Source organism: Pelophylax lessonae (genome assembly GCF_965119305.1).
Source record: "Pelophylax lessonae genome assembly, chromosome: 3".
Classification (NCBI taxonomy): Eukaryota; Metazoa; Chordata; class Amphibia; order Anura; family Ranidae; genus Pelophylax; species Pelophylax lessonae.
Genome location: NC_138770.1, coordinates 71,636,457 through 71,708,545, shown reverse-complemented (window position 1 = coordinate 71,708,545; position 72,089 = coordinate 71,636,457). Strand labels below are relative to the sequence as shown.

At 42.5% G+C, this 72,089-nt stretch overlaps 2 protein-coding genes across 2 annotated transcripts; both read left to right on the top strand.

Moving 5' to 3' along the window:
- Positions 1 to 36,356: 36,356 nt before the first annotated feature.
- On the top strand, positions 36,357 to 37,262 carry LOC309550085 (vomeronasal type-2 receptor 26-like; the record flags this gene model as incomplete). Its single annotated transcript, XM_082250547.1, has 1 exon — positions 36,357 to 37,262. One exon carries the CDS (start codon positions 36,357 to 36,359, stop codon positions 37,260 to 37,262), a length of 906 nt encoding a protein of 301 aa, XP_082106673.1.
- A 23,377-nt stretch (positions 37,263 to 60,639) lies between these two features.
- On the top strand, positions 60,640 to 61,557 carry LOC309550084 (olfactory receptor 13D1-like; the record flags this gene model as incomplete). The annotated part of the gene is made up of 1 exon (XM_082250546.1): positions 60,640 to 61,557. One exon carries the CDS (start codon positions 60,640 to 60,642, stop codon positions 61,555 to 61,557), a length of 918 nt encoding a protein of 305 aa, XP_082106672.1.
- Between the last annotated feature and the right edge of the window lie 10,532 nt (positions 61,558 to 72,089).

The window sequence follows — 72,089 nt, the reverse complement described above, 5'->3', positions numbered from 1 at the left end:
GCTTTCTTTTGGTGGTATTTGATCACCGCCAGGTTTTTTCTTTTTTGGTGCACAAATAAAAAAAGGCCAAAAAGTTTGAAAAAAAAAAAAAGTTTTTTGTTTAGGTTATAAAATTTTGTAAATAGATACGTTTTTTCCTGCACTGATGAGCACTGATGATGCCGCACTGACAGGCACTGATGAGGAGACACTGATGGGGTGGCACTGATGGGGTGGCACTGATGGGGTGGCACTGATATGCAGCACTGATGGGCACTGATAGGTAGCACTGATATGCAGCACTGATGGGCACTGATATGTGGCACTGATAGATAGCACTGATATGCAGCGCTGGTGGGCACTGATAGGCAGCGCTGATGGGCACTGATAGGCAGCACTGATGGGCACTGATCGGCGGCACTGATGGGCACGGATGGGCACTGATCGGCGGCACTGATGGGCACTGATGGGTGGCACTGATGGGCGGCACTGATCGGCACTGATGGGGGCACTGACGGGCACTGATAGGCAGCACTGGTGGGCAATAATGGGCACTGGTGGGCAGCACTGATAGATGGCAATAACGGGCACTGGTGGGCAGCACTGATATATGGCATTGGTGGGCAGCACTGATAGGGGGGCACCACTGGCAGGCTCTCTGAGCCCTGTTTGCCATCCCTGGTGGCCATGGTGGGCATCCCTGGTGGTCATGGGTGGGCATCCCTGGTGGCTCTAGTGGCATCCCCTCCCCCCAGGGCTGCACTGGTAATCAATCATCTGATTACCAGCACAGACCCCCCTGTGATCAGTGAGTAATTAGAAATACTCACTGATCACCCCAGCTTCAGAATTGATCCTCTTCTCTTCTCCTCACTGACAGGATCTGTCAGGAGGAGAAGAGATCGAAGCCGTTACAACGGCTGTATTGACATTACATGACGGCTGTGATTGGTCAAAGCCGTCATGTGATCAGGAGGGCCAATCACAGGGCCCTCCTGCCGAGGCTTGTTGCTCTGTGTCCTAGGGACGTCCATTCAGAAGGACGAGACTCCCACCCGGCCGTATATGTACTATGGCCCGGGTGGGAGGTGGTTAAAGTCCCATTATCCTTACGCCCCCCCCTGTTGTATACAATACTAGGGATGGAGGTTTGCTGTGATGCTTCAGATCAATTATTTCTTCATTCTCTTGCTAACATATTTTTGTATGAGATGCAGATAGGAAAAGACTGATCTTTGGGATAGACATGTTTTGCTACCATATTCAGTTTTGCGTTAGGAATCATAAGCTGTTTGCACTCTGTTAACATTGTTTGCAAAATACTTGCATTACAGATTACTATAGAAATTTATGTTGCAGACAAAACAACATTAATTGCCTCTCTTCAGATATACTTATAGGTATCTGAGACATCTTCTAGTCTTCATTTTCGCAATAGAGGAAATTAACAACAGAACAGACCTGTTGCCGAACACCACGTTGGGATTCCAGGTTTATGATACATGTAACAGGGAATATGAAGCTGTACAGTGCGTTCTGGACATATTATCTGGGTCAGGGAATCCGGTTCCAAACTATAGTTGTCATAAGAAGAATAAAGTAGTTGGATTCATAGGTCACAAGACCACTTCTTCATCTTTGGCATCAGCAGCACTGACTGGGGTTTATCAATACCCTCAGGTAATGTGAATAACACCCATTTTATATTAGTGAATAAAAAAAAATGGAAATAGGTCTAGAAAAAGGATCCAAATGAGCTAAAAGCTTCCAGTGTAACTTTTCATTTATATTAGTTAGATATTTACCTATGCAAGGCAAAGCAACAAGTTTCATTAAATTTCCTCTAACCCTAGCTTTACATACTCTTGTTCCTTTTGGTCCCCTGTTCTGCTGTTCAACCTTTGAGAATAAAAGGAGGAAACCCTGTGTAAGCTCTAAGTTGCTTTAGTTCGATCTTATACAGCTCTGAGGGAACTCTCCGCCACTAAGTTATAATGATGTGTAGCTCTTTTTATTTGTCTGTAGATAAATGAGAGAACCAGAATCTTCGCTAAATGGAAAAATGTTTTTGATAATAACGTTTCCAGTGCCTCTGCCCAAGACAGGGCCTCTGTGAACAGAGGGGGTTCACTTCCTGGGAAATTATTCAGTAATCTAAACAAAGTAATTGGACAGAAGAACTACCGCAACAAGCATATAACGATAACCATAAGTATATAGATGCACACCAATATAGAAATAGTACAACATTTATATTTAAAAATAATAATAATAATAATAATACATATTTCTAATGTCCAAACATGTATTATGAGCAAAGGGCCCAACAAGAGTCCTGGAGGAATTGAGCAAATCTACTCAGGTTTACATGATTATTAATAGAGATACCTTCAGATGAATGTTGCAGCAAAGTCCAGCTGCAAGCGCTCTTGAGGATGATTACATTGTGGCATCTGTCCTTGTGTCAGAGACCTGAAGAAAAGATCAGCAGTGATGGGGGAAGCCTCCAACTGTTGTCCAACCTGCCTGGAATACAGCTTCTCCCCCCAGCATGAACTGTGTGGAACTAAACCTGAGTCAGCCTAACTACTCTGCCCCTAAAATTTTTAATCTGACATGCAACCCTTAACTGCAAAAATTGGCCATCGTATGCTTAAAGTGATTGTAGCTCGAAACGTTTAAAAAAAAAAAACAACAAACATGTCATACTTACCTGTTCTGTGCAATAATTTTGAACAGAGCAGCCCCGATCCTCTTCTTCTCAGGTCCCCTGCTGTCACTTCTGGCTCCTCCCCCCCCCCCTGAAAGTGTCCCCATAGAAATCTGCTTCCTGTGGAGGCACTCGTGCATGTTCTATCCCAAGCCTGTTTTTTTGTGTTTATTCAGGCACGCATCCCAACCTAGCCCTGCCCTCACTTTCTATTCACATTGTTTGATCGACAGTAGCAGGAGCCAATGACTTTCGTTGCTCTCAGCTAAGCCTGTGAGAGACAGGAGAAGGGAGAAGAGCCGCTGCAGACATGCACAACACTGGCCTGAGATCAGGTTCAGGTGAGTATTTAGGGGGGCTGGTGGCAAGTCACTATTAAAAGGTTTTTTTACCTTAATGCAGAGAATGCATTAAAGAGGTTGTAAACTCATTCAAAACATTTTTTTTTTTTTACAACCTGCAAGAGAAAGACATAATGAGCTAGTATGCATCGCATACTAGCTCATTATGAAATACTTACCTTAGAATGAGCCCCCGCCGTGCCGCTCTCTTACCTGTATGACGAGCGACATGTTCAGTCGCCTGTCTTCCGGGATCGCGGCATCCGGCCACCTGATTGGCCGGAGCCGCGGTGACGTCACTCCCGCGCGGGAGCCGACGGTCACGGCACGGGGCTCTAAAGGAACGGCACGATCAGCCGTTCCTTCAGAGCGCATGCGCCAGTGACGTCACTGGCTGCATTAAAGGTAAATATCTCCTAAACCGTACATGTTTAGGAGATATTTACAGTACCTATAGGTAAGCCTTATCATAGGCTTACCTATAGGTACAACTTCCTGAGGAGGGTTTACTTCCTCTTTAAGTTAAAAAAAAAAAACCTTGTAGTTTTTAGAACCACTCTAACCTGACTCTAGCCTATGCTTGTTTTCGAGCTCTAAGCCAAAACTAGCTATAGAATCCCAGACCAGAATGGACTGGGTTAACTAAAAAAACAGTAGCTGTATATAGCTAAAATAACAGGAGCTGGATATAAACTCTATTGCAATAAGCAGTTTTGTCTACTTACAGTATTATACACTGGAGGGTGACAACTACATACATACAGATGCACAGACCTCGCTATCTGGCACTGGTGAGACTACCTAATAGCCTCAGCTTTTAGTCTGGATAAAATACAGTATTGCAGTAATGCAGCACCTGTATGTGGACATGTGGTGTCAACTCCTCTCGCTCTCTCCACTTCCTCCTTCTGGATTTTTTGTTTAGTCAGCACCACAGAGACAGGAAGTGATAATACATAATTATACATAACATTGTGATATTACCAGCTAACAGTAGAAGGCAGCAGCTCCCTAACAAATGGTTCCTGAGTTCAAGGTCACCAAGCACCAGCAACTAATTGTGTTTGGGCTAACAGGATCAATTTTAACCAGAGATGTGCTTTTGAATCCCATTTAAGTTATTTTGTTTTTTCAGATCAGCTACGGTGCAATGAATCCAAGCTTTGATAATAAGTTTCAGTTTCCATCATTTTATCGCACAGTCCCTGATGTCAGTAATCAGTTTACAGCTCTCCTCCTCTTACTAAAGCATTATGGCTGGAATTGGGTGGGCATCCTGACCTCAGATGATGAGGACAGTCAGAAGGTCCAATCAGAGCTGAAAAATCTTCTGATACAGAACAATATATGTGTTGAGTTTGCTGTCACTCTAGCTGATGATTTTGATTTTAGGGATAAGGAAAAAGTTTATTGCAGAATTTCACAATCAACCAGTAACATTGTAATACTGTATGGTAATGCAAAGGCTTTTGGTCTAATAAATGCCATCAGTGCTATTTCAGCTTTAAGAAAAACCTTTGTATTGTTTGGAACATTTCAGTTATGTAACGACTACAACCCCTTGGTTGTTCTTAATGGTTCTCTGCTGGTCCACTTGCACAGAGGGAATATTCCAGGACTAAAGGATTATCTACTTGATATAAACCCTGAGAAATATCCTGATAACCCCATGTTACTCGATGCTTGGAGTAATATGTTCAATTGTGTGCCTGAATCTCTTGTGAATTTCTTAAAGTTTGAAGCATGTAGAAAGTCTTATAGTTTCCGTTCTGTGGATCCATCTTATTATGATGTGGAACATTTTCACTACACTTTCAGTGTGTACTTGGCAGTTTATGCATTGGCATATGCCCTACATGATACATATTTATTCAACATGGAGGAAGTCATGGAGACCAGAACCCAAAAAAGGCAGCTGTGGCAGGTACAATAAGCATCTTCAGACAAAATAGGTCAGAATAACTACTTACAATAACCCTGTAAACTTAAATTTTAGGTCTAAGACTTTTTTGTGAAGTTACATGGTTACGTTTTAAAAAAAAAAAGATGCAGCATTTGGTTGATGCCGTTTTGCTTCATTCTGCATTAATAGGGAAAAAAAACAGCATTCATCTCCAAAGACTGGTAAAGTGCAGTGGTGAAAAAGAATTATTAATTGGAACACTTCTGGATAAAGGTAAGTATTGCAGAAAGATCTTTTTTATTTATTTATTTTTTTAATAATGCTAACCTCTGTGTTTTACATTAAAGTGGTATTAAACCTAAAATCAAAAGTGTAATGTAATCGTGTGCTCACCGGCAAACTATAATACTTTCTTGTGTGCAGGGGAGGAGAGGACAGCATTTTTCCTGGGCAAAATTAGAGAGCACAGATCAGACCAGTGATGGAATGGGACAGTGTGGGCCTGTGACCAGGTTCTGCACAGGACACTAGGCAGACAGTGCAGGGAAACCAATGTGAGCAGACCTGTGTGTGCTTGCCTACACCAAAGACAGAGCTGTGAGACCCAAGGAAGAGACTGAGCCACAGAAAAAGTTCCTGTGCTTTGGATTTTGAGCTGGAGGGACCAGTTGCTGTTAGAGCCTATCTCAGAGACAATCTGAAGAATACTAAACCTGATCTGTTGCTTACCGGGAATTGTGAATGGAACTGCAATGCTTAACCCCTTACTGCCCACAATAAATGCCATAGAGACTGATGCTTACCTAACAGCTCATTAGTCTTCTATTATGAATAACTTTAAAGAGACAGCCTACCTTACAGAAGGGCCCCGATTAAAGCAGGCTAACTTTGAAAATAAGGCCCCAAGTACTTTAGACACAACCAGTGGTACCACTTTTGCTAATAATGCATACGCCTACCTGCTATTGGGGCTGTATGAGTAGAGTGCATTCATGATTTCATGGTTGTTGATATTCTTTCTGATACTATGTGGACTAGTGTAATGGGGATTAGCCTTATTGCAACATATTAAAATGACTGTTGGTAAGGTTAACTTGCCCATTATTTAATCTAACATATTTACTTGTCTGCTTTGTTTGTTCTTTGCATTGCATTTGCTTGCCCTTCAGTAATACATTCATTGTATTCATTCTCAAGTTGCTCATGGCCTATTTTCTGTGTGGTATTTCTGATGTGGTATTATAAGCTAACCAAGGTCCTGGCAGCACATTAACTTATATCCAAGTGTGTCAGTGAGAATTAAGAAACTTAAAGAGCCATGGCAGAGAGCAGAGAACCCAACAAACTAAGCAGCTCCTGTAAGGGTAGTGCTACAGTAATACACTGCAGCTTACCAATCATTAGATATGGTGGATTTATCAGTTTTCTTTTCTTAGGCTTTACCTACTCACCTGGGGATCTGGCCAGTAACACTAGGGATGGCCTTGCGGTTCATTCGGCTGTTGGTTCGCGGTGAACTATGCTCGTTCACAGTCCGCCGATTTTGCAAACATATGGCGTTGATCGCGGCGGCCATATTAGTTTACATTGGGGAGAACTTTGACACATGACACAGCCATCAGGTGGAACGGGACAGCCAATTGAGACATTTCAGCACATGGACATACCCCCTACCTTATAAATAGACCTAACCTGGCAGCCATTTCACATTCTGCTTTTTGTCAGTGTAGGAAGAGGTTTGCTGTGTGCACCAGGGACATATTGTCAGTGACACAAATCGCTCTGTTAAGGTCCACAAAAGTCCTTTTAAGGGCTGGTATTTGGTATAGGTGTACTGTCTCTTTTATCAGTGTAGGGAGATGTTTGCTGTGTGCACCAGGGACAGATTGTCAGTGACACAAATCGCTCTGTTAAGGTCCATAAAAGTCCTTTTAAGGACTGGTATTTGGTATAGGTGTACTATTCTTTTGTGTGCAATGCACTATATAGGGGTGTAATACACTTATATTATACTTTCTAATATAGAAAGCATATTATAGTAGATTTGTATTGTGCACTGTGCAGCATTGTAACTGGTGTGGTGAGCATTTCTGCAGCAATACTATAACTACAAACAGTGAAAAAAGCACTTTTAAAAAAGTATTATAACTGGTGTGATAGACCAGCGGCCCTCCCAATACCACATATTTAAGGGGGGTGTTATTTGAGTATACTTTTATAAGTGTATTTGTGTCCTGCAAAAATATTGCCTCTTTTGCTGCGTTAACTCTGCTACACTGCTACACACAGTGCCAAACTTACTGGCCAATTTTTTGTATAACTGGTGTGATAAACCAGTGGCCCCCCAATACCACAGATTTAACCACTTGCCGACCGCCGCACGACTATCTACGTCGGCAGTCAGCCCCTCACAGGCAAACTAACGTAGGGCTACGTCGCTTGCTTGTGAGGGTCTAGGGAGCGAGCGCGCGCCCCCGGAGGTGCGCTCCCGCTCCCGCGTGGTCACGGACCCCCCCGCGCGTGTGACCAGCGGACCCGATGTCTGCCGGCCACTCGGCGATCGGCGGGGGAGAGGGAGAATGTCAGGCAGCTTGTGTAAACAAGCCACCTGTCATTCTCCTCGCTGTAAAGACACTGATCACATGGATCTACTATGTAGATCCGTTGATCAGTGTCCTTACAGCTCAAGCCACAGCCAATCACAAGCTAATCACAGCTAATCACAACTTACTGGCCAATTTTTTTATAACTGGTGTGATAAACCAGTGGCCCCCAATACCACAGATTGAAGTGGGGTGTTATTTAACAGTATACTTTTATAACAGTGTATTTTAGTCCTGCAAAAATGTGGCCTCTTTTGCTGTGTTAACTGTGCTACACACAGTGACAACAGATACTGGCCAATTTTTGTAGAACTGGTGTGATAAACCAGTGGCGCCCCAATACCACAGATTGAAGTGGGGTGTTATCTCATTATACTTTTATAAGTGTATTTGTGTCCTGCAAAAATATTGCCTCTTTTGCTGCGTTAACTCTGCTACACACAGTGCCAAACTTACTGGCCAATTTTTTGTACAACTGGTGTGATAGACCAGTGGCCCCCCAATACCACAGATTGAAGCGGGGTGTTATATAACTTGTTCCACATATACTGCGCTTCTCTAGAGACTTTTGTCACAGGGTAATTTAAAAAAAATGACAGGCAGAGGATGAGGCAGGCCCTTAAGCAGGGTGGGTAGAGGTAGGGCAGGAGCATTAGGCCGGAGCCCAAGTGTGAAGTTTCAGAAGGTGCGTTTGATTACATCAAAGGACGCACCAGACTTGGTTGAGAGGCTCACTCAGCCTTCCTCTTCTGCATCCTCCTCATCCTCTCTATCTGCACCCTCTTCACTCTCTGCTGTGTGCACCCCCAAAGACACCACCACCAACACCACCACCACCACCATATACCCTCCGCTTGAGTCACTGGAATTATTTTTCCATCCATCACAAGACATTTACGATGTGCAGCCATTCTTAGCATTGGATCAGGAAGAGGAGGTAGCAAGAGCCGTCACTCAGCAGTCTGTTGCTGCCTACTCCGAGATCTTGAATGTTAGTAGTGGGGAACGTGATGTCAATGATGACATATCTATGGACGTCACGTGGGTGCTCACAAGAGAGGAAGAGGAGGGGAGTTCAGAGGGAGAGACGGACCAGCAGATAGGGAGGAGAAGCAGGCGGAACTTGCATTGCACAGGATGGACAAAGCAGACTGCAAATGTATCAGGAGCGAGCCATCAACCATGTACAGTCACATCTGGTGCTCCCAGGACCCTGGCAAATGGCTCCGAAGTGTGGGCTTTTTTTAATGTGTCCGCTGCTGACAATAGTTATGCCATCTGCAGCCTTTGCAGTCAACGCATAAGTCGCGGTAAGCCCAATGCTCACCTAAGGATGACTGCCTTAAGAAGGCACCTGGACTCCCATCACCGAGCCCAGTGGGAGCAATGCCCTCAGAACCCACAAAGCCACACTCCAGTCTCTTCTCCTTCTCCTCTCTCTCCTCACAATTGTCCTTCACTCCACCTTCCATCATGCCGTCCTCACGTTATTCTGGAAAAGGGCAGGCTGCCGTGGCCCAAATGTTGGAGCGTAAAAAAATGATGATGCCGGATAACCCTCTTGCCCAACGTTTGACTGCTGGCTTGTCGGAACTGACAGCCCGCCAACTACTGCCATATAAAGTGGACGACTCGGAGGCCTTTCGGAAATTTGTGGCCATTGGAACACCATAATGGAAGGTCCCAGGCCGGAAATATTTCTTGCAGAAGGGCATTGCAGAGCTGTATGGCCATGTTCAGCGGCAGGTGAATGTATCTCTGTCACACAGTGTCAGTGCCAAGATACATCTGACCACAGACACATGGTCTAGCAAACATGGGCAGGGAAGGTATATAACTTTTACTGCTCACTGGGTGAAACTTCTAACGGCCGTCAAGCATGTAACCCGTGGCACCCGTGTAGATTTTGTTTTACTGACACGGATTGCATGCAGGCCTGCCTCTTCTTCTCCTCCTCCTACTCCATCCTCCCTCTCCTCCTCGGCTGACTCCTGCTTTTCCGCTGCTATCGTCTCTTCCGCTGCGAGGCCCAAGATCCCCAGAATATATTCCACATGCCAGGTGAGACGTTGCAATGCTGTGCTGCGTCTGTTGTGCCTGGAAGCCAAGAGCCACACTGGACCTGCACTCCTTTCAGCTTTGTTTTCACAGGCAGATCAGTGGCTGATACCGCTCAATTTGACAGTTGGTAAAGTGGTGTGCGACAACGGTGCCAATCTGCTGAGCGTGCTGAAACAGGGCAAAATTACAAACTGTTGGCTTGCCCCCGTCCAGTGTCCTGTCTGAAAGGACGTTCAGTGCATTAGGGGGGATCGTGATCGATGATCGCACTCGCCTAGCTCATGACAGTGTTGACTACCACACATTTATAAAAATGAATGAGGCATGGATCACTGAGGAATTCAACACATGTGACCAGCAGACCATGTTTGAATACAATTCCTCATGACAGGCCACAAATATCCGACAGACCGCCATCTACCCACAACAATTTATGGTCCTTGTCTTCGGTAAATAGAGCGGCATAAAAGGCATTTCATGTCCATTGAATGCCTAATTTTTGGGGCCTTTCATGGCCGACAATTACTTTTTCTGTCAATGCCTAATGTACCTCTAACCACAGAATACAACGTTCTTAGCTGTCAGGTAAACCCATGTGGGCTAATTTTTGGGGCCTGTACTGGCCGACACTTACTTCTGTATCCCGTGAATGCCTAATGTACCTTCAGCCACAGAATACAACATTCTTAGCTGTCAGGTAAACCCATGTGGGCTAATTTTTGGGGCCTGTACTGGCCGACACTTACTTCTGTATCTTGCGAATGCCTAATGTACCTTCAGCCACAGAATACAATGTTCTTAGCTGTCAGGTAACGGCATGTGGGCTAATTTTTGGGGCCTGGAATGTCCAACACTTACTTCTTTATCCTGTGAATGCCTAATTTTTCAGACTGGAATTGAAAATCAATGGGTCTGTAAAGGTTCCGCCAAATTGTGGAATGTATGTGGACCCATTTTACAGACATGTGAATGGACAAATATCCGCCAGACCGCCATCCACCCACAACAATTTATGGTCCTTGTCTTCGGTAAATACAGCGGCATAAAAGGCATTTCATGTCCATTGAATGCCTAATTTTTTGGGCCTTTCATGGCCGACAATTACTTTTTCTGTCAATGCCTAATGTACCTTCAACCACAGAATACAACGTTCTTAGCTGTCAGGTAAACGCATGTGGGATAATTTTTGGGGCCAGTAATGGCCAACACTTACTTATTTATCCTGTGAATGCCTAATGTACCTTCAGCCACAGAATACAACGTTCTTAGCTGTCAGGTAAACCCATGTGGGCTAATTTTTGGGGCCTGTACTGGCCGACACTTACTTCTGTATCCCGTGAATGCCTAATATACCTTCAGCCACAGAATACAACATTCTTAGCTGTCAGGTAAACCCATGTGGGCTAATTTTTGGGGCCTGTACTGACCGACACTTACTTTTTTATCCTGTGAATGCCTAATGTACCTTCAGCCACAGAATACAACATTCTTAGCTGTCAGGTAAACCCATGTGGGCTAATTTTTGGGGCCTGTACTGGCCAACACTTACTTCTGTATCTTACGAATGCCTAATGTACCTTCAGCCACAGAATACAATGTTCTTAGCTGTCAGGTAATGGCATGTGGGCTAATTTTTGGGGCCTGGAATGGCAGACACTTACTTCTTTATCCTGTGAATGCCTAATTTTTCAGACTGGAATTGAAAATCAATGGGTCTGTAAATGTTCCGCCAAATTGTGGAATGTATGCGGACCCATTTTACAGACATGTGAATGGACCCTATATGTATTTGACATGTATTTACCGGCTGCTGTCAGTTCTGGCTGATTTGCTGTAAAAAAAAATAAATAAATTTAGGGCAACTTGTCCAATTGCAATACTTCTGTTATGACAGTGTCCATGTGGTGGGACTATTTGTGCACAGCTAGTAAGTATTTTGTGGCTGCAAATATGACCTAAAGGTTTTTAAAGTTCACCTCCCATTAAAGGCAATGGGGCCCGCCGCAAACTTGCGGTTTGCTGACATTTGAGAAAATTTGTGGCTTACGTTCGCGAACAGCCCCGGCCGATGTTCATCCATCACTAAGTAACACACCTCTTTTATTACAGTGCATGCACTCTGTATGAAGGAGCACAGGGGCACCTTTGGACAGCATCATTGCCAGTCTGCGGGGAGGGAAGTGTTATATGAACTAGAAGATTTAAACACACTAACAAATTGAAGCCAAACTCCAGCTAATACTTTATAAGCAGTTACAGCTATGTTTTTTATCCTTTTGGGATAAAGGTGTTATATAAATCAATAAACCCAATCATTGTAAGCACCGCTGTTAGTGTGAAATTATTTGTCTTCTCTGTAGCTGATACATTCTGATGAAGAGATTGTTCTGTTGAAAAACAACAGACTTTCTGGCTAGATGAAAATAGAAGAAAGAAAGCCTAAAAAAGAAAATGAATGCAGCCACCGCATCTAAGAATTGCTAAGCTGCAATAATATAAATATAAACACAAAGGAATTACAAAAATAATTAATCTAAAAGGTGTGCAAACTAATATCTCTGTAGTGATCGATACAAAAATATGTGTGTAATAAAATAAAGTTAACTTATATTAAGCCATAATAAACAATGTGCATCAATAAATGGTGAAATAATAGTCCTATAACATATAATTCACGTAGGCATAACAAAGAAGTAAACTTCAAGGATAAATATATAGTCCAAATGTGAACTATGGAAAATGATGAAAGTTCATGTGTAAGAATCCTAAACCACCTCAAAAACAAATGTGTCAGTTCCCAAATGATAACAGTTTACCAGTGCATAATTTATCCAATTGGGGGGGGGGCACCATTCAGGATACCACTGCCCACACAGTACTTCACTGGTTATTTAAAACCACCATCTCAAAGTAATAATGGGTAGGAGAAAGAACAAAAGACTATAGAGTATTATGCTAGATAAGGGCAACATTGGGGAGGTGTAATTCTCCCTAGTTCTGGACCCCTACATTATCACAGTTTTTTTTTTTTCTGCTTCTCTAATGTTTTTTCAGAACGGTTTCTATTTCGATCATTTGGTTATGTCACAACCACAGGAAGTAAGGGAGATTGGGGGTTATGGAAGGGGGAGGATAAGGGGTGGGGAATAGGGGGAGTAAGGATTAGGTGGAGAAAACTGGTAACCCCTTAGATTTTTCTTGGGGGAGAAAACCAGTTGAAATCTTTTGTATTTAGATGTGGGGTGTCTCTACCTCCCATGTTGCCTCTTGCCTCCTCTCTGGGGAAGATTTACGATACATATGGTTAATACCATATTACAACAAAACTCTGTGTTTGTTGAGATTTAAACATCCTTTATTATTTATTTAGTTACATTTTTTATATTTTGTTAGTTTATTAACGTAATACTGTCTTGGTTCTTTATGGTGATGTATTGTGTTTTGTAACCCATTGATAAAATGAAAAGAAAGAATTTAAATATAATACAAAGAGAATTATAAAAAATTCTAAGAGTGAAATCTTGAAAATGATGAAAGTCCACGTGTAAGAATCCCAAACCACTTCACAGACAAGTGTGCCAGTTCACTTACCAAATGGAAATGATCTCTAAATGATAAGAGGTTAACAGTCATTCAATTGGGGGAAGGGGGGGGGGGGATCATTCAGGATACCACTGCCTCCATGGTCCTTCACTGGTTATCCAAAAGCAGCACCTCAAAGTAATAATGGGTAGGAGAAAGAACAAAGGAGTAGTATGCTAAAACCACATGATTATTAAAAGTAGATGTACTCACAAAAGTTAGAGGTCTTTCATGTTGTACACCTGCTGTTGATCTCTGGTGTGGTCTGTTTTGCCTGTGTTACTCTAACATTTGTTCCTATGGTGCCTTTCCACTGCAGCCGCTGGCTTTTCTTGCTGCCTGCCAGACCTCAGATGGAGCAACTGTTTATGGTCCAAAGCGACAGGCAGCTTGAAAATAAGAGCAAGCAGCTAGAAACCTCTTCTAGGTTGAGAAAATGTACATTTACTTCTCCTAAACCCTGTGGAACATTCAACTTGTGGGGTGAGTAGAGCAGTAATTCAGCAAGCACTTTCTTTTTTGTAAGTCTGGCAAACAAAACATGTTTCAATAAAAAAAAAAAGGTTGTGCGTCTAATCTCATAAATTGTTTGCAGTAGAGCTGTACATTTTTTCTTTCTGTTCAATACACAATACATTTCCTATCCCACACCATCATATTGTCGCCCTTTTATTGTTTATAGCGCAAAAAAAAAAAAAAAAAAAACGCACAGATGATCAAATACCACCAAAAGAAAGATCCTTTTGCGGGAAAAGAAGGACTTAAATTGTATTTGGGTACAGCCTTGCATGAACACGCAGTTGTCAGTGCTGCATCGCAAAAAATGGCTTGGTCATGAATGGGGGTAAATCTTCAGGAGGGCAAGTGGTGTACCACAGTAACTCTGGCAATTTACGTAAGCTCTTCTTGAAGACATATATAATCTACTATGTCTCCAATAAAGCAGGATCAAAGATTTTGCAGCATTTATTGAATTTGGAGAAATTGAGCTCTTATAGCGGCCTATTGATTCTGTTGTACAATGAAATAACTAGGGATGAGCTTCGAGTTCGAGTCAAAGCTAAGTTCGACTCGAACATCAGTCGTTTGATCGTTCGTCGAATGGAGACCTTTCCAGCTTGCGCATCCACTGGCTTACTGGGTCTTGAGGATGGACCACTGGCCAGAACTTGCTCAATATGCAATGGAGCTACTGGCCTGTCCAGCTTCCACCGTGCTTTCCAAACGGACATTCAGTGCTGCTGGAGGTTTTGTGACGGACAAAAGAGTGCGTCTGTCCACAGACTCTGTTGACCAGCTGACTTTTATCAAAATGAACCAGTCCTGGATCAACAAAAGCTATCAGACCCCTGATGCTGATGTAACTGATTGAATTTTCTAGAGGTCTGCCATCCCTTTAAGACTGCATGTGCTGCCTATCCTATTCCTCTACCTTGATTCTGCTAGCTTCCAACATTGTTTTTGTTTTAGGTCACTATCACCCTCACGGCCTTATTTTTCTGCACTTGTATGACAGGTGCATACAATTTAAAAGTCGTATGTCGTTTTTAACATCAGGCCCTTTCCCTGTGCCCTGCTAACTATGAGGGTTTACGGTGTTCAGGCACCACCAACACCAAAGGCCCAATTTTTGACATTTGTGTAGTACATGCAATTTCAAATTAGTATGTAATTCTCACCAGCAGGTCCCGTTCCTGCACCTAGCAAGAGCATCTGCGAGGGCTTCGCTACAGTGTTCAGGCACCACCAACAGCAAAGACCCAATTTTTGGCACCTGTAAAGCACATGCAATTTCAAATTTGTATGGAATTCTTACCAGCAGGTCCCGTTGCTGCACCCAGTAAGAGTAACTGCGAGGCCTTGGTTACGGTGTTCAGGCACCACCAACAACAAAGGCCCAATTTTTGCCACCTGTATGACAAGTACATGCAATTTCAAATGTATTTGTTTTTTTTTAGCAGCAGGGCCTGTTTCTGCATCCAGCAATAGTAACTGCGAGGGGTTAAGGTGTTAGGCACCATCAACAAACAATGCCCGATTTTTCTGCACCCATATGACAAATACATGCGATTTGAAATTTTATGCATATTTGTATATGACATTTTTGCTTTAGAAATGTCAGTATTGCTGCAGCAGGCTACATACACCGTAGAGATGCACTACTTCACTACAGGCACATTCAGGGGACCCCCCAGGCACGATATTTGAAGGAATTTTTCATATGTATAGTTTCACTTTAAGCCTAATTAAAATCAGTAGATCAGTGCTCCTTTAAAAACGATAGTTTTTAAAAACCTTTTTTTCATTGCTACATGTTCCCCAGGTCAGTACCCAGACCCCCATACACTTTTTTGGGGCAATAACTTGCAATTAAGCCTTCAAAGTGAGGCCATTTGATTTTTGTGGTTCGAGTCCCATAGACTTCAATGGGGTTCGTTTGTTCGAACTAACGTATCCTCTGTTCGCGGTGTTCTAGTGCGAACCGAACCGGGGGGTGTTCGGCTCATCACTAGAAATAATGTAAGCCAAGTTTCTAATCTGACCTTTTTGACTTGTATAAGATGAATCACGTCAGCCATCACCTGCCAATACATTTGAATGAGTGGGAAAACCCACCATATATGTCCATGCATAGCAGGGCCTCCACAGTCCCTCCAACACAAAGACAAAACAAATGAAAACATAGCATGCAGTTTTAACTGGTGTATATTGCCATTGGGTAAGAAGTTTATAATTAACTTCCTCTATTAGGTTTCAATATTTTTATTATGAAATGGTCACGGTTACAGCTTCATGATAAAATGTACAATACATCAGATGGAAAGCATACTGTTCAGTTAGCTTAAATTTCTATCAATTTTCAATACACAGTATTTACATTACATAACCGACGGTCCATCACCAAGCAAGTCAACAGGGGTATTAACTAATACGGGGAATACCAGGGGAGGGAGTGGGAAAGGGAGTAAAATGGAGAGCAACATGAATCAGAACTCTTATGATAATAATAAGATTTTAGATTAGAGAGTTAGGCAAGCAAGTACACGGAAATATGAAAATTAGGAGTCTTTTTCATTCAGAAATGTTTGAATCCACATTAACAACTTATTGTTAAAAGAGCGCAAGGAATTATTATTGCAGGCTACCGCTCTTTCATACAGACAATGCACATTCACACTATGAATAACTTCTTTTAAGTCGGGAGCAAAATTGGTCTTCCATCTTTTGGTAATTACTAAACGGGATGCGATTATTACATGAAAGATAACAGTGCGATATTGTGGTGGGAAAACAGAAATGCGGAGGTTAAGCAGAGCTGGGGGGGGGGGGGGGAAGGTTTAGTCAGAATACCTGTAAATTGAGATATCAGGGTGAAAACAGCGTTCCAGAAGCTACGTAAATTAGGGCAAGTCCATAGCACATGAAGAAGATTACCAGTATCCCCGCAATGTTGCCAGCAAAGGGGTGAGTGATCTGGATAAATCTTTAATAGTTTGTATGGGGTGAGGTAGCCTTTATGCAATATTTTAATAAAGTTACCCCAGTGGTCGGTACATCTAGTAGTATTAAAGCTGTGCTGCTGCCCATAGGTCCATGGGGAAGGACTCCCCACACTCTTTCTCCCATTGAAGAAAGTTTGGTGACTTATGTTTCACTTCCGGATACTGAAGTGCTTTATAGAACCATGATTTGCCCCCTTTTGACCCCTCAACCAGTAAATAAGTAATTCCACACTGCTGAGTCTATTATCACATATTTACGGGAGAATTTGGAATGAAAAAAGTGTATTTGTATGTACGCGTATGAAAGTTTCCTCAGGTTTTCTGGGACTTAAGATATGACCCAGATGCCCATATTCAACCAAGGAGACCCCTGCAGAGAGGGGATAAGTTGCTCATATATCATCAAGGACAGTGGTATGTTAAGGTGGCTTGGGGTGTCAGGTTTCAAGCTCAGCAAGGCTCCCCACTCCCCAGGTCTCCAGAGACATCAATATGGACGGGACCTCTGGTAACTTGAGAGGCAAACCTGTGGCCGCAGCTTGTAGAAGCAATGAAAGGTCCCTATGGTTGATAAGCGATCTTTCTAGAGCAACCCATCGTTTGTCAGAGCTGGGTAAGAACCAGGATTTCAACTGATCCAAAACAGCTGCGTAATAATAATTTTTCAGCATCGGAAGACTCACCCCTTTGGTAGCTCTATGCTGAGTCAGATTTGTGAATGAGACCCTTGCACTACCTCCCCGCCACATACACCATCTAAATAATGTCTCAAATTCTCTAAATAATTTACTAGGTCGGGGATAGGTATAGTTCTAAAGAAGTACAATATTTTAGACAAGTCAACATTTTGAATGCCGCTATTCTTCCCAGTCATGACAATTCCCTTGACGTGATGGAATTTCAGTCTTTTTTTATCATTTTCGAGAGGGGAGTAAAGTTAACATAAGCCCTATTCGACGCATAGGCTAGGGTTATGCCTAGATATTTTTATGAGTGCTTTTTCCATTTATATATATATATATATATATACATATATATAGGAACATTGATTCTAATTTAGACAGGGCTGTCGCTTTTAAATTCAATGGGAGCATAGAGGATTTAGTGATGTTTACTTTGTAATATGACACTTCGCTAAATTTGAGGCACTCCTTTTGGACTTCCAGCAGAGACGCCTGAGGGTTCGTCAAAGTCAAGATGACATCATCTGCGAAAAGTCCAATGGACCTCCACCCCAGACACTAAAGGGTTCATCCTGATAGCTGTGGCTAAAGGTTCCATTATCATTGTAAAGCTAATGGGGGACAGGGGGCACCCCGGGCGAGTTTTATCCGTTATTGGAAAGGGATCCAAGATAACATTAGAGGTGTACGCGCATGCAGAGGGGTTCGAATACAATGCCATGATCCCGGATTAAACCATTCCCTTAGGACCAAATCTACTAAGGACTAATCTGAGGAAACCTCAGTGGACACGATCAAAAACATTTTTTAGCATCTAAGCAGTGGCGTACCTAGAGCATTTGGCACCCGGGGCGGATCCTATATCTGCCCCCCCCCCCCCCCCCCCAAACTTTAAAATGTAAAAACACCCACAAAAATTTTGTAATGTTTTCAAAAATATTTACTGTACAAATTTCACAGCCCACCATCATAGTGCCCCTTGCAATCCCCCCCCCCCGTCTCTCTAATCACAGTGCCCCCTTTTACACTCTCTGCCTCCCCTGCACAGTCCTACCTTCAGCATAAACAGATAGCTAATACTATTAGTAATGTGTTTAAGTTTGAGTAGGAGATTGGAGACATGCTACAAGAGATGGTCAGAGACTGCAGACATGATACAAGAGATGGTCAGAGACTGCGGACATGATACAAGAGATGGTCAGAGACTGCGGACATGATACAAGAGATGGTCAGAGTCTGAGGACATGATACAAGAGATGGTCAGAGACTGCGGATATGATACAAGAGATGGTCAGAGACGTTGGACATGATACAAGAGATGGTCAGAGACGTTGGACATGATACAAGAGATGGTCAGAGAGATTGGACATGATACAAGAGATGGTCAGAGACATTGGACATGATACAAGAGATGGTCAGAGACATTGGACATGATACAAGAGATGGTCAGGTACATTGGACATGATACAAGAGATGGTCAGAGACGGTGGACATGATACAAGAGATGGTCAGAGACGTTGGACATGATACAAGAGATGGTCAGAGACTGCAGACATAATACAAAAGATGGTCAGAGACTGCGGACATGATTCAAGAGATGATCAGAGACTGCGGACATGAAACAAGAGATGATCAGAGACTGCGGACATGATACAAGAGATGGTCAAAGACTGCAGACATGATACAAGAGATGGTCAGAAACTGCGTACATGATACAAGAGATGGCCAGAGACTGCGGACATGATGCAAGAGATGGTCAGAGACTGCAGACATGATACAAGAGATGGTCAGAGGCTGCAGACATGGTAGAAGAGCACTAAGGGGGCCGGAGAGCACAGGGGAAGCAGAGAGCATTGGAGGAGCTGAATGGCAGGGGGGCCTGGAGAGCATTAGGGGGGGACTGGGGGGTCTGGAAAGCATTGTAGGGGGTTGGAAAGTGCGGGGGTGGAGAGCACTGGGGGGGGACATGGAAAACTAGGGGGGGCAGAGAGCATAGGGGAGGGGGCGGAGAGCACCGGGGGGGGCCAGAGAGCATGTGGGGGACTGGACATCACTGGGGGGGGGCTGGACAGCACTGGGGGGCCAGCAAAAGAAAAAAGAAGTTGGATGGGAGGAGTGGTGGGGCAGCTGCATATAAAGGAATTGATCTTTCCGTATTCCTCTTGCAACTGCTGAATGCCTGCAGGAGGGAGAGGAGAATCAGGCATTCGGCACAGCTGCACGAGGAATATGGAAAGATCAATTCCTTTATATGCAGCTGCCCCGCCACTCCACCTATCCAGTCAGATAGTCAGACAGGGAGGCTGCTCGGGCCTCAGTCACTCACCTTCTTCCTGCTTCTGCTCCCGCTCCCGTCCCCGCCCCCGTGAGCAGTGTAAGCACTAAGCAGCACAGACCGAGGGAGCAGCTGCATTCACACGAGGAGATGAGCGGCGCCAGGACACCGGCCTGACACTCCTCAGTGCGCGGGACCTGGGGCGGCCAACCCCCCCCCGGACCCCCCCCCTTGGTACGCCACTGCATCTAAGGTTAAGAGAAATGAAGGTTTCCTGCATTTTTCCAGAATCTGCACTAGGTTAAAAATTCGTCAGGTACCATCAGGGGCCTGTCTCCCCTGCAGAAGCCTACTTGATATGGGTTAATAAGTGATGGCCAGCCTATTTGCTAATATTTTAGCATACATTTTTTAATCTGTGTTCAACAGTGAAATAGGTCTCAATTGCTTAGTGTGAACCCGAGGATGCCGCCTCGTTGAAAACGGATGTTAAGTGGGGGACTAAGACCTCACATAAAGCCTTGTAGTATTCCGCTGAAAATCCATCTTCCCCTGGGGCTTTATTGTTTGTTAGATTTTGAATAACCTTTTTTGTTTCCTCAACTGAGATAAGGATGTTTAGGGATGATAGAACATCCTCATCTACCGTGGGGAGAGGGAGGGAGTTTAGATATGACAGGATAGATTCCTCTGTGGGCTGGGAGGTGGCTGGGTCATCACTTAGATTATAAAGAGACTGGTTGTGGGGGTCTGCGGGGGGAGGCTTATCGGAATCTAGAAGTCCCCTTTAACAAAGGGGCCCCCAGATCCTGCCCCCCCATGTGAATGGAGATCAGGAACATCGTACCCCTACCCATTCACCAAAAAAGTGTAAAGTGTAAAAATAAAGACAAAAGCCAGTTTTGGACAAGTCCTTTATTAAAAAATAAAAATAAAAAAATAGTGTCCCCCGATGATCAGTCGCCCGCCGCAGAAATTTGGGTGTTCCCTAAATGAGGCAAACAGCCAATGTTCAACCCAAACTCATGGTCGGGCAAACTGTTCATCCAACACTAGCACCAACAACACCCAACGACCAATTTATCAGCAACTGTTTTCTAGGGGCATTTAATATCATTTTTTTACAGCAAGGCAAATTTTTGCTTTCATCAAGACTATCTCTAGAAGGTTACGGGTGAAGGCTCTTGTCTCCATCAACATAGGGGCAAGGTACTTGGGAGTAGCATGGGCAGAGCCCCCCTGCCCCAAAGCACCCCCATGTTGAGGGCATGTGGCCCGGTATGGTTCAGGAGGGAGGGCGCTTGCTTCTCCCCCGCCTTTCCTTGCCTACCGGGCTGCATGCTCAGATAAAGGTCTGGTATGGATTTTGGAGGGGGGGGCGGTCCACACCATTTTTTTATTTTGTTTTGGGGTTCCCCTTAAAATCCATATCAGACCCAAAGTTATCAAGTGTAATGTCGCCATGGTAGAACAGAGGCATATCCAATAGCCCTATAAAACCGTATGCATCCGTAAGGAAAAAATATTTAAAAAAAAGAAAATAAAAGGAAAACATGAAAAAAAAAAACAAGAGAAAAATAACCAATAAACTGAACATACACAAAACATTATTAGAGCAAATCGTAGCTGAGCTACTCCACGCAAAAAGAAAAATTTGCTGTGACCCAGTGGGTCGGGAGGCCACAATGTCCAGGTGGAGTAAAAGTGAAGCGCTAGGATTAGTGGACTCCAGAACCCCAAATAGTGGTGAGGAGGCTTCCAAAAAAGGAAAGGCATAAAAAACCTGCACAGGGGGAGCAAGAGCCAAGTCAAAGGACCAGCATGTATTAAAACAACCAAGTCAACAAAAATATCCATACTGGTAAAAATCAGTGATATTAACACAATAGCACAATAGACAATAGTCCAGAGCATTATCAGAATTAAGTCCCCCAAAAAAAGTAAAAAAAAAGAAAACCACCAACGTAGATGACTTTAATTTTCTTCATTAGCTCATCCCCCACAGTTATTACCTTTTGTATCACCTGACCCTCCCTTCTAAATTGTAAGCTCTATCGAGCAGGGCCCACTAATTGATATCAAATTGTATTGTAATTGTACTATCTGCCCTCACATTGAAAAGCACTGTTGAGTGAGTGGTGAGTGTAATGTCATATCCACATAATGTATTAAAGGCACAAAGAAGAGCAGATATCACACCTTTTTTTTGGGAGGACCGTGAGGGGCCTTGTCGTTTCTTCTTAGACAGTGTTTTCTTGCAGGTGGAGGTGAAGAGACGTTAAGGATGGACTTGTGACAACCCGGAAGATCCAGTGGGTCCATATTCAAAGTTGAACAGAAATTGGACGAATTCTCCATAAATCTAAGGGTAGAGGAGGCCATTCTTAGTGGCTATGAGGCAGGAAAGAAAGCCCCAGTGATAGGTGGCATCTTCAGAGCACAATTTATCCAGAAGGGGCCTCAGGGTCTTCTTAAACAGGCCAGAATAGATAGCGATAGACACACCATCAAAGGCAATTGACTAAGAGCCCCCACATCTTCATCATAATAGCATTTTTCTTCTTCAGGCTAATGTAGCCTACATATAACATTATGTAGCTGGTCCACGAAAAGGTTCCAGGGCTGTAGCCTCTATGTAACCTGTATAATGGACACAGCTGTTTCTTCTTTCCTGGAGGCAATGATCACCAGGACAACTAGAGATAGTTAATTTCCCTAGAAAGGACACAGACAGCATTAAAGACTTGAAAGGAATTCGAATCCTTCCCCACTCCCTCACCCCCCCCCCCCCACCCCAAACTACAAGTGTAAATGAGCCCCAGGATCTGAATATATATATTTTATTAGAACATTGATAAACAAAATAGTTGGTCGAAGGGTAATACACAGATTTGTTTACACATCTTCCAGTGTTTTATCCTTAAATAGAAACTTTGGCTCTCCATTACATCTGTTTGGAGAATTGTTTTCCCGCAGTTCTCCAAAACTAAATAACCAATAAAAATGTGTCAAACTAATAAAATTAAACAAGCCAGCTAGCACTAAAAGTGTTTCCCCTTCTTCCTTCTCTCCTGGATATGTTTAGTGGTTGTTTATTAGGATTTTTATTTATGTAATATACTATATGCACCATGTAAAAAATGTAAACCTTGACATTTGAGACACTTTTAATCATTATATGAATTTTTGATGCATTTATAACATTGTATTGATTGAGATTTGGAGCGGGTTCACATTAGCGCGACTTGTCAGGCGACTTGTCAGCCTGACAAGTCGCGCTCCCTTGCGGTCCATTGACCGCTACAGGACCCGTTCTAATAGGAGCGACACAAGTCGCTCCGACTTAGAAAAAGGGTCCTGTACTATTTCGGGGCGACCTCGGAGCGACTTGCATAGACTTCCATTATGTGAAGTCCCTGCAAGTCACTCCGAAGTCGTGGTGCAATGTAATGCACAAGTCGCCCCCGAAGTAGTAAGGAGTCGTGTCGCCTCAGTGTGAATCGGCTCTTAAGCACTTTGTTTTTGTCTGTGGTAAATTAATAATCAATATTTAGGAGTTTGTATATAGTATGAATACACTATTGCAAGATTTATTTATTTATATACAGTAATTTTGAATTATACTGAGGGAATAGATAGCGCTGCTCTATTTTATTCTCCAAAACCATCTACCAGAGATGAACGAATTGTTAAAAAAAATGTTCACAGTATGTCTGAGAAATGAAGGCCTGAGATCCCTTTCATATGAATTACATTTACTTTCAAATGAAATTCACCCAGCATTTTCCAGGTAAATATAGAATTAAAGGTGAACTCTGGGCTGGAAATTAAGGGTTAAATGCTAATTTTATCTTGGGGGTTTAGAAATAAGGTAAAATATCTACTTTATTTCTTGCTCTTCAGCTCTACATATGGCTAGTTTTCTGAAGCCACTCCTCTTTGTGGTATGACTGGTTACACCTCTACTTAGTGGCTACTTAAAACTTATTGATACAACTGTGCCTATCACTGGCGATGGGGTTCTGGTTCGCTGCTAGCTGCTACCATGGGTTTAAGTCCAATACTGTGAAATTAGAACCCATGGCCCTAGCAAATTATTGTGCAGATTTGCTGGGGAGTTTTTTTTTTTGTGCTTTTTTTTTGCACTGCATGAATTTTAAACTATGGCTAACAGGTTTAGAGGACCAATAGGAAAGCTGAAAAACCCTATAGTGAGAAATAGGGTCCACTAGGAAACTGTACTTTTGTTCTCATTGCAAGGTCTTTGGGCAATCGACCCCTTTTACTGTGTTGTTCTTTGCACCAGTGTACAAAGTCCATAAAGACATGGATGAGCGAGTTTGGGGTGGAGGAACTTAACTGCCCTGCACAGAATCCTGACCTCAACCCGATAGAACACCTTTGGGAGGAATTAGAGCAGAGACTGTGAGCCAGGCCTTCTCGTCTAACATCAGTGCCTGAGCTCACAAATACACTTCTGGAAGAATGGTCAAACATTCCCATAGACACACTCCTAAACCTTGTGGACAGCCTTCCCAGAAGAGCTGAAGCGGTTATAGCTGAAAAGGGTGGGCCAACTCAATATTGAACTCTACATACTAAGACTGAGATGCCAATAAAGTTCATGTGCGTGTAAAGGCAGGCTTTACTTCTGGTAATAAAGTGTGTGTGTGTATGTGTATATGTATATGTATATGTATATAATATATAATGTAAAGTAGTGAGTGTACAGCTTGTATAACAGTGTGAATTTGCTGATTTGCTGTCCCCTCAAAATAACTCAACACAGCCATTAATGTCTAAACTGCTGGCAACAAAAGTGAGTACACCCCCCAGTCAAAATGTCCATATTGGGCCCATGTGTCACCGCCATTGGCCACCATTATTTTCCAGCACTTCCTTAACCCTCTTGGGCATGGAGTTCACCAGAGCTTCACAGGTTGCCACTGAAGTCCTCTTCCACTCCTCCATGACGACATCACAGAGCTGGTGGATTTTAGCTACCTTTCGCTCCTCCAATTTATGTTTGAGAATGCCCTACAGATGCTCAATAGGGTTTACGTCTGGAGACATGCATGGCCAGTCCGTCACCATTACCCTCAGCTTCTTTAGCAAGGCAGTGGTTTTCTTGGAAGAGTGTTTAGGGCCGCTATAATGGTGTAATACTGCCATGCGGCTCAGTCTCCGAAGGGAGGGGATCATGCTCTGCTTCAGTATGTCACAGTACATGTTGACATTCATGGTTCCCTCAATGAACTGTAGCTCCCCAGTGTCGGCAGCACTCATGCAGCCCCAGACCATGACACTCCCACCACCATGCTTCACTGTAGGCAAGACAAACTTGTCTTTGTACTCCTCACCTGGTTGCCCCCACACACGCTTGACACCATCTTAACCAAATAAGTTTATCTTGGTCTCATCAGACCACAGGACATGGTTCCAGTAATCCATGTCCTTAGTCTGCATGTCTTCAGCAAACTGTTTGCGGGCTTTCTTGTGCATCATCTTTAGGAGAGGCTTTCTTCTGGGATGACAGGCATGCAGACCATTTTGATGCAGTGTGTGGCATATGGTCTTAAGACTGACAGGCTGACCCCCCCACCCCTTCGACCTCTGCAGCAATGCTGGCAGCACTCATACGTCAATTTCCTAAATACAACCTCTGGATATTACACTGAGCACATGCACTAAACTTCTTTGGTCGACCATGGCGAGGAATGTTCTGAGTGGAACCTGTCCTGTTAAACCGCTGTATGGTCTTGGTCACCGTGCTACAGCTCAGTTTCAAGGTGTTGGCAATCTTCTTATAGCCTAGGCCATCTTTATTTAGAGTAACAAATAATTTTTTTTTCAGATTCTCAGAGAGTTCTTTGCCATGAGGTGCCATGTTGAACTTCCAGTGACCAGTATGAGAGAGTGAGAGCGATAACACCAAATTTAACACACCTGCTACCCCATTCACACCTGAGACCTTGTAACACTAACCAGTCACATGACACCAGGGAGTGGAAATGGCTAATTGCATAATTTGGACATTTTCACTTAGGGGTGTACTCACTTTAGTGGCCAGTGGTTTCGACATTAACGACAGTGTTGAGTTATTTTGAGGGGCAGCAAATGTACACTGTTGTACAAGCTGTACACTCACTACTTTACATTGTAGCAAAGAGTAATTTCTTCAGTGTTGTCACATGAAAAGGTATAATAAAATATTTACAAAAATGTGAGCGGTGTATTCCCCTTTGTAAGATACTGTATATATATATATATATATATATATATTTGGACATATGTTTACCAGGCTAACCTTTGCTACTTTACTTAGTATACTCAGCACCCTTAATTACACTTTTAAAGGGAAAGGGAAAGGAAAAAGAAAGATTGTTCAAGAAGCAAAGTGGAAAGGAGAAGGGAGGAGATGTGAGCAGATGAGTGGAAGATATAAATTTGTACCCATTATTATTTTCAGATGAACAAGTATCTAAGGACAGCAAGCTTTACAACCAAAGGAGGAGAGAAGATACAGTTTAATGAAGGAAAAGTCTCATCCAAGTTTGACCTAATAAATATCATTTTTGGACCTAATCAATCCTTATTAACGACTACAGTTGGATATTTTTACAATGATGGGAGAGAACTGAGACTACAACTTAATGAGAGTGCAATTCAGTGGAATCCAACATTTACTCAGGTATCCAGAAATATAATTTTTCTTTAATCACCTCTTTTCACTATTGGAGTCCAAGAAAGGGCCGAATTTGTGTGGCATCATCTGCCATGTTGGATAAGGACCTACTATAAGTACAGTATACATATATAAAATACATCTCAGTATTTTAGGTATGAAAGACCATTTTTAAGAGATACTAAGGTTGAGAAACATCAGGTTACCCTAAAGGTTTGTGGACATTTGACCATCGCACTTTTAAAGGTATATTGGAGTTGCCCCCCCCAAAGGTAAACCTTTAGAACAGAAAGGATTATATATTTGGACTGCAGGGAGTTCAAACAATGTTGTGCAACACATGGAGGATTTAAATAAATCAACCACATTTCTGACAATAAGATTGATATTATTTTCAGAATAATAGGTGATCCAGGCACTACATCCCCAGATTTCAAGTGAAAAGACTTTTTACATAAAAGGGACTTTAAAAGAGCCACTCAAATATAAATATATTAAAAATATATATTTTATTGTACATAATCATATCTATAGATTTTGCAATGAAACAAAAGGGTTTTTTGGTAATCAAAAAAAAAATAAAAAAAAATAAAATAAAATAAACAAATAACTGTTCTACTCGACTAAGAAAATGTACAAACTGCCTAAAGCAAGAAAACAAAACAAGTACGATTTGGTGAGTTAGGTTTATTGATATTTTCCATTTTAAAGTGCTTGCAAACCAGAAAGGAAATATTTAATACATTGCAGCTTACCAGTTGTATGTAGTGGGTGCATTAACTTCCTCTTTAGACAGCTGAGCCACAGTTTAACTATTCTATGGCTGTCCATCTAAATTTTAACATTACAGCCAGACAGGGCTGGACACGTGTGTCATTTTTAACTCAGTATGCAGAGTCAAACTTGTCTGCCGAGGATCGCTTTATAGACAATGGTAAGCACTGCCTCCCACGAAAAAGAGACATTTTTCCTGTATTTTCTCATGGTAATGAAAAATAACACACATCATGTCCCTTAGTGTCTATGCCAATGATGGCGAACCTTGTCACCCCAGATGTTTTGGAACTACATTTCCCATGATGCTCAACTACAGTGCATGAGCATCATGGGAAATGAAGTTCCAAAACATCTGTGGTGCCAAGGTTTGGCATCACTGGTCTATACTTATTTCTCCATGATATCTATAGGGAAAGCTACTGTATGGTTGAATCACTAGACATCAAATAAGTCAGCCTGTGTTCATTACATGATAGTTAACAGCTTGCCGACTGTCCCACGCAGATTTACTGTGGCAGGGCGGCTCAGCTGCGCATAATCATGTAGATCTATGTGATTATGTGCACGCGGTCGCCACCCTCCAACTTTGTTTAGACACAGCGGGAGCCAGACCGCAGGAGGAGCGGGCTCGATCACTGCTGGCCTCCCGCGATCTTCGGGGAAACTGACAGGAGAGCCACCTGCCTATGTAAACAAAGCAGGTGACTCTTCTGTCAGACAGGCACAATGAGATTGTGTGTCTCAGCTAAGCTGAAACACCGATCTCTATGTGCCTTTCACAGAGCCCCCACACATTTATAAAGCACAGTTAGGCTTACACTTAACCCCTTAATCACCCCCAGTATTAACCCCTTCCCTGCCAGTGTCATTTTTACAGTAACAGTGCATATTATTTAGCACTGATCACTGTATTGATGTCACTGGTTCGCAAAAAGTGTCACGGGTTAGTGTCAGATTTGTCCGCCACAATGACGCAGTCTCGCTAAAAATCGCTGATCGCTGCCATTACTAATAAAAAATGTAAAAAAATGTCCAAAAATCTATCTTATAGTTTGTAAACGCTATAACTTTTGCGCAAACCAATTAATATACACTTTTTGGGATTTTTTTTAACAAAAATATGTAGCAGAATGCAAATGTTATTTTAATTTTTTTTTTTTTTTTGGCAATGTTTTATAACAGAAAGTGAAAAATATTGGGTTTTTTTTTTTTCAAAATTGTCACTCTCTTTTTGTTTGTAGCGCAAAGTCTAAAAACCGCAGAGGTGATCAAGTACCACCAAAAGAAAGCTTTATTTGTGGGAAAAAAAAGAACATCAATTATATTTGGGTACAGCACTGCATGACCGCGCAATTGTAAGTTAAAGCAACGCAGTGCCCAATCGCAAAAAATGGCATGGTCATTAAGGGGGTACTAACTTCCGGAGCTGAAGTGTTTAAAGAGCTAAGTAGTTTACCCAAGAAAGATTTATTTAATTATTTTTGCTTTCTGTTCAGCTCGCCAAAACTGACAAGAAAAACCTGTTTCCAACATGATCAATGAGTATTTTCTGTACTTGTTGCAAATGTTCTTAGCCTTTAAAAAGAAAATGAATGCAGCCACCTAAGCTAATGACCGGTAAACTGTAATATATTACATTTTTGTTTTTTGGATTAAGAAACACTGTATTAGGAAAGAAAGTAATAAGCACATCATTGAAAAGTGTTTATAAATGAGCAATAAAATGGATGACAGCATACATGCACGCTATAAACATGTGGTCATCCCTTGGAACTGTAACCCTTTCATACAAAAAAGTTTGTTTATACATATAAGGGTACTCAGTTCATAATGTTATCTTTATTGGAAGAAAATCCAGAACACTAACTAAAATGTTATATATGGTATTGACTGCAAACTGGATTTTATCTTCAGACTCCACGTTCTGTGTGCTCTGACAGCTGCCACCCCGGATACCAGAAACTTCAACAAAAAGGAGGACAACCGTGCTGTCACTATTGTGTGCCCTGCCCGGAGAATGAGATCACCAATAAAATTGGTTGGTACCTCTAATACTTAATTAAATATATAATGTATAAGTTCTACTTTTTATTTGCCATGCGTCTCTGGTGGATTCTGCCTCCAATCTTCAGTTTAACAGAGCCTATGCCAGCAGTGACATCCCACCTCCATCACACACTGGTCATTCCCTAGTGAGATCCCACCTCCAGCATACACACAGATTGGTGTTTTCCAGGGAGAGACAATGATTTGTGTTTCCCAAGAGAAATCAAACATCTAGCGTGCACATGATGTGTAATATTCTCTTTTTTCTTTTAAACGGTTTTTTATTGAAGGCAAAAGAAACATGGTACAACAATATGCAGTGAGAATAGTAGGTACATGCCTGGATAAAACAAGGCAAATTGTGATACAAAACTGCTGTATATAACATACAAACAACATGTAGCAAATGCAATACATATATGGAATCGACCCGACTTATCGTCTGAGATGCAATGAGGGTACGCTCAAACTGTAGGTGTGGCTGAGGCCACACTGCGTGAATGGACCCCCACATAGAAGGGGTCTCAATCAAAACCAAGGCATAGCTCTCAAGTGGGTACGCCGGGGGCCGAGTGAGGGGGGGGGGGCTGGGTTGACAGGTCTGGAAGAAAGTTGGGTAAGTAGGGGAGGGTCATGGGGGGGAGGTAGCAGCTGGTGCCCGGAGGGAGCCTCAAACCCTACTAGGGGCCCAGGTGGGAGAAGTGAGCCTGTAGTGAGGAAGCCCAATCAGGTGAGTACAAGGCTGTCATCAAGGCCAGGAGGTAGGCAATGGTCAAGATGTGTAATATTCTCATACTTCACCACACAAATTACATTCCGAATAGTGTCCAACATATGATACAACCCCCACAAATTACATTGCTCTTCTCTCCAGAGACAACCCTTCTCCTGCACACACATTTGTCTTTACCCAGCGAGATCCCATCACACACATTGCATGTGGTACCTACAATTCACCACACAAATAGGACACGGTATTCATGTATTCCCCAAACACATTGCTTACCAAGCCTGTATACAAAATCCAGATCCAGCAGCATCCCCTTTCTTTGAAACTCCTCATTGCTTTTAGTAGAGGACTTTTTGGTTTTATTTTGGTCAACCTGACCTGACCATAACCTGTCAGGTTAGAGATTTTCATTGGTCTCCAAGCCCTACTCACTAACAGTTGAGGTTCCCACACAATGCAATGATCATGGCCAACAAGCCTGACATAGATGTATGCTATTTAGATGACTGTATATGTTGTTATAATATTAGTAGTAATAGATATACTGGCTAAACAGTATTATAGTAGTTATTTGCATAGCTCCACCCACTATCTCATGTAAAAATGGCATTTCCTATTTTTTTATTTTTTTATTTTATTTCGGGGATAGCTGATAGAAGAGGTCATATACATACCATGGTGTTATTTATTGTAGCTTCAGTCATAATATTGTTCCATTAGCTGCTCTTAAATAGCACTGGAAAAGAACAGACCTGCCCCAACCCTATCCTAATTGTGCATCTGCTTGGAATAAAATCTGTCTCATCTCCAGTTAGACATAAAAAATATAAATATAGTAAAACAGGATAGAATACAAAATAAAAGAATAGAAAAAAAAAGAACAGAATAGAAAATAAAGGAATAGAGTATAATATAACTGAATATATTTGAAAAAAAAAAAAAAAAATATATATATATATATATATATATATATATATATATATATATATATATATATATATATATATTGTATATACTGAATAAAATAAAATAAAATAGAAAGTAAAGGAATAGAATAGAATATAATAGAATAGCTTCTGTAATTCTAATTTCAAAGAGAATACATTTGAATTTGAATAGAAAAGAATAGAATAGAAAATACAATTATATAAAAGAATAGAATAGACTAGAATAAACAACAGAAAATACTAGAGTTAAATAGAAAGAATATAGAATTATAACCATTTTCAAAAATTCAAATTTTGAAAAGAATAAAATTGAATTTTAATAGAATAGAAAAGAAAATAATATAATAGAAATAAATAGAACAGAAAATAAAACAAGAGAAAAAAAACAACAATAGAATAGAATGACATAGAAAGAATACATGCATCTTCCAAAATTCAAATTTAGAATATAACAAATTTGATTTTGAATGAGTATGGGTGGATACACTCATCTGCCAGCTTCTGTCTTCACCATGTCTGTCCTGGTGCTCCAGGGCCTCCAAAAATGTGATTGATAGTCAGGAAATTAGATACCTAATTTATGCTCCTTGAAAGCCCAAATGTGCTCTTTGGGTTTTGGGCCCCTCTAAGCATCTAGGCTGTGAAAAGTCTCACACATGTGGTATCCCCATACTTGGGAGACATAACAGAATGTGTTTTGGGGTGTAAATCTAAGTATACCTATGATGTGTGTAAGAAATGATGTGGGGGAAAAACATTTCTTGTAAATGATTACAACTTTCCTCTTACTAAATACTTTGGAATGTCTACTTTTCCATATGGGGGCACTTGGAGGGTAACTGTTCTGGCATTTTATTGCCTCAAGATAAGAGATAGGTAGTCAGTACATCAGGACTGATTAATTTTCAAAATATATATATTAAAGTTTGTGGATTCTATACATTTAACAAAGACTAAATTAAATACACAGATTTGAGTTATTTTTACACAGAAATGTAGTAGAATACATTTTGGCCTAAATGTATGAACAAAAATTATTTGTTTGCAGCAACTGCCATAAACATGTTTTTTCTTTTCAAAATGATTTGTATATTCACATTTATATAGCAAATAATGTAAAACTCAGTGGTGATTAAATACAACCAAAATAAAGCTATATCTGATAAAAATTGTATTTGGGTATAGTGTTGCATGATTAATTATAATTCAAAGTGAAATAAATAGGTAGGGGGGGACTCTGTACTAACAAATCACATGGCGCTATCCCCAGAAAATTGGAATGAAACAAAGGATCCCCAGCACTCTTCAAGTCTGAAGAGATGATGCGAAGAGGGGAGTGCCCACCTTAACAAGAACACCAGATATCATAACTGCACTACACCACAGGTTAATAAAAACATGGTTCAATTTATTATTACATGAAATGTCTAAAAAAAGTATACATATTCAATGAGGTAGAGACATTATAATAGACATATATAATCATCCCAGATAGGCGGAATGCGTAGAAACATACATATGGATCTGGATCAACGCATTTCGTCGAAATCTGGGGGTTTTTTCAGGATCACGGTATCTGATAATCAGAGAACTCACATCTAGATAAGCAGAAGGTATAATCCAATATCTGCCTCAGTAAAGAGATCAAAACCAGAACAAATGTATAAATCCATGAATGTGTAAAAGTCTTTAAAAAACTTATAAGGATGGACCAGTGAGAAACCACCATCCCTCAAATAGAGATGACCCAGGGGTTAACACCACACCATAATGAAGTGAAGGCAGCCCAGAGGGCTGAGGATCAAAGGAGGCTCCAATTTTATAATCCACAATTCACCACATATTGGTCTGGTTCAACAATTATAAACAGACCAAAAGAAAAGAAAGGGAGCAAGCCCTAGATACATGTGAACCACAAATAGAAAGAAATACTCAGGTGTAGCACCCTTCACACACACCAGCCTCATCTGCCCAAAGTGAGACAGCGCTGAAGTTTGGAAGTTGGCCTGGCCAGGAAGGGGGTGAAAGTGCCCTGTTATGACGTGATTAAAAAAAGGGGATCCCAGATATCGAGACCTTACATACCGTATATACTCGAGTATAAGCCGAGTTTTTCAGCATGTTTTTTCATGCTGAAAATGCACCCCTCGGCTTATACTCGAGTCACTGGCTAGAGTGTCTTTTTTAAAATGGCGCCGCTCGGCGCCGATGTGTCGCTGCGCATGTGCCGCATGCCCGGGAATAGCCGAACGTGTTCGGCCTTTCCCGAGCATCGGCGGCGCATTTGCGGTGACGTATTGTCGGCGCCGGGTGGCGCGATTTTTAAATCGAAGATGGCGCCTCACCGACAGGTAAGTGAGACTCCTCCGCAGTCCCTGCATTTCCTCATGCAGTGCTACAGGCATGGTACAGGGCATTCTCCTGTACCATGCCCACAGCACTGCATCTCCTGTTCCATGCCTGTACATACTGTGCCATGTCTGTTCTTACTGTGCCATGCCTATACCTACTGTGCCATGCCTGTACATACTGTGCCATGCCTGTACTTACTGTGCCATGCATATACCTACTGTGCCATGCCTGTACATACTGTGCCATGCCTGTACTTACTGTGCCATGCCTATACCATCACCTGTGCTATGCCTATTCCATCACCTGTGCCATGCCTATACCATCACCTGTGCCATGCCTATACCATGCCTGTACCATGACCTGTGACATGCCTGTACCATGACCTGTGCCATGCCTATACCATCACCTGTGCCATGCCTGTACCATCACCTGTGCCCTGACCTGTGCCATGCCCTTACCATGACCTGTGCAATGCCTGTACTATGACCTGCGCCATCTCCTGTACCATGCCCGCAGCCCCTGTTTTGTTACTCGTGGTGGTCCAGTTGGGTCCAGTAGCTGCTGCATTTCCCACCCTAGGCTTATACTCGGGTCAATAAGTTTTCCCACTATTTTGTGGTAAAATTAGGGGTCTCAGCTTATATTCGGGTTGGCTTATACTCGAGTATATACTGTAAATGAGTAAGAAGTACATAGTAATGGAAAAAAATCACTTGTTGCAATAATAGGAAAATAATAAAGCACCAGAGCTAGACATTTTACATAAACTGTATTTTAAATGCTGGTTACTTCCCTATCTTCCCTACATTTCTTAAGGCTGGTCATATACTGCTCATGGGCTAATTAAAAAAAAAATTAACATATTCCTTTATTATTGCTTTACAGAACAGGATGGATGAATCTCTCAATATAGCTATCAGAATAACCCATTGCAAAGTTTGAGGGCATTAGAAACTGTAGTAGTGCTTCAAGACTACATGCAAAGCCCTTAACTACTTCTGGACTGCCCACCGTGTATTTACGTTGGTACATTGATGTTAAATACCTGGGTTATGACAGTAGCTAGCTGCCAAAACCCTCATATTTCTTTACACAGCTGGCAATCCCGAATCTGATAAAAGTGTTCCCTGGGCGGATTTGCCACGGGATCACTTTTTTGGCCAACGGGAGAGGTGCCCCCCTCCCGCTGCTTCCCGGTCATTTTCCCTGCTTGCCGGAGCCATCAGTAGTGGCAAAAGTGATCCGATTCTGTGCATGGGTGGGCAGGAAGTTGAGTGAGGGTAAGATGGCCCCCACTTGACTCTATGCCCTTGGAGGAACGGAGCGACGTCAAACGCCTCTTCCACCCAACGGCCTTTGCTTTTAAGTGTAACTAAAAGATCTGAGGTCTTTTTGACCCCAGATCTCTCATTAAAGAGGACCTGTCATGTTTATTTCTATCACAAGGGATGTTTACATTCCCTGTAAAAGAAGCAAGAGGGATCGAAAACATTATTATATTTTTTTTTTTTTAAAGGTACAGTGTAAAAATAAAAAATAAAAAATATGAAAAATGTAAATGAAAGCGTGCCGTCCCTCCAAATTCACGCACAGAAGCAAACGCATATGCAAGTCGCACCCACATATGTGAACAGTGCTCAAACCACACATGTGAGGTATTGCTGTGATCGTTAGAGTGAGAGCAATAATTCTAGCACAAGACCACCTCTGTAACTCTACACAAGTAACCTGTAAAACATTTTAAAATGTCGCCTATGAAGATTTTTAGGTATCATAGTTTGTCGCCATTCCATGAGCGTACGCAATATAAAGCATGACATGTTAGGTATCAATTTACTCAGCATAATATTATCTTTCACATTATAGAAAGAAATTGGGCTAACTTTACTGTTTTGTTATTTTTTAATTAAAAAAAGTGTATTTTTTCCCAAAAAATTGCGTTTGTAAGACCGCTGCGCAAATACGGTGTGACATGATCTCCATTTAATTCTCTAGGGTCTCTGCTAAAAATATATATATATGATGTTTGGGGGTAATTTTCTTTTTAGACATTTTCCAAGTAGTTTTCTAGCAAAAAATGCAGATTTTTGTCAGAAATAGGCTTGGTCTATAATTAAATGAACAGGAAGTCTGTATGGTGTGCACAAATGGAGGCATATATGCGGCCCCACAGAAAAAAGCCCATTGTCATGAGGCCGCTTATATGTGTGGGGTTGTTAGGAAGGGGTTAAAATAGCACACTGTGCCCTGGTGATCTTTAATCTCTTCCATGCAGATATTCACCTCTCTAATGTTTCCTCTCTCTGGTTTAGGTTTTCCTCACTGAACTGAAGTAGACCACCCCAATTGAGTATCTGTCCAAAGCTAGCCTGCTCATTATGAACAATATTCCTGACAACTGCACTCTGTACATTGGGCTGTATATAACATAATCCTTGTCCATTGCACTCTGTATTTTGGTCCGTATATGGTATACTCCTGACCGTTGATGTGTGCAGCCTATTGCATTGGGGTGTGCACCCCAGAGCACAAACACACATGTGTGTGTATCAGCAGAGTAGTGGACACTGTCAGTAGAGCAGAGATTGGTGTCAGTAGGGCAGTGGACAGTGTCAGTATTTTTTAAAATTATTTTTTTACATTTTTTTTTAATTATTTTTTACAATATTATTTTTTATTGTTATTTTTTTTATGTTTTAGGAGCCTCATTGGGGGCCTTTGTTGAAATATCAAGGGTCTTAACAGAGAGAAAGAAACAGGGCTTCCCCAGTCCCTTTCTCTGCAGCCTCAGCTGCGCTGGACAATGAACAAATGGGAAGAGCTTTTTGATGAGCAGCTTCCTGTTCATTCACAAACTCAAGTATAGTAAACCGTTTATTATGCTTCACTTAAGAATAAACACAGGATTGATTGGCTCAAATCACTTACTGTGTTCATTCATTCAACCATCCTGAAACATCCCTTGCAGCAGCCAGCCGGAGAGGGGGGAAGTTGGCAGCAGTGAAGTGGAGAGACAGGGGATGCCAGGAAGCAGGGGGAATTGGCACCACACAGGGTGATTAGGGTGTTCCCAGTCACACTCAGCGCACATCCCTATGGTTCTGACCACTGCACTTAGTACTCTGGGTACTCTTGAAACTGAGCTTTAACATGAAAATAATTTTTTTTCTCTTTTAGACATGGAAAGGTGTTATAAGTGTCCAGATGATCAATGGCCCAATGAGAGAAGAGACGCCTGTATACAAAGAACAACTGAATTCCTTTCCTATGAAGATACATTGGGAATTTCCCTTGTGCTTATGGCTCTGCTGTTCTGTTTTGGAACTATTATAATGTTTGGGATATTTGTTAAATACAAAGACACTCCAATAGTGAAAGCCAATAACCGGACCTTCAGCTTCATCCTTCTCCTGTCACTCATCGTGTCTTTTATTTGTCCTCTGCTGTTCATCGGAAGTCCCACAAAGATGTCTTGTCTTCTTCGACAAGCTGTTTTTGGAATGACTTTTTCTGTTGCTATTTCCTCGGTTTTGGCTAAAACTGTTACTGTTGTTTTGGCTTTTGATGTTACCAGACCTATCAGTAAACTAAGCAAATGGCTGAGGAAACAATTCTCTGTTCTCCTCCTGATTATCTGCTCTTCTGGGCAGTTTGTGATCTGTGTCTTCTGGTTGGTCTTTTCCCCACCATTCCCAGAGTATAACACCCAAGTGGAGGTGGGGAAGATAATATTACAGTGTAATGAGGGCTCTGTCACTGCTTTCTACATTGTGGTTGGATACATGGGTGGTCTGGCTTTGTTTAGCTTTATTGTAGCATTTTTAGCCAGGAGACTTCCAGACACATTCAATGAAGCCCAATACATCACATTCAGCATGCTGCTTTTCTGTAGTGTTTGGATCTCCTTCATCCCAGCCTACCTCAGCAGCAAAGGGAAATACATGGTGGCTGTGGAGGTCTTCGCCATCTTGTCCTCCAGTGCTGGGGTCCTAGGCTGCATCTTTATTCCCAAATGTTACATCCTTTTGTTTAGACCAGAGTTGAATGCTAAGGCAACTTTTGCCCAAAGAAAAATACTTAAGTAAATACGTAAAATACATACTGGCATAAAATGTAATGCTGTGAATTGTGACTAACAAATATTAGCAAAATAAAATGTTTTTTCATGAGAACATAAAAGCAGTATCTGTGATAGGTTGTCTATATAAAAAAAAAAAAAAAGACAAAAACAACAACAGCTGAGATGAGACATAAATACAAGAGAAAACTATTGTCATTAAAGTTGACACATAAATATAATATGGATTAAAACAAAAATATGATATTATATAGTACATATAATGAAAGTCTGGAGTAACAGAGGAGCACATTGGTAGATATTAATGTATAAATAATAAATTCAAAAAAGTATTGTTTTCTTTAAAAGAATGTATTTTTTTAAGACGATCAGTCACTTCTTCAAAAAGTCTTTGTGGCATAATCTCTAAAAACAAATAAAAAAGATACACAAAAGTAAACATGGGGGGGGGGGGGGGTTAAATAAAAATAATCTTTGTATGTTCTAGATATTTCTCAAAATATATAGTTGTGACCCGGGGCTTAGTTGTTAGAGAAGAAGCAACTACAGAGTTACTGAGCTGCAGCTGCTCTATGCGTTCACATAGGCTTCTATACTGATCTAGGTAAAAAGACAAGGCGCCTCTAAGTGCAGTAGGCTCTGAGTATTTATTAGGTTAAAAGTGTAAAAGCACTCACATTTGGTAAATGTGACATGGGCATAGCAAAGATCTGCGCGCTATTCTTTTTTAATATACATGTCTTTTGGTTCATAGCTGCAGCAGCTTTGGAAATACATGGGTATGCTCCCCCAAATTTTTTGCCTGTTTATTATGTATTCGGTCTGACCAGACTATCGAGGTTGAGCAGCCCTCCCCACCCCCCACACACACCTGTACTCAATCAGTGTCCACCATCAAGTGGATATAGGAGGAGTCCCCTGTAGTGCATTTGCACATTTTTCCCAGCAAGGAGTATTATCTCCATGGGTTAGAAAGGCTGGATTCATCTCTTTTTCATGGATAGTGTAGGACCCACTGATAATGGGGTACTTTGACGCAGTAGTGGGCTTGAGCACGATATGGCCATATGGTGGGACCAAACCCCCATTTTTATTTATGGACTCTCTTCAGATTTGGTAGTAATTTCCTTTGCATTTGCGCGCTATTCTTTTTTAATATAGCAAAGATCTGTCTGGAGTCTTCCTATCCGTTGTGCTGAGTGGTTGCAGTGAGGACGTCCGGTGATCCGCTTGCTGTAGATGCGTCCTTTCGCCTGTGTCTCAGCTTAGTCGGCATGAGATTTCCTGAAGGCAGGGTGTGGATGCAGTGGCCGGTGTCCAATAGAGCGGGTGGTGAGCGGTTACATGTTTCGGAGCTCTGCTCCTTCGTCAGACCTCCACCCGCTGGAGGTAAAAGGACATTTATATAGGCAACTGAAATCGTTATTACATGGGACAGGTGCATTCAGGCAGAAGATAAATGGACAGGAAATTGATACCAGAATGTGCATACCCCTGAAAGCTGGTAACTATTGCACAATTATTGCACATGTGAATACTACATTACCATGTTAAAAATATTTAAAAAATTTATAAAAATATATATATAAAAAAAAAGAACATACACATATATATATATATACAGTATATATATATATATATATATACATACACATACACACATATACACAAACAATGTGTATGAAGACACAGTTCAAAGAGTATGCACCCTCAGGACATTGTTCAGAAATAATTAAAAAGGAACAAATATCACAATAAAAATAGGAGAATAAAAAATAAAAAAACCGCACATCCAGCGTGAAATAATATTCAAAGAGACCCAAAAAGATATTCTATAATAGCGTATTAATTTCTAATTCCTCATTTATGCCCCCAGGTGACAAAACGTCAAGGCATAAATCCAGTAGGTTTCTCTGCGACATAAACGCACAAACCTCTCTGCTTCAGAAAAGGTGGGGGGAATGGACTCTATGACCCATAATTTTAGGCCAGCACTAATTTTATTGTGGTGTTTTGTGAAGTGTCGAGTTACACTGTGGTCATCTTTACCGGCCTGAATTGCTCGGCCATGTGTAAGCGTTGTAAGCGTTGTCTTAGTGGCTGTATAGTGCGGCCTACATAATGTAGGCAGCAGGGGCAGGATAGACAGTAAACCACATGTTCCGTAGAACAAATGTAAAATTCTTTAATGGGGTAAATTTTACCCTTGACAGAAAGCTCTTTTTGTCCATGTTGGATGAAGCTACAAGTGAGGCACAGAGGTTTTTTGCACTAATACATTCCGATAATGGAGAAGAATTTTAATGAGGAAGATGTATGTTTTCTGGAATGAAGCTTACTCGGGGCTATCTGGCTCTTAATATTTGGAGCTTTTCTGTATGAAAACCTGGGTTGATTGGATATGGAATTAGCTAGGTGAGGGTCCTGTTGAAGTATTGACCAATGTTTGCGCATAATATGTTCCATGCGTTTTTATTGACTATGAAACTGGGTGGTAAAGCGTATCATGTTTCCCTGACTGTTAGTTTTTATAGACTTCCTCCTATCGGGGGTGTCAAACAAAGCACAGGCCTCCTCTACCAAAGACGCTGGGTAGTCTTTATCTGCAAACTTCTTTTTTAACAATAGACTTTGTTCCTGGTAGTCCGCAAGCTTGATGCAATTGCGTCTTAATCTGCAAAACTGTCTTTTGGGTATATTATTTAGTCAGTGCGGATGGTAACAGCTATTATAATGGAGAAAGAAGTAGGTTTGTAATAGTTTCTCGAATAGATCTGACCATTTTCATGGTACAGATCTAAATCCAGAAATGCCAGGTGGTCCTTATCATGGACCGAGGTAAATAAAAGGCCCATGTCTTTGTTATTGCAATGGTTGACAAATAGAGGTATATCCTGCGTGTCCCCAGCCCAGATGATAATAATGTCATCAATATATTGCCCATAAAAGGTGATATGTGACATGTAGGGGTTCTGGGTCAAGATGTATGAGGATGTCCAGTATCCCATCGTGAGGTTCGCATATGACGGGGCAAAGTTGGTACCCATAGCAGTCCCGGTCACTTGGAGATAAAAAATATCTTGGAACTGAAAATAATTATGGGTCAAACAAAAAGATGCAGCATCTAGAATGAATTGAATCTGATTGGTGGGAAGAGTATGATCATCCAACAAAGACGTTTGTACGGCTCGTATACCAACATGATGTTGAATGGATGTATATAACGATGTGACATCTAAGGACAGTCATGAGCAGTTAGATTCCCACTTGTATGGTTCCAACAGTTCCAGAAGGTGGGTCCCATCACATATTGCGAGAACCCGCTGGTAATGCTGTCCATAGAGGCCATAATCGGTCTGCCTGGTGGTGTTGTATTGTCTTTATGGATCTTTGGCAGATGATAAAAGTATGGAGTATGATGATACTTTTTTCCCCCCGCAGAGAGGTTTGTGCGTTTATGTCTATGCGTTTATGTGCGTTTATGTGTTTAGGGTGGTTGTGGATCATAGGACAAGTGAACAGAGAAATGCATGGAGGAAGGGGGGGGTGTAGAGCTGACAAATCTCCCATCTTCACAACTAGCTGTGTGGAGACATGGTGGCACAACAAGCTGCAACACTGAGCCCTGTCCTGCATCCTTCTGAATTTCAAGCAGAGTTACCCAGTGTGCTGTGAATGAAATATAGCATCCCTTGCCATGCTTGCTGAACCATGCATCAGCAGTAGCGTCAACTTTGCGGCTGACTGCCTTGTCCAACGATGCCACAACATTGCCTTCCATGTGATTGTGCACAGTTGGAATAGCCTTACCTGAAAACAAATAGAGACTTGGAACCTGCCATTGTGGTACTGCACATTCTGCAAATTCACAGAAGGGGGCAGAATCCACCAAATGGAAAGACAGAAGTTGTGGATTGTAGTACAATTCAGCAGAGGAGGGCATGAAGGAAGAGGGGGTAGAGCTGACAAATCTCACCACTAGTTGTATGGAGACATGGAGGCACAACAAGCTGCAACACTGAGCCCCTCAGTGAGCTGCCACACTGAGCCCTGTCCTGCATCCTTCTGAATTGCAATCAGTGTAAAAACATACACTGCTGGCCCCCTCACAGTGCCATGGGAGTGTCTGCCTCTCCCTGTTGGCCTCCCAGACATTATGGGGGGGGGTGCTTATTAACAAAATGTAATAAAGATGTGGAAATGTGTATGTGGATGCCCTTTATTCAATGGAAAGTGGTGTTTGGTGCACTTTAACCTAAGTATTCACTACACAGACACACTACACCAACACAAAATACTGCAGTAAAACTGCACTGACGCATTGCAATATACTGCGTTAAACGTGCAGTAACACACAGAGATGTACTGTGTTAAACATACACTAACGCACTGAAATATATTACGATAAATGTTCACTAACGCACTGAAATATACTGCGTTAACTGTACAATAATGCCCAGAAATATACTGTGTCAAACATTCAGTAACACACAAAAAATATACTAAAATACTGCGCTAAACCTGCCCTGACAAAATAAACTGACACTAAAGTAAAAATGTGAAAATAAAAAGTTAGTGCTGCGCTATGGTGAATGTGAAAGTGAAACTCAAAAGTGCTGCTGTGCAAAAATCAAAAAGATTCTAAACGTGATAATATAAAAGGACAGCGCAAATTGGTTGTGATTGGCATATGGTGATGAACCACCAAAGTGCCTTAAATGAATAAATAAATATATAAATATAGGAAACAAATATCCCTAAAGGGCTTAGTGCAATATTTTCAATACAAAACAAACTATCAATAAAAAGCACTAACATACACCCTGTGCAGTGAGTATATAAAGTTCATAAAAGTGTAAGTCCATACATACTATATAAAAATCAATCAAAAAAGTCCATAAAATTCAAAATGTGCTTCAGCAAGTAGCCAGTGAAAGATAATCCACCAAGACGAAAAGTGCTCAGGTGCTAAATATTCTGTGAAAAATCATGCTGCCATGGTGTGGTGAAAAAAGGTGACTTTTCCTCTCCCCCAGGATGTTTCACTTACCGGATGGAATGGACCCCTAGACAGTACTGTGTAAGGGTCGCACAGGCTAAGTCCGGCAAGGAATCCGGGCAATAATTCTTATGGCTGATTGGGACCACCTAGGGACCTCCAATGGACTCAGCGGGATGGAACCATATGCTGAAGGAGAAGCTCACAATAGTGTAATATTGCTACAATAACACATTTATTAAGATCATAAATGGATCACTCACATTTCCATGGTTAAAAGCAGGCTGTTACAGTCATTGAATAGGTATAGCCGATCACAGAGATTGCGGTGTGCTGCGGGCTCCCCTGGTCCCGGCGTGCGTTCCACCGCTACCGGAAATTACGTCACAGCAAACGTGGGACTGGAAATTGCATCGGCGTGTTTCGCCCTCCTCCTAGGCGTTATCACAGACGTATTTCCGGTCACCGGACAGGAAGGGTTTATATACCCCCTCGTCCTCTAATGCATTATTCGCTTCCTGTTCCTGCTGGGTGTACATGGCTTCATGTACACCCAACCGGAAGCCATTTCCGACAATAGTTTATAACATGCTACGATTTGTATATTCTTCCACAAAAAAAAATGGAGATTAATACCCCATCGAAATGCCAATCGCAGCTGATAAATGGAATAAACTGGCTAACATATTAACATTAAATAATATCATTACGTATATTAAAATAAGACAATATTAGCTATAATGGGGTAAACTGTATTTTTGAATTAATATAATAAAATTTCATAACTTAAAAAATAGAAATTCGGTGTTCATGAGTGGCTCAAATTAGATATATCAGAGAGTAGGAATAATAATAATCATCACTGTGATTTACTTTTTACTTTTTTTAGATGGTATCCCATCTAAAAAGTAAATCACAGTGATGATTATTATCTGTGATCAGCTATACCTATTCAATGACTGTAACAGCCTGCTTTTAACCATGGAAATGTGAGTGATCCATTTATGATCTTAATAAATGTGTTATTGTAGCAATATTACACTATTGTGAGCTTCTCCTTCCGCATATGGTTCCATCCCGCTGAGTCCATTGGAGGTCCCTAGGTGGTCCCAATCAGCCATAAGGATTATTGCCTGGATTCCTTGCCGGACTTAGCCTGTGCGACCCTTACACAGTACTGTCTAGGGGTCCATTCCGTCCGGTAAGTGTAACATCCTGGGGGAGAGGAAAAGTCACCTTTTTTCACCACACCATGGCAGCATGATTTTGCACGGAATATTTAGCACCTGAGTACTTTTCGTCTTGGTGGATTATCTTTCACTGGCTACTTGCTGAAGCACGTTTTGAATTTTATGGACTTTTTTGATTGATTTTTATATAGTATTTATGGACTTACACTTTTATGAACTTTATATACTCACTGCACAGGGTGTATGTTAGTGCTTTTTATTGATAGTTTGTTTTGTATTGAAAATATTACACTAAGCCCTTTAGGGATATTTGTTTCCTATATTTATATATTTATTTATTCATTTAAGGCCCTTTGGTGGTTCGTCACCATATGCCAATCACAACCAATTTGCACTAAAGTAAAAATGAATGGTCACTACACTCACACTGACTTAACTATCACTAGAATTACACTAAACAAATATTCTGCACTGAAAAAAGAATCAGAATAGCACACTATAGCACACTAACTCTCTAGTAGCACTGAACAGAGCCCTGTTCTATCTCTCTCTCTCCACACCGGTATCACACTACAAATGGCTGCTATTGAAAGAATATTTTTATAGTGTGGGGCAGGACTAAGAGCAATGAGTCATGTTAGGATAGAGTCATCATTACTTTCTCCAATCATGGCTCTGACAGTGCTCTGCACCCTGACTGGGCAAAGCTTTTATTGCTTCAGCCAATCACGGCTTCCAATGCACTGTGCGGTCGCGCAGTGCATTGTGGTCATTCAACGGGCTGAACAAATGGTTGAATGCCCCGATAACTCTAATGTTGGTCGAATGGGTGAATAGCCAATGTTCGGCTTGAATTCATGCTCGGGCCAAACTGTTCGCCCATCCCTAATTGGTATTTGCAGCTTCAGAATGCTCTCCAGACCCGATTCAGTACTCAGAAGGGGAGATGGGTTTTATTAGCACGCTATCCTGCCTGCATGCTTGCCCAAAGGCAAATTGATTCCAATAAGTAAATGCTATATGAATCCCCTCTCTTAATCAAGATGGTCACAACCAGAAATGCTAAGGATTTGTTTTTCAACAAAATAAAGCAAGTTTGGGCAAGTTTGCTTTGAATAATAAAAATGTATTAAATAGTGTTTTTGGTTTGTGTTGTGCAGATGCATTGTATTTCCACTTTAATACAGAGGGTTCTTTACTGTCAGAGCAGTAATGATGTGGAATTCACTTCCACAGGCAGTGGTATCAGCAATGTTGATAGTTTCAAAAATCTATTAGATGGACGCCTAACGATCACAACATACAGGGATATACAATACTGTATACTATTGAACAAACACACACACACTCACACAGCACAGGTTGACCTGAATGGACTGGTGTCTTTTTTCAACTTTACCAACTATGTAATACCTAGAGGATATTTTTCTTTCTTATCTTTTTTCTTTTTTTTATGTTTAGCTACAGGGACGGCCCATCCATTAGGGGTGCCCCCCCATCCATGTGTCCGGCACCCTAATCTATATGCAGGAGTGCCAGACGCATGGATTCCAATGTTTTTTTTTTTTTTTGAAGCACGTGATTAGAGTCAGAGGCTCTAATAGGCTTCAACAAAGGGTGGGCTCGGGACACAGAGCACTGCGCCCTGAGCCCACCCAGTAGTGTGACAATAGCAAATTAATATTCGCTATTATCACACTGACTCTCCTCCCAGCCAATCAGGTAGCGGGTCGTGAGACCCCTTTCCTAATTGTCCGAAAGGAGAATTGATCTTATTGGCCGAGGAGGAGGAGGGAGGAGACGCACAGCCAGAGAGAGAAGCAGTAGAAGCACAGACCGATCCACCAGCCGACACTGACAGGCAGACAACTAGCACGAGGTAAGCAATGGTTGCTCTTGTGTAACTCCCATGACAGGTTTACATTGATTCTGGCAGACTTTCCTGTGCTGAAGGCTGAAAACCCATTGTAAAAAAAAAATCCACCTCTTTGAAATTTTGGGATGGATTACTGAAATGCAATAGCAGCCTATGTGTCCCTTCTCACTTACGGAAACAGCTGTCCTGGGAACATCACATGAGCTGTATGCATCTAGAAACTCCAAACAAAGTGTTGCATGTGATCATGATGTCATGGATTCCTAGTGAATTGATGAGCTACAGTACATTATTGGAAGCCTGTGCCCAACAACACAGAATGCAGCAGCCTCAGCTTTACATGTCTGTGAGTAGGGATGATCGAACTTTTGAAAAGTTTGGTTCGACCAGAACACCCGAATTTCCCGAAAGTTTGGTTCGGATTCCAGAACTCCATTGAAATCAATTGGACACAAACTTCTGGAATCAAAAAAACACAATTTTGTACCTGTGAAGTTTCAGCTCTGTGGCATGTCCAGAACCAGAAAAAAAACAGATAATTTTTCTTAGAATTTCAGTAGCGCAGGGATGGTGTTACCCTCCTTTAACACCAGGCGTTTTTCAGGCGTTTTTTTAATTTTGTATAGGGGTATATATATATATATATATATAAAAGTGTGTGTGTGTGTGTGTGTATATATATATATATATATATATATATATATATATATATATACATATACATATATATATATATATATATGTATACCCCTAACCCAGAATCTGCATAGTGGGGTCACCCTGACATGGCAGAGTCAGATCACATTAAACTACACTACGGTCAGCCTGACATGGCAGAGTCAGATCACATTAAACTACACTACGGTCAGCCTGACATGGCAGAGTCAGGTCACCCTAAACTACACTACGGTCACCCTGACACCTTTACTATCCCTACAAAAACTAGATTTTTGAATCTAACTATAGTGGTATATAGTACCCTAACTACACTGCATATCCCTTTCCTCACACTAATAATTGCAAAATGACACTGGAGCTTTACAAGCAGCAGGAGTAACAGAAATGCTTCCACTCTATTCCACAGCCTCTGTATTACAGTGCTAGAGGTTTGGCGGGGCTATGTTATATACTGGGGGGCGTATGGGGGGCGTATTCACTCCTGATTGGCCTCTGGACCCGCTAGTCACTCCAATCGGCTTTTACTGATGTTTCTGGGCCAATCACAGGCTTTTAAAGCCCAGTTCCTGTCCCATTGCATATAGGGCGGTTCTGGTGGCCGAATTCCGAACTTTTACTGCAAAAAGTTCGGAATTCGTCCAAATTTCGAACACCCAATGTTCAGGTCGAACCGATGGTCGACCTGAACCGTTCGATCATCCCTATCTCTGAGTAAGGCAGATACACAAAACAGAGCAGTGTTATTATGTATTGATCATGTGATCACCAATCTAGTATTTTGTTTTTTTACATTTATGGAGGGGATTATTTTTTGTACATACAAACTGCAGTTTGTATAAGATCTGTGTAAACAGCAAACTTTCACAAAGCATATAGAAAGCTTTCAGCAAACTTAGATCAGTTTTCTTGAAGATTTAAAATGTCATTCAACTGCAATCTGGGGATGGTCAAACATGGATCTCAATGGAAGTGCTGTCATGCTAAGCAATTTTTTAGAAGGCATTTAACAAGTTTCAAGTAGGGGTAAAGCTCACAAAAAGCCTCTTAACAGCTTGTTTAAAATGGCAGATAGCCCTCCAATTTCAGACCTGTTTTAAAAGCAGCTGTGTGCTTCAAATAGACAATGTCACCTTGCCTACGTACTGTAGGGCAAGTGTCTGTGAAAGGGCACATGTCCCCCCCCAAATCACAACCCCCCCCCCCGGCCCCATAGGGATGGATTGCTGAGAGTTCCCAGGGCAAGTAGAATGTTAGAAGTTAGCAAGGGCTGCTGCCAGTACAAAGCGATCAGAGGCATACTGGAGGTGGGCAAGCTGGCACTGTTGATGGGGGACAGATGGGGGATGACAGCTGGAAGCTGATGGGGGGAAATGCGCAACAGTGTCGCAGGGAGTGTTGTCAGTGCGGGATGGTTCGCAGCGTATGTGTACAGCAAAGCATGCAATGCCACAGTTTACATTGTGATGGTGTAGTCCTGGTCCCTGACTGTGTAATGTGATGTCCTTCTGTTGATGATGGGTCCGGTATGCTGCGCAGCATGATACTAGAGATGAATGATGACAGATGCCAGGAATCATAGGGGAACCTAGTAGTAGAGTGTGAGCAAAAGTGTGCAAGTGTGTCTCTGCATCACATCCATTCTCACTCTCAGTAAATATCCAATATGTAGGGGGTCACTCTCAGCCAGTGAATCCCATAATAGGGTGTCTCTCACAGTATATCCCATAATAGGGCCTCTGCTCCCTATTATGGGATATACTAGTACTGAGACACCCTTTAATATGTTGGGAGAATTTGTTCACACAAGCGAAATGCAGGGGGCAAAATGGGTGGAGTCTATGGGTGGGGCTTCTGAGAAGTGGGAGGGGTCAAAAAGGAAGGGCAGGGTCTTGCACCCCACCATCCTAAAACTTTACCAGCCGCCACTGTTTAGCTACCTTTTATTTTTCTTAATTCAAAAATTTAAAAAAGTAGCGAGACATCATTTCTCAGTTAACATGATAAGGAGACAATCGTTGGCATGACATCTCCAAGTGAGTCAGCTGGTTAAAGGTTGGCACAATGGAAGGAGAGGGTTTCCATGCATTAGAAATGGTATTTTAATTTGTGATGTATCCTGCCACTTTTTCATAATGCTACTTTTTACATATGGTCTTATATCTCTAGGTCTTACTCAAATGTTTGTGAAATGATTGTTAAAAATGCAATATGCACACTTAATAGTAAAAACATGTGAATAAATAAATCATGAGTAAAAATTGTTACAATTACAAATACAGACATATTATATAATTTGCACTAAAAGAAGAAAACTCTAAAAATAAAGTAACATAAGTCTATGTCTGCAAAACATGAGTAGAAAAAAAATATATGTATATGTATATGTGTGTATATATATATATATATATATATATATATATATATATATATATATATATTTGTATTTGAAAGTGGTTTGCCACTTCCCCACTCTAAAGTAATAAAAGAAAAATGATTGCCTTTAGAAATATTTTTACAGTATGTCACACTTTTAAATATACTTTTCCTCCAAAAAAACTATTGTTTTTTTGAAAGTCAATGATAATGTTTACAAAAGGCTTGTACACTTTATATCAAGTGCTAATCAATTCCCTTTTGCAGCAAGGACACATAGGACTTCGGGGAACCCAGCAACACACACTCATGAGATGCTGAATACTAAAATAAAAGCCTCTTTAATCCATGTATTGTTGCACTATAGTGCAATCAGCAGAAAGACACTGATCTCATAACATCATTTATTAAAATATGAAGACAAAAGGAAAAATTATGAGCAGAATTATTAGTTTTACCATTATCATTATCATCATATATATTAGTATTTCATGTTAAAAGTAAAGTAAGCCTAAAAACATTTTGTATCATTTTCTATCTATTTCTAAAATAGGTCTGTCAGTAATAATTTATTATTCACAATAACATGTCTTCAGGAAATTTAAATATGAATTGCTCGATTATATGAATTGTCAGTCCAATGGAGCTTAATATTTTGACAGTTAGTTAGCCTATACAGTATGTTCCCCAATGGTTGCAAGCAAACTTGTAGACTTGAGCTTTTCCTATGATGAAAAAGGGTCAATTAGGTTATTTGGAGGCTGAGAATTATACCTTTTGACTGTCGATATCACACACAGATTTTTTTTTTATTCTATAAAAAAAAAAAAAATAAATAAATAATTGTTATGGATAGCTGTCAGAGTAAATGTGATGCAAGCAAAGGACAAAAGATTCTGTTATCACAAACTGTGCTACCTGTCTATGGTACAGGGAATGATGTAAAACTCTAGGCAGATATAACGGCGGGAAAAAAAAGGCAGCTCTATAACACATATTAAATCGTTACATTTTATTTTTTTTTTAAGTATCCAGATTTGACCCAGAATCAGCCTCCTGCTGGACTGGATTTTGAGAAGAAGAAGCAGCACAAGTAGCCAAATGGTGTATGTATTGACAAGAAGCAATGCAGTTTGGAAGAAAGACCAGCGATGAGAGAGATCAAGAGTTGAGCTTAATACTGTGCTACTTCTCCTTTCACTGTCCAGTCAAATGCTGGGGTGGGTTAAGAATTACCTCAGAAAAAGTAGGTTGGAGGATATTTGTCATCAGACTTAGAACATCTACTGGAAGAAAATAAAGTATGGCATTGGAAATCCCTGGATCTAAGGTGAATATTGCAGCAACATATGGTTTTGTTATTGTATCTTTTAATTAACTACTCATTTTATTTTTGGATGGAGTTCTGCTGAAAGATCTCTAAACCCAAAAATAAAAAAGTAATATATGGCAGACTATCAGTTCTTAGATGTGATTACTGCATTGCTTTTGTTATTTAGACTAAGAACATTCAGCAAGTAATACAAATACCTGTTGATCTTGCCAGGATTGGGTTATCCTTGTCATTTTTTTTAGATGACTTCAAAGCACAAACAATCTTATTCTAGTTCCATGCTATTTTCCATAAACCACTAATTCTCTACCCTCTATGTAATGGAGAGGAACAACATAAATAAATAAATAAATAAATAAATAAAATAATACATTTTTGTAGTCCAAATCAGGGAAGCAGAAATGCTGACAAACATGACTTCCTGCAAAGGGACAGTGGATTGAATTATCTTAGTACTTGTAAGCTAATATATATATATATATATATATATATATATATATATATATATAATATCTATCTATATAATATATATATATATCTATATATAAATATATATAATCTATATATAAATAAATAATTATATACATATAATTATATATATATATATATATATATATATATATATATATATATACACACGCCAAAAAACATAAATGTATTTTATTGGGATTTTATGTGATGGACCCACACAAAATGGCACATAATTGTGAAGTTGAAGGAAAATGATAAGTGGTTTTCAAAATGTTTTACAAATAAATATCTGAAAAGTGCATTGCGCATTTGTATTCAGCCCCTTTACTCTGATACCCCTAACTAAAATCTCTTGAAACAAATTCCCTTCAGAAGTCACCTAATTAGAAAAAAGAGTCCACCTGTGTGTAATTTAATCTCAGTATAAATAAAGCTGTTCTGTGAAGCCCCCGAGGTTTGTTAGAGAACCTTAGTGAACAAAATGCATCATGAAGGCCAAGGGATACACCAGACAGGTTAAGGATAACGTTGTGAAAAAGTTTAAAGCAGGGTTAGGTTATAAAAAAATAGCCCCAGCTTTGAATATCTCACAGAGCACTGTTCAATCCATCATCCGAATATGGAAAGAGTATGGCACAACTAAAAACCTACCAAGACGTGGCCGTCCACCTAAACCGACAGGCCGGCAAGAAGAACAATCATCAGAGAAGCAGCCAAGAGGCCCATGGTAACTCTGGAGGAGCTGCAGAGATCCACAGCTCAGGTGGGAGAATCTGTCCACAGGATAACTATTAGTCCTGCACTCCACAAATCTGGCCTTTATGGAAGAGTGGCAAGAAGAAAGCCATTGTTGAAAGAAAGCCATAAGAAGTTTCATTTGCAGTTTGTGAGAAGCCATGTGGGGGACACAATAAACTTACAGAAGAAGGTGCTCTGGTCAGATGAGACCAAAAATTGAACTTTTTTGGCCTAAATGCAAAATGCAATGTGTGGTAGAAAACTAACACTACACATCACCCTGAACACACCATTCTCATTGTGAAACATAGTGGTGGCAGCATCATGTTGTGGGGATACTTTTCTTTAGTAGGGGCAGGGAAGCTGGTCCAGCAGGGCAACAACCCTAAACATAGAGCCAGAGCTACAATGGAATTGTTTAGATCAAAGCATATCCATGTGTTAGAATGGTCCAGTCAAAGTCCAGACCTAAATCCAATTGAGCATCTGTGTCAAGACTTGAAAATGGCTGTTTACAGACATTCTCCATCCAATCAGACAGAGCTTGAGCTTTTTTGTAAACAAAAATGGGCAAAAATGTCACTCTCTACATGTGCAAAGCTGGTAGAGACATCCCCAAAAAGACTTGCAGCTGTAATTGCAGCGAAAGGTGGTTCTACAAAGTATTGACTTGTGGGGGCATGAATACAAATGCACGCCACATTTTTCACATATTTATTTGTAAAAAAAAATTGAAAACGACCATTGTATCAATTGCTTAAGTGCTTAATGGAACACATCTGTGAGGCTTTTGTCCTCAATGAATATCTAAATGGTAGTAGCGGAAAATAATTCACACATGGCTTGAGAAAGAGAAGAGTGTTGCTTGATGGATTAATTATTTGTACATGGAGATGGATTTTCAAAGTAAAGATTAATTGCATTATACAGAGATATCTTCCTCATTTTTTGCTATATATATATATATATATATATATATATATTGTAAGGGATTAGCTCGGTGGTAGGCGTATGGGTGACCCCTTTGGGGGGGTCGGCACACAGGGAGATAGCTGAGGAGTGGTTGAAAACAATAGTTTTTGGTTTATTCTTCCAATTTCTTCAAACAAGTGCATGCAGCAAAAACATCAAAATAAAATAAAACACAAAATAAATCCTGGCCGCTGTGGGCGTCTACCTTCTCACAGCTGGAACCTACCTAAGAAGTCTTCCCAACCTACTGTTGGGCCGACACTGCTGATCCTACAGCAGACACTCAAATGTCCATTTGTTTTCTTTTCACATATAAACATTGTCCATTGAACATGTCCCTTTGTTTTCTTTCACACAGACACACTTCGTCTTCTCACCTTTGAGACGTCTTCACTCGTTTTTACCCTCCTGAGCGCACACCGCTTCAGGAGGTCTTCCCCATGCTCACAGCTTTCAGGGGGCACACAGGACTGTCCTCTACCCACATGGCGTCAGGAGGCAGCCGTTTGTCTGCCTTCCTCTCCCAGCCCACACGGCGACAGGAGGCAGCAATGCATAGACTTTCTTTGGACAAATTATAGAGGCCTTAATTTCCTCATTCTGAACAGCTGAAGGCCTTTCAACTTCTTTACACCTTCCTGCTGCCTTTGGCAGCCGACACCCTATAATAATTAGTGAACTTTTCAAAGCAGGTGGGAATGTGTCTCCTCTCAGTGACTACATTCCCAGATTTACCTGACTTCCTGTCACATACCCCCCCCTCTTGTTTCAACCCTAGGGTTGGGACACATATTTCCAGGCACGCATGTGTCAGGCACTGCTGACTCACTGATAAGCCTCCTATTATCCTCAAGCTTCCGGATGAAACTGTTTTGTCATCTTCATTGACAGATTTCTCATAAATGCCACACAGTTTGTCTCTCATCTCATATACACATTCTTCAACTGCATTTTTGGCATCATTTTGCTCCTTCTCGTTTCTGTCATCTTCATTGACAGCTTTCTCATAAATGTCAGACGGCTTGTGCCTCATAACCGTCTGTCCAATCCACCATGGAGGACCGTGATCCATAGGCAACTCAATTGGGCTAGTCTTAATGTCTTCAACATTCTTAAGACGCCTCTCTCTGCAATCCATAAAGGTTTTCCACAAAACTTTGAGAACCTCTGCTTCACTAAGCTTTGTTCCAAGTAGGGACTCTTGACGTCCCTCTGTGACTGGAGTTGCTTCTCCATACAGCTGTACACAATCATTGACTCTTTGTTTCTTGAGTTTAGCTTGCTCTAAGATGCTGTGCAGAGGATTTTTCATTTGCGACACCAGGCTGTCACCCATTTCTTCAAAGTGACCCCTGTTCCTTTTTCCAGAGACATCAATATCATTCACCAAACATGTTATATTCAGAGGCAGATCTGAAGCATTTGCACTCATCAACTTCTTAAACATTTCGCCCTCCTGAGCGAGTCGCAGTAAAGGCCTACTATTTGATATCCAGTTTATATTTCTTGCCCAACTCTTCACAGAAGTAGCCAATCAGAACATCATCAACTTTCCTTCCACCAACATAGGGGTTAAAGGCAACAACACAGTTGAACCCAGCGATCTGGGTGGTATCCATTATAGACCTCCTCTCTGCATCAGTGAAGAAGCATGGAACTGCAACACATTCTTTTACAGGTTTCTTCAATGCACTTTCTGCTGAACTATTTGACCGCTCAAGGTCACCTAGTTCTTTTTCTCTATCTGAATTCCACATGGAATGCATCTCAAGATCACGATCAAACTTCTGCCACCCGTCTTTCACCAGTTCCATTTTGGAAACACTCCCTGAAAGGCACTTATTCATTTGCTTCACGTTTTCACCAACAGCCTTAGTTTTCTCCACTAGGTTTTCAGCCTGAACTGAGAAATCATCACATTTCTTACTCAGCTCCTTTGTTTGCTGAAGTTCTAATGATACATTTTCCAATGCTTGAAGTTTTTGAAGGAACGGTTTATTCCAAAGGGGTGATTCAAGCCACATGTCATCACATTTCTGAGGCTCACTCAGGACAGACCCCAAAACACTGATCCTTTTAAAAACTGCATCAGGCACACTATCCCCTCTTTGGGACAGATCCTCTGTTGCCTGGAATTCCTCTTCCAGTTCCTGCAACGGAATCTTCATCTCTTCTACTTGCTGTTCTAAGGCTCGCTTAGACTTTTCTATCTCCTGAACGCTTTTCACAACATCATCCTTGGAGCTGACCAATTCTTCCATTTCTGTACGCAGCTGTTTGTTAACACTTTCTAGTTCAGCCTTACACTCTAGAGCTTCCTCCAAAGAGCGAGCCAAGAACAGGGCTTTGCTCTCGTTATCACGCACCTCCGTTTCTGCACGTGCGCGTTCTTCTGCATATTTTGCAGACACAGTCTTCTCTTCACCAAGCATCTGATCAAACTTCTTTTTCACATCTTCAACACACTGTAATGAACCAACGCTTTCTTCCATGCGTTTTTTCATATCCGCTATCTGAGCTTGCAATGTTGCAACTTGCTCTGATAGGTTTTTCTTTGCTTCCGCCTCCTCTTTTAATTGTTCCAGGAAGCCATTTTTCTCATCTTCCATTTGTTTGAGCTTTGTGCTAAAACTCAGCCTTTGACACCTCTCTTCCTGTAAGAGTTCCTGCGTGTCTTGCAGCTGCGATTCCAAGATAGAAAAATCTTCCGCAATTTCTCTAGATTTTCTGTCTGCTTGAGAAAGCTGATTTGTAACATTGTCCAACTCAACCTGCAGTCGGTTTGCCTTCTCTGACAGCTTAGCACACAATCGGTCACCTTCTGACACCTTGACTTGCGAGTCCAGAAGCTGTGCCTCTACTTTTTCCCTCTTATGTTCACAATCTCCTTTTCCCTGCATAAGAGCTTTCACCTCACTGGCTAGCATCTGGGAATAAGAATGTAATTCTGCCACACAGGCGTCTTTCTCCTTTAACTGCTGCTGGACATGTTGGGCTTCATCTTTCCAACTTTCACAGTCCGCACGCAATTCATCTACAACATTGCTCAAAGTAGTGAGCTCATACACAGTACTCAGTAATTTAGCCTCTCTTTCACTTTTCTCTTTGTCGCTGAGAGACAATGTCGCTTTCAGAGCAACATTCTGTTCCTGCGACTCCTGCAGGTCTATTTTTGTAGCTCCCAAAGACTGAAGACTTTTTTCCAGCTGATTACGCAACTCCAACATATCAGCCATACTTTGCTTCTGCAAAGTCTGAATTTCACTTTCCTTTTCCATGAGGATGGTATCTTTCTCCATTATAGTCTCTCTGCGTTTTTGCAACTCGACCAAAAGAAGAGCAGTGGATTCTTCCCACTGTGACACATGAGACTTGAGTAGTTCATTCGTTTCCTGCAAGTTTCTATGCTCCATCTTAAGCAATTCCAAGGCTTGTTCCTTTTCTTCCATTTTCCGTTGCAAGGCATCCAACTCAGCCCTGCACACATACTCGGTTTCTTCCAAACCGATGGCCTCCATTGGCTGCTGGCGTCTCTGTTTCCAGCCTGCCATGCTCTCTTGGTGATCCTTTTGTTGAGCTGCAAAGCTCCGTTGTTTCAGCATCTCCCCCATTTTGGGTTTACTTTTCATCTGAGAACCCTGCGTCTCCATAGCAGTTTCATTTGCCCCAGTGTTGCTAGGGACAACAACTTTTCTCTTTAGCCGATTCCGTTCAGGCATGGGTGGGGCTGGTTCAAATGGTAGCATCCCCTCCATCCATAGAATCCGGTCTCTCATTTCATCTATCTTTGCATTTTTCAGGCGTTTGGATCGCCCCATCTTCAATAACTCCACAAACAAATTTTTCACAGTCCAGCAAACAAAATTTGAGACCACTGTCTCTTTAACACATGTAGTTTTTCTCTCTCTTGCAAGATCTCTTTTCCTGCGCACACAGTTTGTGCAGTCACTTGCACCAGACACAACAAAGTTCATCAAATAATTTTGAGACCGCTGTCTCTTTAAAACACGTTTTTTTTTTTTCTTTCAGGATCTTCTCTCCTGCACACATAGATTGTGCAATCTCATGCACCAGACAAAGTTCATCAAACATTTGCACTTCCTTGCAGGGATCTTTGCTTATGCCCACTGCATACCTCCACCATATGTAAGGGATTAGCTCGGTGGTAGGCGTATGGGTGACCCCTTTGGGGGGGTCGGCACACAGGGAGATAGCTGAGGAGTGGTTGAAAACAATAGTTTTTGGTTTATTCTTCCAATTTCTTCAAACAAGTGCATGCAGCAAAAACATCAAAATAAAATAAAACACAAAATAAATCCTGGCCGCTGTGGGCGTCTACCTTCTCACAGCTGGAACCTACCTAAGAAGTCTTCCCAACCTACTGTTGGGCCGACACTGCTGATCCTACAGCAGACACTCAAATGTCCATTTGTTTTCTTTTCACATATAAACATTGTCCATTGAACATGTCCCTTTGTTTTCTTTCACACAGACACACTTCGTCTTCTCACCTTTGAGACGTCTTCACTCGTTTTTACCCTCCTGAGCGCACACCGCTTCAGGAGGTCTTCCCCATGCTCACAGCTTTCAGGGGGCACACAGGACTGTCCTCTACCCACATGGCGTCAGGAGGCAGCCGTTTGTCTGCCTTCCTCTCCCAGCCCACACGGCGACAGGAGGCAGCAATGCATAGACTTTCTTTGGACAAATTATAGAGGCCTTAATTTCCTCATTCTGAACAGCTGAAGGCCTTTCAACTTCTTTACACCTTCCTGCTGCCTTTGGCAGCCGACACCCTATAATAATTAGTGAACTTTTCAAAGCAGGTGGGAATGTGTCTCCTCTCAGTGACTACATTCCAAGATTTACCTGACTTCCTGTCACAATATATATATATATATATATATATATATATATATCTGTTCCAATAGGAACTTTATTTTTTTACCAATTTTTGCACCAGAGTACTTATGAACTAAAATAATTTAAAATACCTTCTCTATACATATATTTTTTGACTATATATATTTTTTATTATATGTCTTTTATAATTGATGCTAATTTAGATATAATTAATTAATTTTCTTGTTATTGATTGCACAGTCACTATTATGCACTGTTTAAGCACGTTATAAGGGTGGATGTTGAAAGGGTATATGCAAATTACCCAATATAGATAGGTAGCTGAAATAGCTATCTATCACAGTTTTAAGAGTCATTGTTCTATTGTAATAACTTCCTAGCATCACATAACTTGGATTTGATACACCACTTAGCACATACATCGTATCATTTTGTTTATAGGATGTGCGCTGTGGGTAATACTAGTATTACATCTATTTCATTGCTTACCCCTGTGGGTTGTTTAAAGCAGCAATCTCATTTTCACACAGTGAACCATTTAAATATAATTTTAACCCTTTTGGCGCGAGTGTCTATTCACCAACACATTTAGGCATTTAGACGTGGTGAAGACGAATTGCTGAAGTTCAAACCAAGCATCAAAATGGGGAAGAAAGGGGATTTAAGTGACTTTGAACGTGACATGATTGTTGGTGTCAGGTAGGCTGGTCTGAGTATTTCAAAAACTGCTGATCTACTGGGATTTTCACGCACAACCATCTAGGGTTTACAGAGAATGGTCCAAAAAAGAGAAAATAGCCAGTGTGCGGCAGTTGTGTGGACGGAAATGCCTTGTTGATGTCACAGGAGAATGGGCAGACTGGTTGAATAATAGAAAGGCAACAGTAACTCAAATAACAATTTGTTACAACCAAGGTATGCAGTATATCATCTCTGAATGCACAACACATAAACCCTTGAAGCAGATGGGCTACAGCAGCTGAAGAGCACACCAGGTGCCTCTCCGGTCAGCTAAGAACAGGAAACTGAGGCTACAATTCTCTCAGGCTCAACAAAATTGGACAATAGAAAATTGGAAAAATGTTGCCTGGTCTGATGAGTCTCGATTTCAGTTGCAACATTTAGATGGAAGGGTCAGAATCTGGCGTAAACAACATGAAAGCATGGATCCATCCTGCCTTGTATCAACATTCAGGCTGGTGATGGTGGTGTAATGGTGTGGGGGATATTTTCTCGGCACATTTTGGGCCCCTTAGTACCAATTGAGCATCATTTTAACGCCATGGCCTACCTGAGTATTGTTGCTGACCATGTTCATCCCTTTACGACTACAGTGTACTCATCTCCGATGGCTCCTTCCAGCAGGATAATGCACCATGTCACAAAGCTCAAATCATCTCACCACTGGTTTCTTGAACATGGCAATGAATTTACTGTACTGCAATAACCTCCACAGTCACCAGATCTTAATCCAAAACGAGCACCTTTGGGATGTGGTGGAACAGGATATTTGCATCATGGATGTGCAGCCGACAAATCTGCAGCAACTGTGTGATGCTCTCATGTCACTATGGACCAAAGTCTCTGAGGAATGTTTCCAACACCTCAATGAATCTATGTCACAAAGAAAAAAGGCAGTTCTAAAGGCAAAAGGGGGTCCAACCTGGTACTAGCAAAGTGTACCTAATAAAGTGGCCAGTGAGTGTATAGAGAGGAAAGGAGTGAAGAGGAGAAATGTATTTAGACATTTTCTCTAAAATCTCTCATCAGATGTACTATTTTTATGATTATCTTATGACCCAAATGCATACCTTTTAGGTATGTGGTGTATTTACACAATATCCTTATGCTAGTACAACTTGGTCTTTGAACCTTTTGTAGTCTGTGGTTGATTTGAATTGACTCTATTCAGTTGTTTATTCAAATTGGTGTGGTGGTGTCAGGTCACCTGTGGCCAGGTGACAACTGCACCCTGTAGGAGGCAGGGGTGCAGCGCAAGGTAGTGAACCTGATAGCAGACTGCTGCGGATGGACCGGAACGTGAGCCCAAGATTCTCCTGGGGCGTGGAGTCTAAGACCCAGCAGGTGTTCACCAGAGCCTCTAGTGGTGAGGATGGACTTGGCTGCAGCTGGGCCCAGGTCGAGGTCCCTGGGGTCCCTCAGGTCACACTCTGTAGGGAGAGAAGGGAAGCAGCCACTCAGGACACACGGAATGGTGATGGCTAATCCAAGGTCAGGGTAACAGGCAGATGAGGGTAACCAAGGGACAGGCCAAAGGTCAGGATAACAGACAAACAGGAATAGTCAGAGACAAGCCAAAGTCGGTACACAGAAAGGTAGATCAAGCACACGGCAGACAGGAACTAACTAACAAGCACTGTTGAACAGCAAAGCAGACCTGCAGTGCACTGGTTAATATAGACTTCCTGTGATGACCTGGGGTGGGGCAGGAACAGGAAGGAGAGATGATAAAAAGGAACCAGAAGTGAAGTCTGGCCTCTAATACAGACATGAAGGAACAGGTAAGCTGCCAAACACTATTGCAAGTCCATGACAGGTGGATTATGGGCTTTTTAGGTGGGGGAGTTGTGGGGGCTGTGATGTAGGAGGCCTGTTTTGTTTGTGGTCTTGTGTGAGGTGGAGATGGAGGGGTGTGCATGCATGTGGTTCAATATGGATAATAGTGGATTCGGTGGTCTGTATTATTGGAGGGGTGCAGTGTGTGGGTGTGTGATCTTGCGGGTGGGGTGGGTGTAGAGGGTGATGTATATGTGTGATGTTTTTGGGGGGTTGGATGAGTGGGGTGTGTATGTGATGTATGTAGGGTGGGTGTGTTGTCTGTATGGATGCTCCTTTAGCTAGGGTGTTGGTGTGTTTATTGTGGAGCATACTTAGGGGTGGTCATATGCATATGGTTGTTGCTAGTGGATGTATCAATGGGGTTAGGTGCATACATGGGAGTGTGTGCATTTAAGGTTGGTCTTGTGAATTTTATGTTTAGTATGAGGTGATTTTCTCCTTGGGGTTAGGTATGGGGATATTGATTGAATTTAGTGAGAGATAGTTATGAGATTGGTAGTCATCTTGGACTTAGCCTTACATGAGATACATTAGGATTTGGTTTATTGTTTCATAGGTTGGAGATTTTAGTCAGTGTCATATGGTGAATACATCTTCTCTTCAGTGTTGGTGGGCTGGTTGGTTGCAGTCTCTGTCTCCTCCCTGTGTGATCCACTGCCTCCATTGCCGTCCCCTGCTTTTTGTGGGGTTTCTGGTCTGTGTATCACTTTGGGTGGCGGTCTTGTAGAGATTATGGGGTTCATGCATGCCCAGCACAACAAAACTGTGTGGTGTAATGTATTCTATGGTATGCAAAATGTCTATGTTTATGTATTCTGTGAGAATATCATGTTTTATGGTGATTTTTTAATTTTATAGATACTTCTGGGAGGTCCCTGAGGAAGCTATATTTATATTGTGAAAGGTGTTTGGTCTAAACCATCAGGAATATACAAGCATCCATTGTTATACCTTTGCATAACCCTTCTATGTTTTTAATGGAGGTTTGTTCAAACTATGGAAGCATCTATGATAATTTTGACCAGATCTTTTTATATTTATGTTTGTTGTAATAAAGTTATTCATTTTATGAACATTGTTACTGCCTTGAGTACAAATCCTTTAAAGACCCTATGTTTCTACTAGGGATGTTTCATTCCAATTTTGAGTTGACATTCATACATATTTATTTTATGTAAAACAGAGATAAAAGGTTTCTTGAATGGTCTTGTACCAGATAAGGAAAAATGGCAGCATGTACAGTATATTATCACATATGATGACTTTATAAGAACCAAAAATATTTCTTCATCACAGTTTGGAGTGATTAATATGTACACACAAAACCAAAGCACTGTCACAGAGTTCATTCTACTTGGACTCTCAGCGGATCCTTTAGTACAAGTTCTGTTGTTCCATATTTTCCTGGTAGTTTACATGACCACACTGGCTGGAAATCTCCTTCTCATTCTGGCTGTGAGGACTGACAAACGTTTGCACACCTCCATGTACATCTTCTTGTCTAGTCTCTCTTTCTTGGACATCTGCTACACTTCCTCCATTGTACCCAAAATGTTAGTAAATTTTCTTTCCCGAAAAAAGAGTATTTCATTCACTGGATGTGCTATCCAGTTCTGTGTTTCACTGATGATGGGACAAACTGAATGTCTGCTTCTGGCATTTATGGCCTATGACCGTTATGTGGCTATCTGCATCCCTCTGCATTACAATAGAGTCATGAACTCAGTTGTCTCTTTGTGTATGATCGCCATATCATGGTTGACTGGTTGTATCATTTCATTTATTGATACGTATTTTACATTCAGACTAACATTTTGTGGCCGTAACACCATCAACCACTTTTTCTGTGAGCTCCCTCTGTTGCTTCGGCTCTCTTGCAGTGACATTTCAGCAATCAACATCGTAAAACTGGTTAGCATGCCCATTGTGCTTTTCATCCCACTTTCACTAATCCTCATTTCATACATTCGAATCATAATTGCTGTCCTGACAATTAATTTGGGAAAAAGCAAAGCATTTTCCACATGTATTTCCCACCTTGTGGTGGTGGTCATTTTCTATGGATCGGCAATGTTTATGTATGGTAGACCTGAACATTTAGTCACAGGAGACACAGACAAACGAGTGTCAGTATTTTACACTGTGATCACCCCTACGCTGAACCCCTTGATCTATAGCTTGAGGAATAAAGATGTTCAGAAAGCCATGAGGAAGCTGATAAGAACTTAGAAGGATTTGCAGTTGTTTAAATTAGCTAGTTGAAGATACATTTGGTACAATGTTCTAAGCTCAGGTTCTCCCACGTTTTTGCTCATGATCAATCATTTTTATTAATGTTACCTCTGAAAAATGGAAATTTATTAGTTGTAGCATTATAAAAAGTATAAAGAAGTATCATGACCAAAGCTAAAGTCCAAACTTTGAAGAAGGACATAAAGTAGGTGCATGATTCTCTATTAGTGAAAAGGACTTTATACAAACATGTGTACAAGCCCTCAGATTTGGCTGTGGAATCAGACATACAAATGTTCCCATTTAGAAAGGTATCAGTCCCAATTGCATAAGATGTTTGTGGACTGGGGGACACCCAGGTATCGGTGGTAATTGTCCATTGGTTATAGCATCACATTTCATGATTACCATGTTTTACAGTTAGGAGTAGAGATAGGCTCGATGTTCGAGTCGAACATATGTTTGACACGAACATCGGGTGTTCGTTTGTTCAGGGAACAAATGGGCGCTCTGCAGGATGTTCGCCCGTAGACGAGCACTCCATAATGCACTGAAATCTCGCAGTGCATTGATTACTGATGATTGGCCAAAGCATGCACCAGACCTGTATGCTTTGGCCAATCACAGCACAATGTACTGTGAGAGCCATGTTTGGCCAAAGGCAGGGTGCCTTTGGCCAATCATGGCTCCTGGGATAAGTTCAGGCCCCACGCTATATAAGGCTGGTTACACAGCTGTTAGTGGATATTAGACAGGGTAGTCAGTTGATTGTGTGTTCAGTCAGTTTAGTGTAGTCAATGTAGTATAGTGCTGTGCTGTAAATCTAATGTTTCTCTTTCTGTGTCAGCAGTGGTTTCCTTTTTTGTGGTTTTCTTAATTTTTTTTTTCATTTTTTTTTTTGCAGCAGTAAAAAAATGCTCCACAGTTGCTGCACCCTTTTTTTCTTTACTAAAAAAAAAAAAAAAATTATAATAAAACCGTTTATAGTGCACCAAGCACAAAAGTATTGCACCCAAGCACCATATTTCCATCCCACACTCTATAGTGAAAGTTATAAAAATCCCCCCAAAAAATCCACATCATGTCCAAAATGCCAACAGACGCTCACAGGCCACTAAGAGAGGACAAGCAGCCTCTGTGTCTACAGTGAAAAGTGGTGGTCGCGGACATGGTGCATCCTCTGCAGGGGGGCACGCTTGTTCTTTTTTTCTGGTGCTGGCCGTGTTATTGAGCCAAAACATGCAGAAGAAGTGGATAACTAAGCTGTCCTCATCCTCCTTGTCCTCTGTCACCCAGGCTCTAGTTTGCCTTCCACCGCAGCTGCCAAAGCGGCCTATTCCACAGGCTCCTTGTCCATAGCTACTCCTTCCATAGCTCCACCATCATGCATGAAATAGTCACCTGAATTATTCGATCATAGTGTCAGTTACATGCTGCTGGAGCATGCGAGAATGCTCTGATGTTGGTTCTCAGGTTGAGGAAGGGAGTAACGTGAGCCTAAAAGAGGGGGTGCCAATGACAGATAGGAAACTAGCAGTCATGTTCCCCCAGATGCAGCATACTGCCAAGTTTGCTCCAGTGATGAGGAAGGAGGGAATGATGAGGTCACTCACTGTACTTGGGTGTCTGAGAGAATAGAGGAGGAAAGTGAGGTGGAAAAGACACAACTCCAATGATACAGGATGTCCTCCAGAACCCAGCTTAAGGGCAGCCACCCTACTGCATCAAACTACAGAGCTCCACAGGGGCAGGGAGCTGCTGGCTCTCTGCTGACTTCCAAAAGTTCATTGGTGTGAGATTTTTTCAACACATGTGAATCAGACTGCAGTGTTACTGTTTGCAATCTCTGTCTGAAGCAGATCAAGCATGGCCAGAACACCAGCCGCTTGGGCACCACATGCTTGACAAGACATATGATGACCTGCCATGCAGTCCATTGGCAACAGCAACTGTAAGACCCACGTCGTAAAAAATGCAGACTTCTCCTTGCTTCTCATCTAGGATCTCTACTCCTTCTATACCTAAAGTCTTCTCAAAAACCTGCACTGAGAGGGATGATGGTATAGCAATGGGTGCCAAAGCTACTTGTTGAAATTTCACAAATTTCGCTACCCCAGTTGCTGAGCCATGAATAAAAATACTGTCCCAGCCATCCACATGCTCATCGTGTAAATGCTAGCTTAGCCCAATGGCTAGCACTACAACTGATGCATTGTAAACTGGTAGACTCTGCCCCCTTTCGTGAATTTGCAGAATGTGCTGTATCACAGGCAGGTTCTAAAAAGAAATCTACTTTTACGTAAGGCCATTCCAGATCTGTACCATCATGTGAAAGGCAACGTTCTGGCTTAGTTGGACAGGGCGGTCAGCAGCAAGGTTCACATTACTGTTGAATCATGGTCCAGCAGGCATGGTAAAGGATGTCACATTTTCTTCACGGCGCACTGGGTAACTCTGCTGGCAGCTGGGAAGGATGCAGGATAGGGTTCAGTGCAGAAGCCTGTTCCACCACCATGCCTCCAAAAATCTGGTGGTGATTCTGCCACATCTGTCTGTTCCACCCCCTCCTCTTCTTCTTCCTTTATGGTCTCTTCTGCTGAATTGCCCACTAAATCAGCAGTGTTCGCTGAACACACGAACACCCCAGGTGCTCAGGGGGAAGTTTGCCTGCCGACGAGTGCCCCATAATGTACTGCACATTGGCAGTGAATTAAGTGTTTGTGATTGTCCAAAGCATGCACCTGACCTGTATGCTTTTGGCCAATCACAGCACAATGTCATGTCAGAGCCATGATTGCCCAAAGGCAGGGTGCCTTTAGAAAATCATGGCTCAGGGGATCAAGTCCACGCCTCACACTATATAAGGCTGCTGTTTACATGGCTGTCTGGTGTGTGACAATAGAGATTAGGCAGGTAATTAGTAGATAGTGTGTTTAGTCATTTTAGTGCAGTCAGTGTAGTGTACAGGCATACTCCACTTTTAAAATGTATAAATATGTTGTAGTCCTGGGTCCCCTCCCAGTGCTCCCCAAGTTTTGTTTCTCTGCCACTTATGGTTATGTTAAAGACAGGGAGCAGTGCCATGTCAAGCTGAGCAATATTTCCCATAGATGCCAATGTTAAAGACAGGGAGCAGTGCCCTGTCAAGCTGACCAAGATTTCCCATAGACGCCAATGAGCACTGAAAGCTAAAAATTGGTCTAGGCAGGAAATACAGGGTGAATGTACCCTGTGTTTTAAGTTAAGTGGAAACCCTATGACAGAATAAAAAAAAAAAAAAACATGTGGGGCCCCCCAAAATCTATACCAGGCCCTTTGAGTCTGGTATGGATTTTAGGGGAACTCCAGGCCAAAATGTAAAAAAAACAACGTGCCCCCCCCCCCCCAAAATTAATACCAGACCATTATCCGAGCATGCAGCCTGGCAGGCCAGGAAAGGGGGGGGGTGAGTGAGCGGACCCCCCCTCCTGAACCATACCAGGCCGCTTGCCCCCAACATGGGTAGGGTGCTTTTGGGTGCCCCCCCCAAAGCACCTTGTCCCCATGTTGATTGGGACAAGGACCTCTTCCCGACAACCCTGGGCTGTGGTTTTGAGGGTCTGCGGGTAGGTGGCTTATCAGAATCTGGAAGCCCCCTTTTAACAAGGGGGCCCCCAGATCTCGGCCTCCCCTATGTGAATGTGTATGGGTACAAAGAACCCCTTCCCATTCACCAAAGAAAGTGTAAAAAAAAGAAAAAAACACAGGAAACTGTTTTTTCTACTCGCTGGACCCGAAAAGCAGAAAAAAAAAAAAAAACCCTTCACCTCATCAGAGGCTACCTGCCATATGACCGATCTTTGGCTTTGACAGTTAATTTATAGGCAAGGGCCGGGGCCACCCAGCTACATCACCCAGTGGTTGTCGGGGTCCACAGGGGGGGCGGGATCTGGGGGCTTGCGGATTCTGATAAGCCCCCCACCTGTAGACCCTGACAACCACAGCCCAGGGTTGTCGGTAAGAGGCCCTTGTCTTCATCAATATAGGCATAAAGCACCCACCCCCCCATGTTGAGGGCATGTGGCTTGGTATGGTTAAGAAGGGAAGAACTCGCTCGCCCCCCCCCCTTTTCCTGACCGTCCAGGCTGCATGCTCAGATAAGGGTCTTGCATGGGTTTTGGGGGGACGCCATGCAATTTTTTTTTTTTTACATTTTAACATGTTTTTTCTTTTTTTTATCTGTATTGCAGGGAGCCGACAATACATTACAGCCACGAGCAAGTTTAAATGACATTTTTTTCCTTTAGAAATGTCAGTATTGCTGCAGCAGGTTCCATACATTGTACAGATGAGCCACTTTACAGGAACATTAAGGGGACCCCACCAGGCACAATATTTAAAGGAATTTTTCATTTCTATTGTTTCACTTTAAGCATCATTAAAATCACTGCTCCTGTAAAAACAATTGTTTAAAAAAAATAAAAATAAATGTTTGCATTGATACATGTCCCCCAGGGCAGTACCCAGGTCTCCATTCACTTTTTATGGCAATAACTTGCATATAAGCCTTTAAAATGAGGACTTTTTCATGTTCGTGTCCCATAGACTTTAAACTCCGCTCCGCACATGAAAAGCTACCTAGGTCTCTGTGAGGCACTGGTTACCAAACCCAGGTCCCCTAGTACACCTGGAGCTGTGGCAATCACATCCAGATCATGGCAAGGCACTCTGCCATTCCCCAGAAGCTTGCCATGACCAGGGCCATGAAGGCAAATGCAGCTACCAGTTACCAAGGGTATGTCCGGACCACCAGGCTTTGCCACCATAGGAGCAACACACTGCCAGAGGGACTCAACTGAGGCAACCATCAAACAAATCTCAGGCCAAGCAGGTGTCCCATATAAGGCACGTGAGGACCCATTAGCAGGTGGACACTTAGCCTTTGCAAAACAATCCAACTGAGCAGCTGGCATAGAGTCAGTAGAACCTGGCTGGGTGGTAGGGAGAAGATAATTAGGATCATAAAAGGTAGACGTGTCATTGGGCAGCAGACCTTCAGAGGCAGGCAGGTTGTTGGGCACAGGACAGAAGCCAGAGGCAGGCTGGGAATTGGGCACTGGCAACTTCAGTTGGGCATCAGGGCTTGGATCATCAGGCTGGGCAGCAGGGACCAGATCAGGCACTGGATCATCAGGCTGGGCAACGGGCACCGAATTATCAGGCTGGGCAGGGGGCGCCGGATCATCAGGCTGGGCAGAGGGCAGAGGCACATCAGGTAGATGCACTTTAGGCTAGGCAGCAGGTAGAGGCATGTCAGGCTGGGCAGCAGGCAGAGGCACATCAGGTACAGGCATGTCAGGCTGGGCAGCAGGCAGAGGCACATCAGGTAGAGGCATGTAAGGTTGGGTGGCAGGCAGAGCCACATCAGGCTGGACAGCAGGCAGAGGCACATTAGGTTGAGGCACATCAGGCTTGGCAGCAGGCAGAGGCACATTAGGCTGGGCAGTGGGCAGAGGCACATCAGGCTGGGCAGCAGGCAGAGGCACATCAGGCTGGGCAGCAGGCAGAGGCACATCCGGCTGTGCAGCAGGCAGAGGCACATCCGGCTGTGCAGCAGGCAGAGGCACATCCGGCTGTGCAGCAGGCAGAGGCACATCTGGCTGTGCAGCAGGCAGAGGCACATCAGGCTGGACAGTGGGAAGAATCACATCAGGCTGGGCAGCGGGCAGAGGCACATCAGACTGGGCAGCGGACAGAGGCACATCAGGCTGGGCAGAGGGCAGAAGCACATCAGACTGGGCAGCGGGCAGAGGCACATCAGGCTGGGCAGCGGACAGAGGCACATCAGGCTGGGCAGAGGGCAAAGGCACATCAGGCTGCGCAGCAGGCAGAGGCACATCAGGCTGGGGAGCAAATCATCTGGAAGCAGACTGGAGCAGATCGGTTGGCATGAAAGCAGACTGGGGCAGATCGGCTGGCATGTAAGCAGATTGGAGCAGATTGGCTGGCATTTTTGGTGTTGGCGGAGCCTCCCCACCGTAAGCCCAAAGAGCTGGTGTTGCAGAGGGCCAAAAAAATTTTATCTTTTCTAGTGGAAACTAAAATGAGGTTCTGTGAACCTAAACAGAACGAGAGGAGGGTTGGAGGGTGGCACCCTGGTCCAGGCTTAAACTGAGGCTCAGCTGCCACATCGCAATGATAGACTAGTCTACAAGGTCTGCATCAGGTGCATCAAAGCTTGATATCCATGACTGATTCATTTTAATGAATGTCAAATGGTCGACTGAGTCGGTGGAGAGTCTCGTTCGATGGTCTGTGACGAATCCTCCTGCTGCGCTGAATGCCCGTACTAATAGGACACTGGAAGCGGGGCAGGCTAACAACTCCATGGCATACTGGGCCAGTTCTGGCCAGTGGTCTAATCTTAAGACCCAGTATGCCAGTGGATCGGATTCGTCACATGAAAAGCCCTCTATGTCACTTTGTGCCCTGATGTAATCGTCCACCATGTGATGCAGACGCTATCGATGCGTTGTGGCAGCTGAGAGGCCTGGGCGGTGAGGACTAAAAAAAGACCAAAAGGCATCCGTCAACCGCATGCCTTCTCCAATGCTCCTCTCGTGACCCGCAGTAGAGTCCATGGTAGGTTGTCCCCGCCCCTGCACCCTACGGGAGTCGGGGAACATGTTCACCAGAATACTCTTGAGACTGTCCTCAAGGGATTTGATCCTGTGGACTCTCTGGGTGGATGGAAAAAGCTCAGAGACTTTTGACTTGTACCGGTGGTCAAGTAGGGTGGCCAACCAATAGTGGTCAGTCTCTTTATTGGCCTTGATTCTGGGGTCCTTTCGCAGGCTCTGAAGCATGATGTTTGCCATGCGTCGCAAATTTGCAAAGGCCTGAGAAGCTGACTCCTCGGGGTCACTCAAAACGACATGATCTTGAACGTGCTCCTCCTCCTCCCAGCCACATACTACTCCAAAGTGTCCTGAGGGAGTCAAACTAGGCCTTGCAGATTGCCGCATGTCTTCCTCCTCCTCCTCAAAGCCTGCAAAAGTTCCCGAAGAATCGTCCTCCTCCTCCTCCTCTTCCACCCCTGGATCCTGCTCGGGCCTCTGGGAGCTAGGCATAATGGGGTCAGGATAAAAGGGGCCTTGAGAGGCAAGGAAGTCCTCCTCTTCCTCCTGCTGCTCTGCCTCCAGTGCCCTGTCCATAATGCCACGCAGAGTGTGCTCCAACAAAAACAGTAGCGGTAGGGTGTCACTGATGCATGCGCTATCCCAGCTGACCATCCTTGTGGCCTCCTCAAATGGCGAGAGGACAGCGCATGCATCCTTAATCACAAGCCACTGCCGTGGCGAAAAAAAGCCCAGGTGCGCTGAGCCAGTGCTGGTGCCGTACTCGCAGATATATTAATTGAGGGCCCTCTGCTGCGTGTACAGGCGCTGCAGCATAGCCAGGGTGGAGTTCCAGCGGGTGGGCATGTCACAGACGAGGCGGTGTACCGGCAGGTGAAACTCGCGCTGCACTTCGGCCAAACGTGCAGTGGCACTGTACGACCGCCTGAAGTGACTGCACACCCTTCTTGCCATCCTTAGCACATCCTGCATTCCCGGGTACGAGTTCAAAAACCGCTGTACCACGAGATTCAGAACATTCGCCAGGCTTGGCACATGGGTCAACTTTCCCTGCCGAAGGGCGGCCAGGAGGTTTGACCAATCATCGGAAACCACCATTCCTGGCTGCAGCTGGCGTGTTGTCAACCACCTCTGGGCAAAGAATCTCAGGGGCAGTGTGCTGCCTGTCCCCTAGACCTACAAGCTGCAGCACTGCGTGACACCTTTAGGCCTGAGACATAGAAAAGCCCTTTGAACGCTTACGTGGTACCTCATCGTATTCAAAGGACCATTCTGAAGAGGAGGGCATGGAGGAGGATGAGGAGGAGGAGCAGGAGGGGGTAGAAGTGATCGATCTACCCGGATCAGCTACACCACCACCTGTTTGCAGACGTGGGGGAAATACTGGCTGCAGCACCGAGCCCTGGCCACAATCCCTTTCGCTGGCAAGCAGTGTCACACAATGAGCAGTGACAGAAATGTACTGTCTCTGCCCATGTTTGCTTTACCAAGTGTCAGCCGTCAGGTGTATCTTACGGCTGACTGACTTGGCCAGGGACGACACTACATTGCCTTCCACATGTTGGTATAGGGATGGCAGGGCCTTACGGGCAAAGTAATGCCGACTTGGCACCTGCAACTGTGGAACTGCACATTTTGCAAAGTTGCGGAAGGGAGCAGACTCTACCAGGTTAAATGGTAGGAGTTGCAGAGCCAGTAGTTTTGCCAAACTACTGTTTAGACGCTGGGCATGTGGGTGGCGGGGAGTATACTTTTTTTTCGTTCCAGTATGTGTGGAATCGAAATTTGTCGTCTAGATGTTACAGATGGTGGTGTGCTGGAGGTAGATGCGACTCTGTGTGCTACATCATCATCCCTGTCAGTGGAGGCTGCCAACAGGTGAAGAGTGACTATAGCAGGGACAGACTGATGTGCAGGTGGAGCACGAGGAGGAGCGCGAGAAGGACTAGGAGGCCGACTGACCGATCTTTGGCCCTTTTGCCTATTCTTCAAATGCTCCTGCTAACGGACCAAGTGGTGGTGGGTTGTCAAATGCCTGGTTAGGCAGCTTGTACCCAAGTGGTTGACCTTTTTGCCACGTTTTATTCCCTTATGACAAATCTTGCAGATCGCAACTGCTCGATCTGCATGAGCTCAAAAAAAGCCCAGCAAGAAGAGGTTTGTATAGTGGCCCGGGAGACAACAGGTGCGGCCTTAGATGGAGTGGGCCGTCTGCTCTCCCCTCTTGCTTGCTCTGTCTCCTCCTGAACCTCAGACCCAACATCAAACTCCATAAAGGACTGAGCATCAGGCAGGAGTAGATGGCCGACACTGTGGTCAAACAGCTCAGCTGACTCCTCTGCCATGTCTGAAGTTGGGTCTAAGGGAGGACTTGAGGTGGACATGAACTCATCTTTATTTGCTCTGCCAACTGCAGAAGACTGACCACTTTTCTCTGCCTGGGTCACTGTAGTTGCTGATGATGACGATGATGAGGGTTTGGTAATATAGTCCACCACCTCCTGTACGTACTGTGGACGTATAGCTTGGCCACTGCGGGAGAACAATCGAAATGGTGGCCTGGCTGAGGACTGACCACCACGTCTAGACCACCCTAGAAGCTGTGCCCCTTTCCGCAGCAGGGTCAAGTATGCCTTTCCTTGGTCTACCTGACATAGTTGTCACTGAGGCTTTATCAACTGTGCGATGTGAAAATCACCTGCAAGATGCACACTGCTATGCGACCCAAAGTTGTCGCTAAATAAAGCAGATTTGTGTGATGCAGAGTAGCAAAGCCTTTTGCAGTGGACTTAATGCTTACAACAAGAACAGGCGTTAACTTGTCACTGAGGCTTTATCAACTGTGCGATGTGAAAATCACCTGCAAGACGCACACAACTATGTGACCCAAAGTTGTCGCTAAATACAGCAGATGTGTGTATCGCTGCAATGTATTTTGCACAATAGCTGACTAGCAAGCACGTATACCTGCTGTAGATATATCAGCAGTGCAACGTGCTCACTAGACGGAACCCTGACACTTAAAACTATCCCTACAAAAACTAGATTATTGAATCTAACAGGTATATAGTACCCTAACTACACTGCATATCCCTTGCCTCACACTAAAAGAACAGCTTCATACAGCAGAAGATAATTTCTAACTGACACTTTCCCTTTAAATTATTTTTTTTTTTTCTAACTCAAACAGCACAATCGCTGTATTTCTAACTACACTGACAATCTTTCTGTAAGCTGACTGCTCTTCTGCTGATCTGGAGCTTTACAAGCAATTGGCTATGCAGCAAACATTGTTTAACACAGCAGGAGCAACACAAATGCTTCCAGTCTCTTCCAAAGCCTCTGTATTACAGTGCTAGAGGTTAGGCAGGGCTATGTTATATACTGGGGGGCGTATTCACTCCTGATTGGCCTCTGGTCCCCGTAGTCACTCCAATCACGTTCCTAGCAGACTCCTGCCCCCTCGTTGGCTTTTACTGACGTTTCTGGGCCAATCACTGGCTTTTAAATCACACTTCCTGTCCCATTGCATTTTGGGTTTTTCGGGTGACCCGGATTCCGAACTTTTACTGCAAAAAGTTCAGAATTCGGCCGAATTTCGAACACCCAATGTTCGTGTCGAACCGATGGTTGATCCGAACTGTTCGATCATCCCTAATGATCACCACGTGGGCCATCACCACTGTGAGAATTGGACTCTTACTGGAACAGATAGACCCTGTTACTTGTGACTTTCCCTGTTACTTGTGACTTTTAATATGAAACTTGATATTACGTCCATAAATCAATTCATAATTCTATGTAGAATGTGTAGTTCTACGTTGAATAAGCAATCAGTGCTCTTAATAACCACACATGTTAGTCCGTGCTTCCACTAGTGCTCCCCCTTCAGATCCTCACTCACCAGACAAT